The following is a 72,089-nucleotide window of genomic DNA, read 5'->3' as shown; positions in this document are numbered from 1 at the left end:
TGATGTGTACATGTATACAAGTATAGCATTATACTTACTTTTTAGCTTGTCAATACTAACTGCAGGAATGCAGAGGTATTGATTAGTATATATATATATAGTTCAGGTCAATGACCTGAACCTGATGCATATTTTAGTTATTTATAATATGTAGTGTTTAGTGATTAATAGTTGACTGTACAAGTACTTGAACACACATTTTCATACTGTATAACATGAACATAATGTAATTTTCAGAATAAAAACTTATATTTACATATGCCACAATACCAGGCTGTTTAACTTATTTACTCATAATAGTAAGGGAACGACTATTCAACTTCAAGGTGGGGTAATGGTTTTATATATCATAAGTAATATTCTGGTGAAGCTGATGACATAAAATATGTTAAATGCAAATTCTCCTCATACATGTACTGTCAAGTGGTTAATTTTGGAGATCTATTTGATTGATTGAGTAAAGATAACCTATGTATATAGATATCTTTTGCCTCAGGGTATAACCATAGCCATTACAGTTAAATAGTTCTTATCTTACTATATATATATTCATCATTTACTAAACAGGCAGGCACATGTATATAGGTTTGTGATCAGAGTAGTAAGATTCTAATGCACCATACTCTAAATCATCATTTTCAATGTTTGTGAATATTCGATCAAGACTGCTCTGATAGTCTGTTGTTATGTGAATAGGCAGTTCAGTATAATTCAAATTTGAAAATATTTTTTTCAATACATCATCTTTTTGTGAATCTATGTTAAAATCACCAAGTATAACAGTTTTTTCTCCAAGGGGGATAGTACAGGCAAGACTGTCTAATAAAAGTTTGAAGTTATTGCCACTTGCAATTTTAGGTGGACTATATATAAACAATGCTCTTAGCCTGAAGTTATTCTTGCATATTATAACAGATGTTACTTCTATTTGTCTGTATGTTATCTTTTTCTCGAATGTGACACAATTTCTACCATAAACAACAGATCCATGGTATGGTCTTGCTCCTGGTCTTGCCTCACAGTCGTTCCTATAAATTGTAAAATTTGGGAGCTCATAATCCCCATCTTGGTCTGCTAAGTGGAGCCGTGTTTCAGCAATGCCAATTGCATCACTTTGTAATATGTTATGTTCCTTCTTTAATTCGTGTATATGTAGATGCAAGGATCTAATATTGTGGAACACTATGGTAATCATATTTTCACTATATGACAGAGTGGGTATTACCAGAGATAAGTTAGCTGTGGACCTCAGTCTGTCCATTTCTATCATTACATCTGTGGAAACTGATATTTTCTCTTCATATAGATTTAAAATATGCAGACCTGACAAACTACGTACTCGGCTTAGACCAACATAGTGCATATGGCAATTCTTTCTATTACTGAAGTTGACAACTACATTATTTAATGTACTTCCTTGGGATTTGTGTATTGTTTTCGCAGCTGATAAGCGTAATGGGAATTGACGTCTGATTATTTGGTAGCCTGAGTTGTAGCCAACTCTAAATTTACGGGTTATTTCAAAGACAGGTGTCCAAGATGGTTCAACATTGGTGTTTCTAAGATAACTGTATTTTTGTCTTTGTTGCATTCCTATGTTAACATCGTCAAATAGAACCCATATTATGCTACAACGCTTTGAACCTTCTACACGATAATCTAAGAACTTGATACAGCATGAAGCTCCATTGGTCAAGCCATCTTCTATACTTATATTTGTGCAGATATCTGCATTCAGATTTTCAGCTAATTTTAGTATAGTTTGCAAACCCATGGTTTTAGAAGGATCATTTTGTGGTATTTTTTCAAGGATTGTTTTGTGCAAAGTAATGTCTACATCACCAGTTACTATGTCAATGCTTTCTATATATGCATTCTTTGTTGTTGACAACTCAAATATTTTGTTATTGTATTGTTCAACCTCTGCTCTAGTGGTGTATAGATGTTGGTACTCCTGTATTGTGTCACTTTCAAATTCTATAACCCTACTTTGTAAGACTGTGATATCTGATTCAGACTGTAAACCCTCACGTAAGCGATTTAACAGATTTGCAAACTCACCATCTTCCTGTTGACGCATAACAGTTTGGAGTTCATACAGAGTAAAATTATCTTGCCATAAATTGGCAAACCCATATTCATTACAAAATGGTGAAAATATCCAATTATCCATAACTGGTTTTAACTGATACAAGTCGCCTATAGCTATAATGCTAACACCACCAAATATACTTTGAGTTCCCATTATTTCTTGTAACCGACAGTTTATGAAATTAAACATTTTACAACCAACCATAGATATTTCATCTATCAAGACCACTTTCAACTCCTTATATTTAAGGCGATAAACATTTAATTGCTCCATGTCTAGGGGTTTGTATTGAAATCCTTTACTAGCAGGTATGCAGAATGTGGAATGAATAGTATTGCCATTGATATTGTGGGCAGCTTTTCCTGTTGGTGCACATAGCAATACCTTTACTTCATCTGGATTTGCACCTGGATATGCATTTAAACAGCGAATTAAAGCTTGATAGATAGCTTTTGTCACAACTGACTTTCCCACACCTGCACCACCAGACAGAAAATTATACAAGGGGTCAGTTTTAATTTTGAACCAGTGCAATATATGATAAAAAAACACTTTCTGCTCATTATTCAAAGTGTTAACAATCTGTCTATACTGGGACTCTGGTATCTTATTTAACATATAGTCATCATCTTCTATTTGTTTTCTAGTAACACCCATATCTGCACCTACATCATGTGTAAGCTGTTTCCCCGGATCAAAGCAACCATAGCGTTCAGTTAATGTCTGACCCTCATACATGTCTTGTTCATCAGTGTGCAAACATTCAGGCATGAACTGCGTATCTATAGATTCATCATTATCATCTCTGTTTTCTGCATTCATTTCAACTATTTCCAAGACTTTCCTGTTTCTTTCATATGCATTTCTTGTTTCTTTGATCGTATTTTCATGGTGTTTATATAGGGCATATACTTCCTGTAAAGATGTTGGTATATCATTTACTTCCTTTCTCCAATGGTGAAACAACATAATTAGTTCTCGATAATGATTGGTAGGATCATTTTTCTCATTGTATCTGACATATCGCAGAACCTTTTGGAATTGTCTTTTTCTCAATATTCCACCATCAGCCATGTTGTATTCTGTTCTTGATTGGATTGCTTCTGATAGCTCATGTTCATTTGGATCATGTGGATTGTCATCTTCGTTTTCTATATCATTGGTTTCAGGCAAATCAATTTCAGTCACAACTTGTCTTTTCAATTTTTCCTTTTGATAAGATATTTCAAACCACGAGACAAAATCAGCTAAACACCACTTATCTAGAGCTTTTGGTCGTCTTTCATATCTCTTTATCCAATTGTCACTTTCTACATCAGTTGAACTTTTAGACATATCTTCTAAATCAGAATATGATTTTAGGAGAATCAACCGTTCTTGCGGTGGACTGGTATTGATGAATATAACCTTACGAGAAGATTTACGCAATGGCATTTGTAATACCAAATACACTGCTTCTTGTGCTCCTATTTCAACATGAGTCAAGAATTTATTACTGACACAGCGAATTTCTTGTTGGATACTAAGATTATTTTCTCTGCACTCTTTCACTGCCCTATACATTAAATTTGACATTCCTCTTTGACCTTTTGATACATATGATACTATGTATGCAGCACATGAGTAAGCATCTAGTATAAACTGTACATCTATATTAGCAGACCAACATTTTAACATTACAGGATTGTACGAGTTAATCCTAATTTCTGACAGTTCTCTTTTTAGAAACACTCTTGGTCTGGTCATAGACCAACGTATTGCCTTTATATACTCAGACTCTTTTAATTTGAGCTCAATTAGAAAATCTTCATAGCTGATGTCACTACCAGATTTGTATTCATCTAATTTCTTTGTAATTTTACCATATATATTTGCACAATCACTTGCCTCTTCACGCTCTCCTGCAGACATAGGTTGCAATATTCTGGTTTTAGACATAGGAGGTTGCGGAAAATTGAATCTGCAAATTGACTTCCCCTTCTTTCTACATGTTCTAGCATGACGATGTGTTTGATAAGCTAATAAATTTATGAGATCTGGCTGCTTTAAACATGTAATGTGGTCATCTATGAATTGCTCTATCCTTTCATCTTGATCATTTGATATATCAGGAGCATTCTTCACCCATAGGACCATGTGTATGTGTGGAGACCCACGTTGCTGGAATTCAACCCTATAAAAATAATCAGTCACCTCTCCTAGTGGTTTTACTAATTCGTCCATTAAAATATCTTTAAAGAACTTTTGGACTCTATAATCAAAATAACGGGCACAGGTAACAGGGTCAGACTTGATTAGCCTACACTTTTCTTGCCAGGGCATTAGGTTTATTTGCAGTTCTGAATACTCTGTATGGTCAACTAGTCTACCTAGACATTGTAACAAACTAAGCCAATGTGTTTCTGCAGCAGAAAGCGAGCAAAACCAGGCTGGTATCCCTAACTGTTTTATAAGTGCAAACAAATCTTTTTTAGCAGCTTCCCAATAAGCAGGAGAACCCCTTAGATTTCTCAAAATTTGATACCCTTCCTTATGTCGAACAAAAGTGTCTGCAGCACCAGGGGCCAATACATCCTGAACAGTAATTTTTTTCCCTTGCAATTTACATTTTCTCATTGCTAACTGAATTTTATCCTGCAAGAGCTTTAACTGAATTTTTTTTAATTTGAAGAATATATTTGGTATGGACAAAGCTACTCTTCTATCATAATGTCTCAGTTCCCATTTGGAGATAGTACTGTAATGTAATGGGACAACACGTTTATTGTTTGGCATGCGCGATTGTCCACAATATATTGTAGGAAATGACAGAAACTCACTATTGATGTCTTGGTAGATTCCTAAAGGTGTATTACCTTCACCGGGTGCTAAATTTAGTGTTTTACCAAATTCCCTGAAATCAACTGGCTGCAAAACTGTATCCATATTACCTGTATTTCTCCTGTCAAGATCAGTTTCTTCAGTCCAGTTATCACTATCAGAATCATTATTTGTATCTTCATTATAATTTGGGTCCCTTGGGGGATGTTCTACTACATTATTGTTTCCTACATTTACAGGTGGCATGATATTATTACTGTCTAACCAGTTCTCATTTAATGATATTCCTTCACTTTTAAAAAGGGCTGTTTTTACTAAATAATTGACTGCATTTACTATTTTGTTTGGTCGAACCATCTCATGAGCAACACAATGTTGATAAGACGTTTTGCGCTTGAACTTAATATTTATAGTTTCATCATCATTTAGCATACGAGGCAGTGACCTCACTGTTTTTTGTATATCAGCAGGAACATTTACTACATTCCCTTTTAGAGATAGCTGCCCTCCCCTTGGCTGCTGTCGAATTACCATAAAAGGTATCCTTGGAGATATTAACCGTTCTTCTAAATCAGTTAAACCTTGCAATTCTGTAGGAATATCTGGAAATTTCATACCATTGCCAACTGAACACTCAGGTACCTTCCCAGTATCCAAATATTTTTTACATGTTCTGCAAACCCATTCTTTATTGTCCACAGATACCAACCCTGAGGTACATCTTCTTAACAGGCTTTTATCACATTTAAGAGATGTTGCTAAAGAAACACTCTCTGTAAACCAGGTCTGATTACATGATGTACAAACATAAGAAGGACCCTTGTTTACAGACAGTTGGAAACACTCTTGCAACTTTTCAAGATCATTGACTATAGTACAAGTTTGCCTGCCTACATTGTATGAGGACAGATTTGCATTTTGGTTCTCTATATTTGTACATGTATTATCAGCAACACTTATCTCTGCATTAGATATAATAAATGGTTCTGACACTTGTATTAACTCTATCTCAGGGTTATTATTCCCTGTAGCTGCATTACTTCCCTTATTTTTAACTCTTTGCTTTGAAGTCATATCTGATGGTGTATCATCTTTTAAACTGCAGGACCTTTTACTCATTATCACACCTTCATCAGAAGCTATATTTTTATTTTCTATATTCTTAGGAGTACATGTGCTTACATTTGAAAACATTTTATTTTCTGCTTCACTTTCATGTAATATGTGTAATAACCCAGTATCTGTGCTAATCTTTCTCCGTTTTGTATTAATGTCTGTATAGGTATGTATGGTACTACTTGACAGTGTTCTTTTAACGGATGATCCATTCCCTTTTTCTCTATTTTTCAAATCTGTGTGTACACGGTTTAATTGAACTATGGGAAAATTCATATTGTTCTTGTCTAATGGTTTTTTTTTAGGGGGGAGTTTAATTTTATAAGAGTGGTTTTTCTTTGTTGATGGTTTAGCTTTAGTTAGCTTAATGCACACCATATCATACTGTATTTCTTGCAACTCACTTGTAGTGAGGGTACCACAAAGATTTCTTAAAAAAGAACACAAAGACTGCAAATTATCATGAAAAGAAACCAAACATTTTCCGTCACCAGAACAAAACCCAAACTCATTACGGCTATGTGGATCATACACAGCATACCTATTACCATCTTTTATAATAGCTATAGCACAGTCACAAAATATCACTATACATGCCTGATTATGCACTGCTGAATGGAAAATTAAATTTATGGCAAACTCCAAGCACATTATACTTGTGTCTACATAATACAATTGAGACTTTAAATTTCCGCTATATATTAATTGGTCAATGCCATTGTTTAATTTAAATATACTACCTCCAACTTGTAACAAAGTAGGTAATTCTGACACAGTTAAGAACCTTGGCGAAATATTTAATGTCTGACAAATGTGTTTGTACATAGCATCACCCTCATGTAAAGTACAATTTAGGTCTTCAGTTGTCCAGTTACTCACAGGATTAATTGTAGTAAAAAGAATAAAGGATATACAGTTTGGAACACATTGTCTTCCTATACTTATATCAGAAAATATATCTGAACCTTGATGATAATCACCATATATAAATGATTTTCTAAACCTCGACATGGTACACACTCTTACACCATAGAACTTTTTCTTAACAATATAAATAGACTATTCTGTAACATTGGATGCATAAACTATTTCCATGTACATGTATGTCTCCAAGAAACTTTTTCCTAGATAAATCAAAATATTATTTCCGAGTACATGTATATCTCCAAGTAACTTATTCCAAGATAGATCATTATATTATTCCCAAGTACATGTATATCTCCAAGAAACTTATTCCAAGATAGATCATTATATTATTCCCAAGTACATGTATATCTCCAAGAAACTTATTCCAAGACTGATCAATAAAATTGTTTCCAAGTATAACTCGAAGGAATGTGTTTCAAGATAGATCATTAACTAGCGATACAAATGGTCAACTGTCACCTTTATATATACCGGGTCCTAACATATTTTATGTGTATACTATAGTTAGTAAGACACAGAGTTATTACTTGCTACTAATTTATACTACAATAGTACGCTTTTCCTTAATTAACTCTCATTGGGAAGCTACATGTAGCAATGTCATAATTGATGCTATCACAGTCATCTTGAAATGTATCTATTTAGGTTAAATTTCATGACTTAATGGATAACAAATACTTAATTGAATCTTGTGCACTGATAATATAGTATACCTTCTACTTCTTTTTTGCGGTTAATACAAAACAACTTAACAAGAACTTGAACACACTAGTCACTACATGCTCATCCAAAAGTGGCAAATGCATCAGTTAATTGATGCATATGATGGTAGCAGCAAAATGGCAGAGGTAGAAGTCCTCTTTTCTAGTTAGCACTATTATGTACAGCCCTAGTCTTCAGTATACATGTATATAATTCAGTCGTTCAAAAATCTAAACATCAACAAATGTTTAAGGCCAAGAAAACACTAGGTCTACATCAAGAGAAAAGAAACGTTCATACAACTCGTGTTTATGTGTATTTGAAAGAGAATATATATGGTTAAACGATTTATAAAGGAGGATAAATAGGTAGATATTTTCTACCTAATATCACGTGGATATGTTTACATATTTAGACTTGACCCAGTATGACCCGTACAAGCAGTCACTGACCAATTGTTGTAGGTCACCGCCGTCGTTCAAACACTAGACTAGAGTTATAAATGATTAAGCCTGTACTATTTGTGAGAAGTGCATCTGTTTGTTCTGTACAATTAAATTGTTTTACCTGATATCTAACTGTTTTCTTCTCAATTCACTTTGACTGTCAAATTCTGCGAGCTTGTTCAAAACATACGTATTACTGCGCCCGGAAGTGAAAAATTATGAGAAATCCTCGTAAAATAATGCTATTTTGTATTTTGTGGAATCCATTTTATTATACTTATCAAAAAAGATAAAAAAAAAATTACGATTAATAATTAAATTGCATATCATTATACGCAACTTTTATGAACTATTTTTTCCATAGCTGTAATCCGGTTATTTTGGCGGGAATTCATGCAATCGTCACAACTCGGCCGATTCCGTACCGATATATAGAGAGAATCGGAGTCACCCGAGGATTGCCGATTGGGAAATCATGTACACACACACACGTAGATTGACTGGTTCGCTGATCGTAATGGTACACATCAAATAGGTAATGCCCGGAACGTAGTATCGGGAACCAGGATAATACGTAGACAACATACATAACTAATTCCAAAATTGATAACGCCCACAGGCCTACGGTTTCTCGTTCATAAACGGAATTCCGCTTTGAATAATTGAATATGCAACATTAATCATGTGCAGTCGACCTTTTATTGTTATATCAACGTCTGAACTAATTAAAATATCTTTAGATGTCAGATAACACTCGAAATTGACGCGACCTCTTTACACACGGAATATAAATAATGATCCTGATAGTTTGTAGTCAGGTTGACTGCTTATAATGCAAAATACACATTAATAAACAGTTTTTTAAAACGAACAATACACACTGATTGTTACTTTAAGCCCCAATGTAAATGAAAGAAACAAAAATCATATCACATTATAAAAAGATGAGGAGAAAATTGAACATTTCCGGATCTATTCCTGGCCAAAAGACCCCCTACATAGATTTGATTGACGTTGCGTATGAAAAGATGTACCTCATGACTTAAAAGTCAGGCCTGAAAGCACTGCCTTTAAAAAATCATAAATCAGTGTTTGCATTTGCTAAAATTAGTTCATGTGAATTCCAGTCACTGGATAATCGTCAATAAAAGTGCAAATTTACGTCATCTTTAATTGAAAAGCATCGTATTTTTGCAAGGATAATAAAAAGAGAAGTTCTGATGGTCAACAAAATAGCAATCAAATACTCTGTTCAGTTTTGTCTTCAAGAAAGGGAGGAGAGTCAGAGAATATGACAATAATGTGTTATGATATAATATTAGTCAAAGAATAGAAAGTGAAATATATAATGTTGTAGGGAATCTGGAAAACAGCAACTAAATTACTTATGAAAATTGGGGATGGGGGGTGGGTTGCTTATAAAAAAATTGTGATTTTCTTCAACCGAATTAAAATTTGTGAAGCAATTTTGCCTAAATAATTCTTTCTTAAATATTTAATGCGCTTTAACTGGAATGAAAAGTTACAAATAGCACACCACACAGTTATAACATGGTCCTAGGGCATGAAAGACTAAAAATAAGTTGGGGTCAATTTAGACTAACACATATTTACATATAAAAGTGAATATTTTACAGACTAAGTGAACTCTTTAAAATGGAATTCAACCAATTCAACTTTTATGTACATAGCTCTTAATCAGGGAAATTGTAGAATCTACATTTACTGAACTCTTCTCTTAGGCCCAACAGTTATTTCAAAGTGCATTTCTTTTAGACAATAAACACAAATAAAAAAAAAATAACACTTGTTTTGATATTTTTTAAGGTGTAGTGCACTACTTATGGGACAAATTATATCAAAATTATAGAAAAGTCTATCGGCTCTAACTCAAAATATGGACAATAATAAGTTAAGGTGGTTTGTAATTCAATAATATACAAAATTTTACATTACATTTAGCTAGGTTCACACTGCCTACCAGATCAACTCAATCAAGCCCGATCAAGACAAATTACGTGATCAGGAGACTGGTCTGACTCCATCGACAAGGATGTTTGGGATAGTCTACCCTACTCATCATCGATCTGACCATCTACCCGAGAGTTTTTGACATGTCAAAAACAATCGAGTAAGGACCGAGAAGCAAGTCACTCGAGAAGAGATCGAGAATTCGTCGAGTAGTGGTCGAATTGATTGGGAAAGGATTGTGTAGAGATCGAGATTGGTCGGAATACAACAAAATTTCCGATCAGTACTCGACCTTTTCGACCTTTGCTTGACTAATCGAGTACTGATCAGAAATCTTGTTGTATTCCGACCAATCTCTATCTCTACACGATCCTTTCAATTCGACCACTACTCGACGAATTCTGGATCTCTTCTCGAGGGACTTGCTTCTCAGTCCTTACTTGAGTGTTTTTGACATGTCAAAAACTCTCGGGTAGATGGTCAGATCAATGACGAGTAGGGTAGACTATCCCGAACATTCTTGTCGATGGAGTCAGACCAGTCTCTCGATCACGTAATTTGTCTTGATCGGGCTTGATCGAGTTGATCTGATCAGCAGTGTGAACCTAGCTTTAAGTACATATAGTACACAAATTATTGTTTTACAGAAACTATATTATTTTACATTCCCTGAAAGTAAGGTGTTTCATCAATATTCTCCTGTTTTTTTGATTTGTCAAAAATTCGGCCAAAGATGCTTAGCATAACTCAATGCATGAAAAGTTTAATGGCCGTTGCTTTGTAAAACAGTTCCAGTACTCTGGTACTGCTCAAATCACAGAAGAGAATGTCTTAGTTATATTGGTAAACTGTGCACTAAAGAATCTTCTAGTATGAGGCATTAAACAGGTGCATTACCTCCCCTTGAAAATGTTAAACTTATGATCAATTACAATAGAGTCGAGTACATGTAGCAATAGGCTTGATATTTAGTCAAGAAATGTCTGACTGGTAGTAAATAAGGATAACTTACATATTGCTACATGTAATCTCTTATATGGTATCATTAAACCAATTTTGACAATAATATTTTTGATTTCCATATAAAACCATTGCCATACTTAAATTATTTACAATATTTTTGTTATTTTTAGATTCTCCATTCTTAACCAATGTAAATATTAACTTAAGAAACATTTTATCTGTTGAGCCACAATAATAAAAATCGATTGCATTTAATGGTAGAGAGAAAAAGAAAGTTGAGTGAAAATTCAAAACACAATACATTAACCTTAATTAAAACTTCCACTGTTGTTGAAAATGGAGAATCTTTACATTTATTATTTTAGAATTTATCAACTACATTCTTTCTCTTGTTTATGCAAGATTTATATGAACCGTTCATATTGGAAACTGTTCAGTAGAGTTAGAAAGACCCTTAAGGGAAATATGCATGGTCACTCTTGGTCTTCTTCAGACTGGCAGTAAAATCCTTGCAAAAGTAAGGCATCTGTTTGGTAGTACAAATTGGAAGCCATGTCCAGTGTCAGAATGGGGATGTTAAATCTGATGTCTTGTGAAGAGAGAGTCCTCAGCTGTCAACATGTTAAGAACCTTCACAACATCTCTAAGGAGTATGGAGAATTAATCACACAATTATATCCTTCAGCCACAGTAATAGTTATCTGAAAAAGAAATACACTTTTCAATTTTCTGTATTTTAAGAAACTGAAATAGGCAAAAAATAGCAAACTGGGAATAACAATTAAAGCAGAGACTTTTTCATAATAATAATTTTTCCCTTCCTAAAACTTGACAGGTCATTCCAGAAATTATTAAATTGTAAAAAGATTATACAAATCACATGGGAATTTACATGATCTTAAATAGAAAATTTTATAAATCTATAAAATAGTTCTTTCTTACTTTTTAAAGTCAACTCTAATAGCCATTTCCAACATCAATCTGTTAGTACAAGATGGAATGCTAAACTGAAAAATAAAATGCTTAGTAATTGAAAATAGTAAAAAATGAATCACTGTTGGTATACTAATTTATATGTACATTATATATAAAAATAGATATACAACATTTTAAGGGAGTTGGCTTCTCAGTTTCAAAATAATTAACTTTTCAAAACACTAGCATATATATTGATAGGGGATTAATAAAGGAATCAAAAGAGCAAAAAAATATATAGGTCATCTTGCTTGTTTTCGAGATATTAGCCATTGAAATTTTGGCGGGAAAATGTTCTCTCTTGACTTTTTATCATTTACAAGTCCTCAAAAACTATTTAAAAGTAATTAAAATTTTATAAGATTTTAACAGACAGCTTATCATACATGTAAATGAATTATAAAAAGAAAAATGGGGGTCACCAGGCTTAATTTGTTAATGCATTCAAATGGATAAAACTAGAGGATTCTGAAAATCTGACCAAAATTCCAAAAAATGACAAGCAAGCTTCCTTAAGGTAAAAGAAGATGCAAAGAACACAATGTGACAACATCCCAACAACACCAACAAATATGAAATACTTTCCAACATCTGAAACCTCAAAGAGTGAGAATCCCTGTCAGCCTTGACACCTTAGGGGGAGATTTTGCGTGAATGACATTTTGAAGTTAAATATCTGACCTGTACACTAACTTATCTACAAAACCAGTGGCGGATCCAGAACTTTTCATAAAGGGGGAAGGGGGTCCCGCTGACTGACCTAAAGGGGGGGCGTTCCAGTCAAGCTTCAGTGATTCCCTTTGGATCCGCCTATGAAAATACCAATAAAACCAGACAAAGATCTCTATCTAGTTGGAGTTTACATAGCAAAAATGATTTGCAATTACTGGTACTAATAAATTAAACATTAAAGCTACTGACCAAAAGTTTTCAAGCCCAGTATTAGCTGACTGTTTCTTTTTATTGACAGTATGATAAAATTTGTTTAAATAGAGGAATTATATACTTACTTGTATTTAAGATATCTTATACCACAAGTCTTACTACCCTTCATGAAAACATTGGCACTGTTTTATAACCTAAAATGGAATTAAAATTGACACAAATTATATATTTGACAAATTTGTTAAATTGCCAGCCTAAATTTTTATTAATCTATTCTGTATTCTGACTGCGTAATAATGAGTTATCTCCCGATGAAAGAAACATTCTTGCTGTTTATTGTACTAGTCTCCCTTGAAGTAAAAATTCTATTTGGATTTACTTTTCATGGTATAAAATTTTATTCCTGTACCAGAAAAACATTTATCAAACTGATAAATATCTATTTTTGTGTGTTGTAAATGTGCAAAATAACAAAATTGTGTGTTGCCTTACAGATATTCCTTATAGACTTTATCACATTTTTCCTGATAATGTACAGAATTAATTGGCTTAAATATACTTGCATCATTTCTTTCATGACAAAGCCTCAGACTTGTTTGAAGATCAATGTAATTATTAATCTTCATTCCAGCTGCTATCCTTGCTGCTTGATTGTTTACATGGCAAAGCCTCAGACTTGGTTGAAGATTTAAGTAAACATCTTCCATGGAGTTGCTACTCATCTGCCATCTGGACTGAAACTTGGACTGGCCGGCTTCTTGAACAAAAACTAAAATTATCAATTAAATTATATTTATAAGACTTCTGTTGGTTAATATAAATGAAATAGACATATATTCCTTCAAGCTTCATATCCTGACCTACATCAACGGGGCCATTTTCAGCGTCTTATTTGGTGAACAATTGTAATTTTGTTGGTACTTCATTCCGTGGTTTAGTTAAAGCCTGCATACAAGTCTTTACAATGACATCAGTGTGATCAATTTAAAATTTTAGAACCTTTAGTCAACAACAAAAAACCATATGACCTCTTTCAACTTTAAGCCTAGTGCACGTTTTTATCCTGTAAACTTGTTTTATGATGATAAAATTTGTTTAAATAGAGGAATTATATACGTACTTGTATTTAAGATATCTTATACCACAAGTCTTACTCCCCTTCATGAAAACATTGGCACTGTTTTATAACCTAAAAAGGAATTAAAATTGACACAAATTATATATTTTACAAATTTGTTAAATTACCAGCCTAAATTTTTATTAATCTATTCTGTATTCTGATTGTGTAATAGTGAGGTGAGTTATCTCCACATGAAAGAAACATTCTTGCTGTTTATTGTACTAGTCTCCCTTGAAGTAAAAATTCTATTAGGATTTACTTTTCATGGTATAAAATTTTATTCGTGTACCAGAAAAACATTTATCAAACTGATAAATATCTATTTTTGTGTGTTGTAAAAGTGCAAAATAACAAAAATATGTGTTGCCTTACAGATAATCCTTATAGACTTTATCACATTTTTCCTGATAATGTACAGAATTAATTGGCTTAAATATACTTGCATTATTTCTTTCATGACAAAGCCTCAGACTTGTTTGAAGATCAATGTATTTATTAATCTTCATTCCAGCTGCTATCCTTGCTGCTTGATTGCTTACATGGCAAAGCCTCAGACTTGGTTGAAGATTTAAGTAAACATCTTCCATGGAGTTGCTACTAATCTGCCATCTGGACTGAAACTTGGACTGGCCGGCTTCTTGAGCAAAAACTAAAATTATCAATTAAATTATATTTATAAGACTTCTGTTGGTTAATATAAATGAAATAGACATATATTCCTTCAAGCTTCATATCTTGACCTACATCAACGGAGCCATTTTCAGCGTCTTATTTGGTGAACAATTGTAATTTTGTTCGTACTTCATTTTGTGGTTTAGCCAAAGCCTGCATACAAATCTTTACAATGAATTCAGTGTGATCAATTTAAAATTTTAGAACCTTTAGTCAACAACCAAAAACCATTTGACCTCTTTCAACTTTAAGCCTAGTGCACGTTTTTATCCTGTAAACTTGTTTTATGATGATAAAATTTGTTTAAATAGAGGAATTATATACTTACTTGTATTTAAGATATCTTATACCACAAGTCTTACTCCCCTTCATGAAAACATTGGCACTGTTTTATAACCTAAAAAGGAATTAAAATTGACACAAATTATATATTTTACAAATTTGTTAAATTGCCAGCCTTAATTTTTATTAATCTATTCTGTATTCTGATTGCGTAATAGTGAGTTATCTCCCACTGAAAGAAACATTTTTGCTGTTTATTGTACTAGTCTCCCTTGAAGTAAAAATTCTATTTGGATTTACTTTTCATGGTATAAAATTTTATTCCTGTACCAGAAAAACATTTATCAAACTGATAAATATCTATTTTTGTGTGTTGTAAATGTGCAAAATAACAAAATTGTGTGTTGCCTTACAGATATTCCTTATAGACTTTATCACATTTTTCCTGATAATGTACAGAATTAATTGGCTTAAATATACTTGCATCATTTCTTTCATGACAAAGCCTCAGACTTGTTTGAAGATCAATGTAATTATTAATCTTCATTCCAGCTGCTATCCTTGCTGCTTGATTGCTTACATGGCAAAGCCTCAGATTTGGTTGAAGATTTAAGTAAACATCTTCCATGGAGTTGCTACTCATCTGCCATCTGGACTGAAACTAATGGACTGGCCGGCTTCTTGAACAAAAACTAAAATTATCAATTAAATTATATTTATAAGACTTCTGTTGGTTAATATAAATGAAATAGACATATATTCCTTCAAGCTTCATATCCTGACCTACATCAACGGAGCCATTTTCAGCGTCTTATTTGGTGAACAATTGTAATTTTGTTGGTACTTCATTCCATGGTTTAGTTAAAGCCTGCATACAAGTCTTTACAATAACATCAGTGTGATCAATTTAAAATTTTAGAACCTTTAGTCAACAACAAAAAACCATATGACCTCTTTCAACTTTAAGCCTAGTGCACGTTTTTATCCTGTAAACTTGTTTTATGATGATAAAATTTGTTTAAATAGAGGAATTATATACGTACTTGTATTTAAGATATCTTATACCACAAGTCTTACTCCCCTTCATGAAAACATTGGCACTGTTTTATAACCTAAAAAGGAATTAAAATTGACACAAATTATTTATTTTACAAATTTGTTAAATTGCCAGCCTAAATTTTTATTAATCTATTCTGTATTCTGATTGTGTAATAGTGAGGTGAGTTATCTCCCCCTGAAAGAAACATTCTTGCTGTTTATTGTACTAGTCTCCCTTGAAGTAAAAATTCTATTAGGATTTACTTTTCATGGTATAAAATTTTATTCGTGTACCAGAAAAACATTTATCGAACTGATAAATAACTATTTTTGTGTGTTGTAAACGTGCAAAATAACAAAAATATGTGTTGCCTTACAGATAATCCTTATAGACTTTATCACATTTTTCCTGATAATGTACAGAATTAATTGGCTTAAATATACTTGCATTATTTCTTTCATGACAAAGCCTCAGACTTGTTTGAAGATCAATGTATTTATTAATCTTCATTCCAGCTGCTATCCTTGCTGCTTGATTGCTTACATGGCAAAGCTTCCGACTTGGTTGAAGATTTAAGTAAACATCTTCCATGGAGTTGCTACTCATCTGCCATCTGGACTGAAACTTGGACTGGCCGGCTTCTTGAGCAAAAACTAAAATTATCAATTAAATTATATTTATAAGACTTCTGTTGGTTAATATAAATGAAATAGACATATATTCCTTCAAGCTTCATATCCTGACCTACATCAACGGAGCCATTTTCAGCGTCTTATTTGGTGAACAATTGTAATTTTGTTGGTACTTCATTTTGTGGTTTAGCCAAAGCCTGCATACAAATCTTTACAATGAATTCAGTGTGATCAATTTAAAATTTTAGAACCTTTAGTCAACAACCAAAAACCATTTGACCTCTTTCAACTTTAAGCCCAGTGCACGTTTTTATCCTGTAAACTTGTTTTATGATGATAAAATTTGTTTAAATAGAGGAATTATATACGTACTTGTATTTAAGATATCTTATACCACAAGTCTTACTCCCCTTCATGAAAACATTGGCACTGTTTTATAACCTAAAAAGGAATTAAAATTGACACAAATTATATATTTTACAAATTTGTTAAATTGCCAGCCTAAATTTTTATTAATCTATTCTGTATTCTGATTGCGTAATAGTGAGTTATCTCCCACTGAAAGAAACATTCTTGCTGTTTATTGTACTAGTCTCCCTTGAAGTGAAAAGTTCTATCAGGATTTGCTTTTAATGATATAAAATTTTATTCGTCTACCGGAAAAACATTTATCAAACTAATAAACATCTATTTTTGTTTGTTTTAAATGTGCAAAATAACAAAAATGTGTGTTGCCTTATATGTAATCCTTATAGATTTTATCACATTTTCCCTGATAATGTACAGAATTAATTGGCTTGAATATACTTGCATTATTTCTTTCATGACAAAGCCTCAGACTTGTTTGAAGATCAATGTAATAATTAATCTTCATTCCAGCTGCTATCCTTGCTGCTTGATTGCTTACATGGCAAAGCCCCAGACTTGGTTGAAGATCTAAGTAAACATCTTCCATGGAGTTGCTACTCATCTGCCATCTCGACTGAAACTTGGACATTCCTTTAAGCTTCTTATCCAGATCTGTGTCAATGGCGCAATTTTCTGTGTCTTTGCTCTTTTTGCCTGTAATTCATTAACCATTTTCATTTTATCTTTTAATCAGTATTATGAAGACTGTTTATTATGATCACATCATTAATTCTGAAATATTATGATCACATCATTAATTCTGAAATTAATGTATGCAGATAATTATCAGAATGTGGTGGCTAACCAAAACAATCTGATGAATACATTTTGAACAAACAATCTAAACAAAGTCATATTTTCCCAATTAAAATGTAAATAAATATGTAAATAAATATCCAAATTGTCAATATTAAGTCTATTTGTTGTAATAATTAAATTAGAAAATAATGTGATGCCTGTTTTATTTCAAATCCTAAATTGGGGGGATCAGTCTATTTACAAATACAATAATTCTTTTAGAATTATATTTCATTAGAGAATAAATTTGAACAAGAAATTAATGACAATTTTGTAATAAAATTTCAAGTAGACTTGAAAAACTGATTTTTATTACCTAAATTTTTTTTTAAAACAGTTTAAATACAATTGTTATGACAAAATACTTACATCATTATCTGGTAACTAAAATGAAACCATCTTTCTCCAGGTGTAGGACTGAACTTTCAACTGTGCTCATCCATCTTAACATGCCTGTCCGTTGGATCCTTTGACACCACCTAGAAGAAACTTGGACAAAAAGGCATACAAACACACACACAATCTTATCTTAACATACCTGTTGTCTGATCCTTTGACGCCACCTAAAGGAAATTTGGAGAAAAAGGCATACAAACACACAATCTTATCTTAACATACCTGCTGTCTGATCCTTTGACGTCACCTAGAGGAAATTTAGAGAAAAAGGCATACAAACACACAATCTTATCTTAACATACCTATCCGTTGGATCCTTTGACGGCACCTAGAGGAAATTTGGACAAAAATGCATACAAACACACAATCTTATCTTAACATACCTTTCCGTTGGATCCTTTGACGGCACCTAGAGGAAACTTGGACAAAAATACATACAAACACACAATCTTATCTTAACATACCTTTCCGTTGGATCCTTTGACGGCACCTAGAAGAAACTTGGACAAAAAGGCATACAAACACACAATCTCATCTTAACATACCTTTCCCTTGGATCCTTTGACAGCACCTAGAAGAAACTTGGACAAAAATACATACAAACACACAATCTTATCTTAACATACCTTTCCCTCGGATCCTTTGACGGCACCTAGAAGAAACTTGAAGAAAAATACATACAAACACACAATCTTATCTTAACATACCTTTCCGTTGGATCCTTAACAGCACCTAGAGGAAACTTGGACAAAAAGGCATACAAACACACAATCTTATCTTAACATACCTTTCCGTTGGATCCTTTGACTGTACCTAGAAGAAACTTGGACAAAAAGGCATACAAACACACAATCTCATCTTAACATACCTTTCCCTTTGATCCTTTGACGGCACCTAGAAGAAACTTGGACAAAAATACATGCAAACACACAATCTTATCTTAACATACCTTTCCCTCCGATCCTTTGACGGCACCTAGAAGAAACTTGGACAAAAATGCATACAAACACACAATCTTATCTTAACATACCTTTCCCTTGGATACTTTGACGGCACCTAGAGGAAACTTGGACAAAAAGGCATACAAACACACAATCTCATCTTAACATACCTTTCCGTTGGATCCTGACAGCACCTAGAGGAAACTTGGACAAAAATACATACAAACACACAATCTTATCTTAACATACCTTTCCCTTGGATCCTTTGACGGCACCTAGAAGAAACTTGGACAAAAATACATACAAACACACAATCTTATCTTAACATACCTTTCCCTCGGATCCTTTGACGGCACCTAGAAGAAACTTGGACAAAAATGCATACAAACACACAATCTTATCTTAACATACCTTTCCCTTGGATACTTTGACGGCACCTAGAGGAAACTTGGACAAAAAGGCATACATACACACAATCTTATCTTAACATACCTTTCCCTCGGATCCTTTGACGGCACCTAGAAGAAACTTGAACAAAAATACATACAAACACACAATCTTATCTTAACATACCTTTCCCTTGGATACTTTGACGGCACCTAGAAGAAACTTGGACAAAAAGGCATACAAACACACAATCTTATCTTAACATACCTTTCCCTCGGATCCTTTGACGGCACCTAGAAGAAACTTGGACAAAAATGCATACAAACACACAATCTTATCTTAACATACCTTTCCCTTGGATACTTTGACGGCACCTAGAGGAAACTTGGACAAAAAGGCATACATACACACAATCTTATCTTGACATACCTTTCCCTCGGATCCTTTGACGGCACCTAGAAGAAACTTGAACAAAAATACATACAAACACACAATCTTATCTTAACATACCTTTCCCTCGGATCCTTTGACGGCACCTAGAAGAAACTTGAACAAAAATACATACAAACACACAATCTTATCTTAACATACCTTTCCCTTGGATCCTTTGACGGCACCTAGAGGAAACTTGGACAAAAATACATACAAACACACAATCTTATCTTAACATACCTTTCCCTTGGATACTTTGACGGAACCTAGAGGAAACTTGGACAAAAATTGCATACAAACACACAATCTTATCTTAACATACCTTTCCCTCGGATCCTTTGACGCCACCTAGAAGAAACTTGGACAAAAAGGCATACAAACACACAATCTCATCTTAACATACCTTTCCCTTTGATCCTTTGACGGCACCTAGAAGAAACTTGGACAAAAATACATACAAACACACAATCTTATCTTAACATACCTTTCCCTCGGATCCTTTGACGGCACCTAGAAGAAACTTGGACAAAAATGCATACAAACACACAATCTTATCTTAACATACCTTTCCCTTGGATACTTTGACGGCACCTAGAGGAAACTTGGACAAAAAGGCATACAAACACACAATCTCATCTTAACATACCTTTCCGTTGGATCCTTGACAGCACCTAGAAGAAACTTGGACAAAAAGGCATACAAACACACAATCTCATCTTAACATACCTTTCCCTCGGATCCTTTGACGGCACCTAGAAGAAACTTGAACAAAAATACATACAAACACACAATCTTATCTTAACATACCTTTCCGTTGGATCCTTGACAGCACCTAGAAAAAACTTGGACAAAAATACATACAAACACAAAATCTTATCTTAACATACCTTTCTGTTGGATCCTTTGACGCCACCTAGAAGAAATTTGGACAAAAATACATACAAACACACAATCTTATCTTAACATACCTTTCCCTTGGATCCTTTGACGGCACCTAGAGGAAACTTGGACAAAAATACATACAAACACACAATCTTATCTTAACATACCTTTCCCTTGGATACTTTGACGGAACCTAGAGGAAACTTGGACAAAAATTGCATACAAACACACAATCTTATCTTAACATACCTTTCCCTCGGATCCTTTGACGCCACCTAGAAGAAACTTGGACAAAAAGGCATACAAACACACAATCTCATCTTAACATACCTTTCCCTTTGATCCTTTGACGGCACCTAGAAGAAACTTGGACAAAAATACATACAAACACACAATCTTATCTTAACATACCTTTCCCTCGGATCCTTTGACGGCACCTAGAAGAAACTTGGACAAAAATGCATACAAACACACAATCTTATCTTAACATACCTTTCCCTTGGATACTTTGACGGCACCTAGAGGAAACTTGGACAAAAAGGCATACAAACACACAATCTCATCTTAACATACCTTTCCGTTGGATCCTTGACAGCACCTAGAGGAAACTTGGACAAAAAGGCATACAAACACACAATCTCATCTTAACATACCTTTCCCTCGGATCCTTTGACGGCACCTAGAAGAAACTTGAACAAAAATACATACAAACACACAATCTTATCTTAACATACCTTTCCGTTGGATCCTTGACAGCACCTAGAAAAAACTTGGACAAAAATACATACAAACACAAAATCTTATCTTAACATACCTTTCTGTTGGATCCTTTGACGCCACCTAGAAGAAATTTGGACAAAAATACATACAAACACACAATCTTATCTTAACATACCTTTCCCTTGGATCCTTTGACGGCACCTAGAGGAAACTTGGACAAAAAGGCATACAAACACACAATCTTATCTTAACATACCTTTCCGTTGGATCCTTTGACGCCACCTAGAAGAAATTTGGACAAAAATACATACAAACACACAATCTTATCTTAACATACCTTTCCCTTGGATCCTTTGACGGCACCTAGAGGAAACTTGGACAAAAAGGCATACAAACACACAATCTTATCTTAACATACCTTTCCGTTGCATCCTTTGACGCCACCTAGAAGAAACTTGGACAAAAAGGCATACAAACACACAATCTTATCTTAACATACCTTTCCCTTGGATCCTTTGACGGCACCTAGAAGAAACTTGGACAAAAATACATACAAACACACAATCTTATCTTAACATACCTTTCCCTTGGATCCTTTGACGGCACCTAGAGGAAACTTGGACAAAAAGGCATACAAACACACAATCTTATCTTAACATACCTTTCCCTTGGATACTTTGACGGCACCTAGAAGAAATTTGGACAAAAATACATACAAACACACAATCTTATCTTAACATACCTTTCCGTTGGATCCTTTGACGCCACCTAGAAGAAATTTGGACAAAAATACATACAAACACACAATCTTATCTTAACATACCTTTCCCTTGGATCCTTTGACGGCACCTAGAGGAAACTTGGACAAAAAGGCATACAAACACACAATCTTATCTTAACATACCTTTCCTTTGGATCCTTTGACGCCACCTAGAGGAAACTTGGACAAAAAGGCATACAAACACACAATCTTATCTTAACATACCTTTCCGTTGGATCCTTTGACGCCACCTAGAGGAAATTTGGACAAAAATGCATACAAACACACAATCTTATCTTAACATACCTTTTCGTTGGATCCTTTGATGCCACCTAGAGGAAATTTGGACAAAAATGCATACAAACACACAATCTTATCTTAACATACCTTTCCGTTGGATCCTTTGACGGCATCAAGAGGAAACTTGGACAAAAAGGCATACAAACACACAATCTTATCTTAACATACCTGCTGTCTGATCCTTTGACGCCACCTAGAGGAAACTTGGACAAAAAGGCATACAAACACACAATCTTATCTTAACATACCTTTCCTTTGGATCCTTTGATGCCACCTAGAGGAAACTTGGACAAAAATGCATACAAACACACAATCTTATCTTAACATACCTTTCCTTTGGAATCTTTGACGGCTGACGGCACCTAAAGGAAATTTGGAGAAAAATGCATACAAACACACAATCTTATCTTAACATACCTTTCCGTTGGATCCTTGACAGTACCTAGAGGAAACTTGGACCAAAAAAGCATACAAACACACAATCTTATCTTAACATACCTATCCTTTGGATCTTTGACAGCATCTAGAGGAAACTTGGACAAAAAGACATACAAACACACAATCTTATCTTAACATACCTTTCCATTGGATCCTTTGACGCCACCTAGAGGAAACTTGGACAAAAAGGCATACAAACACACAATCTTATCTTAACATACCTTTCCGTTGGATCCTTTGACGGCATCTAGAGGAAACTTGGACAAAAAGGCATACAAACACACTATCTTATCTTAACATACCTTTCCTTTGGATCCTTTGACGCCACCTAGAGGAAACTTGGACAAAATGGCATACAAACACACAATCTTATCTTAACATACCTTTCCTTTGGATCCTTTGACGGCACCTAGAGGAAATTTGGAGAAAAATACATACAAACACACAATCTTATCTTAACATACCTTTCTGTTGGATCCTTTGACGGCACCTAGAAGAAACTTGGACAAAAAGGCATACAAACACACAATCTTATCTTAACATACCTTTCCTTTGGATCCTTTGACGCCACCTAAAGGAAACTTGGACAAAAAGGCATACAAACACACAATCTTATCTTAACATACCTTTCCGTTGGATCTTTTGACGGCACCTAGAGGAAATTTGGACAAAAATGCATACAAACACACAGTCTTATCTTAACATACCTTTCCATTGGATCCTTTGACGGCACCTAGAAGAAACTTGGACAAAAATACATACAAACACACAATCTTATCTTAACATACCTTTCCGTTGGATCCTTTGATGGCACCTAGAAGAAATTTGGACAAAAAAACATACAAACACACAATCTTATCTTAACATACCTTTCAGTTGGATCCTTTGACGGCATCTAGAGGAAACTTGGACAAAAAGACATACAAACACACAATCTTATCTTAACATACCTTTCCTTTGAATCCTTTGACGCCACCTAGAGGAAACTTGGACAAAAAGGCATACAAACATGCACACAATCCTATCAAAACTTACCTGCTGTCTGATCCTGGACGCCACCTAAAACATAAAATGAAATAGATAACCATACTTCACTTATAATTCTTTAAAGTGACCTATAGAAAATGGAAATAGATAAAAAAAAAAAAAAAAAAAAAAAAAAGAAGAAAGAAATACACCTATAGAAAACAGAAAGAAAAAAACACCATACATATGAAAACATAAAAATGAAATATACTAAGCCAAATAAGTTTAGCAACACTTTTTTTTTCATTGTTATTTGTTGTTTCTGGGTTTTTTTTTTATTAAACATCATTGATATAATCCTTAGTTTTACCTGAAATTTTAAACAGTCGTACTTTTTGCCAGGTAATTGATTTCGTGCCATTTCAGCTTTGCACGTGTAATTGATGTTTCACTTTCTGTACCTGTACTTTTAAAACAAAAATTTTTTTTTTTTTTGCACACACATTCAGAAACACACCATTGGTAAGAAAAACACATAAAAGTTTGAAAAAATTGCATGAAGCATCAACCATGCCTCTCGGAAAATGACGGTCAGATGGCTCTTGGAATGGTTGATGCCGGCATGAGTGTTGCTGACGTCGTGGCTCGATTTTAAGTGCATAAGTCAAAAGTTTAGGGACTAGCAAACAGAAATCAACAAATTGCAACAACACAGGATAGGTCGATATGCTGTAGACCAAAAACAACAATCGTCAACATGTGGTAAGTTTTTTCTGGCCACAAGAGTAGTGCATTGACTAAGGGTAGCTGCTGGTGTTCCTGCCAATCCTTCATTGATGCACTTAGAACATGGCAGAGAAATTGATTTTGAATAACACTATACTTATTTCCGCATTTTGACCCTCCCGTGCTCTATACAAAAAATATCCTAATGAATATGAGTGTTAAACATTCATGTTGCTTCTGACATGTCATAATTCCATTTTTTAATTATCATTTTGTAATAAAATTTCATATTTTTGTTGCTAAACTTTTTAAGTTCAGTATAGATAAGCATACATCACTTTCGATTCTTTGAAGTTACCTATGCTATATATTTTCTATATAGGCTATTAAAAATATAAAAAAACTTAAAATCCAATTGTTCAGAGAACAATTGCAGGTCTTTCCACAAGTAAGGATAATTTTAATAGTATTCTTAAAATTTTAATTGGATTACCTCCCATACACTAGCAAATTTACCTGATGATATCGGGATATAGGTATTTAGTCGGATCTTAACACATACTTGTGATTTGTTTAAAACCAGTTTTTCATAAAAATAAACGAAGAAATGTCGAAATGTTCAGAACTTAATTAAATCTGTATTTGGGTAAGATGGTGCAAGCATACAATTTTTATTGCTTCTTACACTTTGAGAAGTGAATAAACTTTAGCTACTGTATTTAAATATTGTGTAAAAACGTTAATTATGAGCTATGAAAGTCAAGTGGCTCGAGCATTTTTCTGAGGAAGTTTTAAAAAATTGCAAAGAAATATTTTAACAGTGGGTTAGCTTTCATTAATTAGTCTTCACTATCTATAGATTAACAAATTTTGGTTATATTTATAATTAATTTAGAATCATCATTGAAGGTGGAGCACGATTGTAGAGTTAATTAATTATATTGATGTGCCATTTGTATGCAAGAGTGACATTCCGTTGTATTATGTGCCAATTCGAAAAAGTTATGCAAGTATTGTCTCCCTTTAACAGGTTCCTTATTTTATAATATATGTTTCTGATATAATTTTGAATAATTACAGAATGTATCAATTCAATATATTTCAGCTTTAGTTATTGGTGTATCAAAAACATTGGTGTACGAATATCATTTCATAAATTTGAAACGTTTAAAATGATAACATACCAATATAAAGAACCATTCATCATTTTTTAAAAAGACTATCAATCAAAATCAAATTATTGATCATCCCTTTATGATAGATTGATTGGGAAATGAATCAGAGTTATCTTATGGTAATCAGAGAGAGACTAGCAAGCAATTTTAAATTGAAGCTTACTTAAGGTTAAAACAATTTTCCACTATAAACAAATGTTACTTTATACATTTAATGTAAGGACTTGGTTAGCTAAATCTACAAATTTTATTAGATATTATGAATTTTTATTACAATAGATTAATATGCTACTTACACAGCTTTTAAATTGTTTAAGTTTTCTTTTAACCAGAAAAAACCATTGTCCCCTTTTTGTCCCCCCTTTTTTGCCCCTTATTGCTTAATGATTTGTTCCATTACCCCCTATAACAATCCTTTGTAGTATGGAAACTTGTGGTATCATTTCAGAGAGATTTATACACTTTTAAAAAGACAAGTTATTGACTGAAAACTACCACTAAAGGCTCTTAAGAGCCGGTGTCGCTCACCTTGGATCTATGTGCATATCAAACAAAGGACACAGATGGATTCATGACAAAATTGTGTTTTGGTGATGGTGATGTGTTTGTAGATCTTACTTTACTGAAAATTCTTGCCAATTACAATTTTCTTTATCTATAATAAAATTGGCCCTTTAGTAACAGAGGAAAATATTTTGTAAAATTTAACAAAATTAATGAAAATTGTTGAAAATTGACTATAAAGGGCAATAACTCCTTAAGGGGTCATCTGACTATTTTGGTCATGTTGACTTATTTCTACATCTTACTTTGCTGAACACTATTATATTATATATTATTATTAAACATAGATATTTTTTAACAATTTAATTCCCTGTCAAATTTGCTCTAAATGCTTTGGTTTCAGAGTTATAAGCCAAAATCTACATTTTACCCCTATGTTCTATTTTTAGCCATGGCAGCCATCTTGGTTAGCTGGCCGGGTCACCGCACACATTTTTTAAACTAGATACCCTAATTATGATTGTGGCTAAGATTGGTTAAATTTGGCCCAGTAGTTTCAGAGGAATTTTTATCAAAGATTACAAAAATTTACGAAAAATTGGTAAAAAATAACTATAAAGGGCAATAACTCCTGAAGTGGTCAACTGACCATTTTAGTCATGTTGACTTATTTGTAGATCTTACTGTTTTGAACATTATTGTTGTTTATATCTATCTATAATAATATTCAAGATAATAATCAAAGACGACAAAATTTTCATAAAATTACCAATTCAGGGGCAGTAACTCAACAAGCCATTGTCCAATTAAACTGAAAATTACAGGGCAGATAGATCTTGACCTGATAAACAATTTGAATCCATGTCAGATTGCACTAAATGCTTTGTTTTCAGAGTTATAAGCCAAAATCTACATTTTACCCCTCTGTTCTATTCTTAGCCATGGCAGCCATCTTGGTAGGTTGGCCGGGTCACCAGACACTTTTTTTAAACTAGATACCCTAATGATGATTGTGGCCAAGTTTGGTTAAATTTGGCTCAGTAGTTTAAGAGGAGAAGATTTTTGTGAAAGCTAACGACGCTGGACGACGCTGGACGCCAAGTGATGAGAAAAGCTCACTTGACCTTTGGGCCAGGTGAGCTAAAAATGCTTATTTGGGCCCCTTTTTGGCCCCTAACTTATTAAAACCCTTCGAGCAAGAACCCAAAAACTCAATTCCAGCCTTTCCTTTGTAGTTAGAACCTTGTAGTATAATTTCAGAGAGATCCATACACTTAACCACAACTTATTGTCTATTAACTAGAAAAATGCTTCTTTTTGGCCCTTTTTTAGCCTCTTATTCCTAAATGTTTAGGGATATTAACCCCAGACTGACACCAAACATTCCCTTCATTATATGGAACCTTGTGGTACAATGTCAGAGAGATCCATACAATTAAACATAAGTTATTGTCCCGAAACTTCAAAAATGCTTGTTTTGGCCCCTTTTAGGCCCTTAATTCCTTGCCTGTTTGCCCCATAACCCATACAAGAAATCCCAACCTTCTACTAAATAGTATGAACATTATGATACAATTTCAGAGTAATTGAAATACTTATACACAACTTATTGTCCTGAAACAAGATAAATGTATGTTTTGGGCCTCCAAAATCAATCCCAACCTTCCTTTTGTGGTTATAAATATTGTGTTAATAGTTATCAAAAGTACCAGGATTATAATTCTATACGCCAGACGCGCGTTTCGCCTACATAAGACTCATCAGTGACGCTCAGATCAAAATAGTTAAAAAAGCCAAATAAATACAAAGTTGAAGAGCATTGAGGACCCAAATTCCAAAAAGTTGTGCCAAATACGGCTAAGGTAATCTACTCCTGGGGTAAGAAAATCCTTAGTTTTTCGAAAAATTGTAAGTTTTGTAAACAGAAAATTTATAAAAATGACATTTTATTGATTTCCATTTACTTATACTAAAGTTATTATCCGGTAACCATCCATCTTTGGACGCTGCTGACGACGACGACGTGATACCAATATACGACCACACAAATTTTTGCAGTCATATAAAAACTTTTACCACAGAGTGAATGTAATGTTTCCTGACAGAAAAACTTAAGACAATTTATAGGTAAATGGGGAAAAACAGGATTTTTTTTTAACAAAATTTACTTCTGGATACTATCATGATCACAAACAAGCTTCTGTCAAAGTTTGGTAGAAATCTAGGATAGTTTTAGAAAGTTTTTAAAATTTCAACAAGAGTGCACACCCTGAAATGTCTCGCCTTCTTTACTAATCATTGATATTATGTTGACATTCCTAAGTATAAAGCTTTAGTACAATTGTCACATAAACTTAACTTTATCCAGGACAAGAGTGCACACGCTGAAATGTCTCGCCTTCTTTACTAATCATTGGTGATAGTCCTGAATATAAAGCTTTATTACAACTGTCATATAAACTTAACCAAGAAAACTAAACATTGACCAACGAACCATGAAAATGAGGTCAAGGTCAGATGAACCATGCCAGGCAGGCATGTACAGCTAACAATTCTTCCATACAACAAATATAGTTGACCTATTACTTATTGTTTAAGAAAAACAGACCAAAACACAAAAACTGAACACTGAGCAATGAACTGTGAAAATGAGGTCAAGGTCAAATAAAACCTGTGTGACTGACATAAAGATCATACAATATTTCCATACACTAAATATAGTTGACCTATTGCATATAGTATTAGAAAAAAAGACCAAACTCAAAAACGTAACTGTGACCAATGAACCATGTAAGTTTGAGGTCAAGGTGAGATGACACCTGCCAGCTAGACATGTACACCTTACAATAATTCCATACACCAAATATAGTAGAACTATTGCATACAGTATAAAAAAAACAGACCAAAACACAAAAACTTAACTATAACCACTGAACCATTAAAATGAGGTCAAGGTCAGATGACACCTGCCAGTTGGACATGTACACCTTACAGTCCTTCCATACACTGAATATACTAGACCTTTAATTGCTTATAGTATCTGAGATATGGACTTGACCACCAAAGCTTAGCCTTGTTCACTGATCCATGAAATGAGGTCAAGGTCAAGTGAAAACTGTCTGACTGGCACGAGGACCTTGCAAGGTACGCACAAACCAAATATAGTTATCTCATTACTTATAATAAGGGAGAATTCAACATTACAAAAAAGTAGTTACTGAACCATGAAAATGAGGTCAAGGACATTGGACATGTGACTGACAGAAACTCTGTAACATGAGGCATCCATATACAAAGTATGAAGCATCCAGGTCTTCCCCATCCTAAAATACGAAACTTTTAAGAAGTTATCGTCACCGCCTCCACAGCCACCTCACTGATCACTATCCCTATGTTGCAGGCTGACTTGTATATAAACCCTAAAACCAAATTTCAGAAATTCTTGTATTGTAGTTCCTGGGAAAAAAGTGGCGAAAATTTTCAACTTGGCTATTAGGTGTAAAATGATACACGTTTTCGGTAAACAGGAAGTTGCTTAGTGATGAATCTGAAAAGGCATCACTTGGTATAGCTGATATATATAAACCCCGAAACCAAATTTCAGAAATCATTGTATTGTAGTTTCTGAGAAAAATGAGACGAAAAATATTCATGGGACGGAAGGACTGATGAACTGATGGCTGGATCGACAGACAGAGGTAAAACAGTATTACCTACCCCCACCTCCCCCCTTTTTCAAAAGGGGGGAGAGGGTAAAATGAGTTGTAAAATGTTAATATTTTTGAACTATGACATTTCAAGTTATAAGAACATATATCATAGACATTAAGTAACTATAAAGAATTGTATTACTGTATATATTTTATATAAATTATAAAATACATTTCATTTGAGTATAAATTTGAAAAAGAAATTTTGGACTAATTTGTAATGATTTTTCAAGCTGTTTCTCCAAGTAATTTGAAAACTAATTTTCAAGCTGTTTCTCCAACTAATTTGAAAACTATTTTTTATTATCTAACAAATTTTAACATAGTTTCAAATACAATTGTAATGAGCAAATACTTACATCATCATTATCTGGCAACTAAAATGAAATCGTCTGCCTGTAGGTGTCAGGACTGAACTTTCATCTGGGCTCATCCATCTGTAATACAAAATAAAATTATTCTTATATTTATGAGACAACAGTTAGTAATTGAAATAAAAATATACTTAAATCAAAGTAATATGAAGATATCCAAATTGACAAAGTTCTGTTAGACTAAATTAGAGAAAAGATTTCCAACTGTCAATGGTTAGATAATTCAGAGTTGAATGCCAAGAGCGCATGATACGCTGGACGCTTTTTAAAGTATAAAGTTCCATAAGTCCTCAATGTTATAAATTTATAAAAAAAAAAAGAATTAAAGGAGGTTTAATTTAATAGGTAGAAACCCGTCCCCAATTTTCATGTAAACTGCTCAAAGCACTTGAGTTATTGTCTGAAAAACGGGAAAATTCCCAATTTTTTATAAATCAAAATCTCATGACTTATAAAACACAAAATTTAAAATTGATAAAGATTGAAAGGGAGCTTACGTCAAAACATTTTAAAAATAATTATCAAAGTTTTAATGCAAATTGGTTAAAGCATTTTGGAGTTATTGTTGGACAAGGTATACCATAATACGTCCCTTAAATGGCCGTATAAAAATAAAAAGATGGGGTATGATGAGACAACTCTCCACAAGAGAACCAAATGCCACAGAAATTAACAACTATAAGACAGCCTGCGTAATGACAATATGTCTGGAGGATGTGGTATTTCAATAAACCTTCTGATCATCACAAGCCAATGAAAAGTGTTCAGACCCTGCATGCAGCTAAGACATAAAAATAAAGATGAGTAAACAGTCCAACCAGAATTCAAATGATCTAAAATAAAAGTTTTGACATTCATGCATGCATTCATGCATGCCCCATAATTCACAATTTTCAGGAAGTGATATTACAATGAAAGATGACCTTAATATCACTCAGGTAACAAACTTTTAGAAAACATGATATGCTGAAGGCCACAACAAATTAATTTCTAGTTCTTCTTACACTTATCAAAAAAAAAAAAGGTAGCAAGAGAGCGAAAGTTTGTTGGTTTCTTTTTCTTCAAAATTTCATTACTTGGCAGGCTAAAGAATTTTTACTAGCGACCAATATTATTTTTGAAATATCAAAAAAATAAAATCTATGAAAAACATTTTAGGCCACCTGCTAACCTCTCAAAGAGATAACGTTTAAGCAAGGGTTTTTAATCCACAGAGTTTTGAACTACTATTAGTTATCTTGGTGTAATCAGGGGTGTACAGAATTTTACACCGTTGTTGAAAATTCATACACCCTGAGGCTAGCCGAATGGGTGTATGAATTTTCAACAACAGTGTAAAATTCCGTACACCCCTGATTACACCAAGATAACGAATTTATTTCTTATGAACATTTCCTTTATTCATTTTGAAACCAGGATGTAAAATTGAAAAAATGGTAATGAAAAATTTACAGTGTAACATTTTTTCAATGTCCATGTTGCTGCGCATTGTAAAATACTTTTTACTTAATTTTTTGAAAAAATCAGATTAACCATGCCAGACAGACATGTACAGCTGACAATTCTTCCATACAAATATAGTTAATCGACCTATTGCTCATTCATGAAGTTCATGAAAAACAGACCAAAACACAAAAACTTAACAATGAGCAATAAACCATGAAAAAGAGGTCAAGGTCAGATGAACCATGCCAGGCAGGCATGTACAGCTAACAATTCTTCCATTCAACAAATATAATTGACCTATTGCTTATAGTTTAAGAAAAAAAGTTAAAAACACAAAAACTTAACAATGAGCAATGACTGTGAACATGAGGTCAAGGTCAAAGAAAAAATGTGCGACTGACATATAGATCATAAAATATTTCCGTACAACAAAAATAGTTGACCAATTGCATATAGTATTAGAAAAAAAAGACCAAAACTCAAAAACTTAACTTTGACCACTGAACCATGAAAATGAGGTCAAGGTCATGACACCTGCCAGCTAAACATGTACACCTTACAATTATTCCATACACCAAATGAAGTAGACCTATTGCAAACAGTATAAGAAACTGAACCATGAAAATGAGGTCAAGGTCAGATGTTACCTGCCTGAGTTGGACATGTACAGTTGTACACCTTACAGTCCTTTCATACATTAAATATGCAACACCTTTTGCTTATAGTATCTGAGATGTGGACTTGACCATCAAAACTTCACCTTGTTCACTGATCCATGAAATGAGGTCAAGGTCAAGTGAAAACTGTCTGACGGGCATGAGGATCTTGCAAGGTACTCACATACCAAATATAGTTATCCTATTACTTATAATAAGAGATAATTTAACATTAGGGAGCTACCATTTGATTTTTATGGGGGGGGGGGGGGGCTAGGATGAAAAATTTTGTCCTGCATTTCTTTTTTAGTTGTAATCTCTGTCCTGCCTTTTTATTTTTCACTCTATTCGGTCCTGCCTTCTTTTTTTTTTAGTTTATCCTGACTTTTTTTAACCTAAATTGTCATCCTGACTTTTTTTTTTGCAAGTGTCTCATCCTGCCTTTTTTTTTTTTAATTCAAAATCCTGTCCTGCCTATTTTTTTCAAATTTCATCCTATTTGGGTAAAACTTTTAATTTGGCATTAAATATAATATCAAAGGGAACATGTGTACTAAGTTTCAAGTTGATTGGAATTCAGCTTCATCAAAAACTACCTTGACCAAAAACTTTAACCTGAAGCTGGACAGATGGATAGATGAACGGACAGACGAACGAAAAGAAGGACGACGAAAACGGACGCACAGACCAGGAAACATAATGCCCTCCACTATTGTAGGTGGTGCATAAAAAAAGTGCACAAATTATAATAGTATCATTGTGGTACCACTCCAATGCATTGCACTGCCATCATTGGGATTATCTCTTCATCCATTTTATATTGTCATCAAGACATTGAAAAATCTTCCAAATTATTCAGAGGCGTCAGTGTTTAATATAGTGCCAAATTGTGGTCTTCCACTAAGCACTTTAAACATATTGCAAATTATCAGTCTGATTAAAATTTTGGTTTTATAAATTTGAAGACACAGGTTTCTTTTATAAAAAAAAGTCTTTTTTCTGAACAGAAACTTCAGCTGTATAAATATGTTGACTATTATTGAAATTCAGGTGGTTTATATTATCAGACAAGAGGAATTTCTTTTGGGAAAGTGTTTACTTTTGTGAAACATAAAATAATTTAAGTTTTAATAAGGCAAGGACTTTTAATTTATTGGTTTATTGATAAACTTAATTCTTTGAAATTTTCATGCAGAAATTTCATTCTTTTTTTATTTTCCATTTAAACTTTCTGTCATGAAGTCATGTAAAATAAACTTATCTAGTTCTCCTGAAAAGTTATTTTTGTTGATGACCTGTGTCTTGACATTTTAGTAATAAAAATTGTTCCTTTTCATTAGGTTAAATTTATAATTTCATAACTATAGCTTGCTTGCCATTTTTAGAAAAGAGAAATCATATGGGGAAAAAAACATGCCAAGTTAATTAATTCAAAATAATGCTTAGCTTACCTCACATATTGTGCATGTTGCACATTTCCATAGGGACCATGAAATATGATTTTGTTGTATCACTCATGTTTTTGGCAGGACCTACACAAATTAATATACAGGTTGTCACCCCCAGGTGGAGATAACCCTTAAATTTGGGACTGTCCATCAGTCAATGGGGTGACATTTTACTAGCTGTTGAAGAAAAACTTTGATTCTTTTACTCTTTTAACATAAAAGGGGGAAAATTTTTGGACATGTTTTGACCATATAATACCAGATAGATGTAAAGTTCTCAGTGGCGGATCCAGAACTTATCATAAGAGGGGCTGCTGCTGACTGTCCTAAGGAGGCCCCGCTCCAGTCTTGCCTCAGTGAATCCCTATATATAATCAACCAAATTTTTCCAAAGAAAGGCCCCACCCCCTTGGACCCGACTCTGGTTCTTTGGGTAAAGTTTCTTCAAATAATATAAATATGTGCTCATTTGTACTAAGTGATTTTTACAAAAAAAATATATTTTATATCACTTGAAGTGTACCCCTCATAATAGGGATAGTCATTCAGTGGCGGATCCAGCCATTTTAAAAAAGGGGGGTCCCAACCCAGAGTAAAGGGGGGGGGGGGTTTCAACTATATGCTCCTATTCAAATGCATTGATCGGCCAAAAAAAAGGGGGGTTCCAACCCCCGGAACCCCCCCCCCCCCCCCTGGATTCGCCACTGTCATTACCTGTTGCCAACCTGAAATGATTAATATAGTTGTCAGTACTACTAAAAATGATAGACTCAACTACAATCCTGTAAAGCATTAAATATGGTTTATACTACATAATACTTTATAGGCCTGTTTTTTTATTTCTTTTTATTTCTATGGCATGTTATTTCAACTCGATTTACACAACAACAAAAGAAAAACGCAGGCCGTGCGGGTCGAGTAGACCCACCAGGGAAAATATAGTAGTGTAACATATTCAAAGCAGGAGATTACTGAATTATGAAATTTGAATGTTAAATCTTCTATCTGAATTGTCTTCTATAAACTCGTTTTCGACAGCCACCAAAATAAACTTGACATTCATTTTGTGCAACACGTCTATTACTTTTCCATTAATTTGTTAACATGTTATCATTAAACATGAAAGAAAGAATAAAATCTACCTTATGCAAGAGACTTTCCAACCAAAGTGATATTTATCCTAAGTAAACAGCCTGTTTCGTGTTACTAGTAATTCAAAATGAATTCCATGATAAAGTGTTCACAAATTAGAACAAAAGAACTATACCGCCAAATCATAGTGCCCAATAAATAGCTGTGAGGCATTTTGTCTAATGAACCATGAAGCCTAAATACAGTATTGTGAAACCTGTTCAAGTTAAAACACAAGTTTAACCTTTCTAAAGCCGTATCAAAAAGATACGCCAACTTCTGTTGGGATTTTTTTTTGGTGATTTTTAGGTGCAAAGACACTAGAAAATAAGGATTTTTTTTTCATCAATATCAATTAGTTTTCTAGTTTGCAGAACAACAGCATTTTGAACCATTCCAAGACTTTTATAAGGCTCTTAAATTGAGAAAAAAACTGTTTTCAGTCCTGAAATGGTCAGGTAGGCTGCTCCCGGTTCCACTGAGTAGCAGCTGCAAATTTAAAACTTTTCTAACCAAACTGTGTAGTTTTCACATGTATTATATCCAGTAATTATTATATCTTAAAGAATAATTAAATTACAATCTTTTATATTTAATAGATCATGTACACGGTGGGTATGGTTGTCCTGCGAGAGAACGTTCTGTGCTGGTGATTTGGTCCTGTCAGGTGCTGGTGGGTCCTGATTCTGTGCTGGTGGGTTTGTTTACATTGTATCAAAACGGCATTAAAACGACTGTTTTGTTGCTTAATTTTTCTCTAATGCGTCATAAGTACCATGCAAAGTATATTACAACAATATTATATTGCAAAATATATAGACGCTGTGCTGGTGATAAGAAAAACGGTCCTGGTTCTGTGCTCCTATGTCCTGGTTCTGTGTCTTTATATTTTAGTTAAAAGTGGCATATATTCAAGATCATTGATGCTGTACTGTTATTGACTAATTAACTGTTGTCTGCTTTCTTGAAATTGACATTGTTGTGAATCTGTTTACTGTTATTATGAGAGAAAAAAATCCCCTATTTTTTTTATTTTTTTTTTAAATTAACTGTAATCTTAATTATTGGCCTGTTAATATCTCTTCTTGCCCCCTTTTAAGATACGAAAATATGTTTACGATTTTCGGGATTACGATCATTTTGCAAGATCACCAAAATACGTTGTAATTTATACAATACTTATATAAAGTAGATGATGTGGCAGGGCCGTAACTAGCCTCCTTTAATAGTGAGGCAAAATATATTCGAAAATTTTTGGGCGAGGGGTCTGGGGGCTGCTTAAGGCCACCAGAGGCTCTGAGAAAAGTAACGCAAAATCGTGCATTCTGAGCGTTTTCCAGACTCTTTCTTGCATTGAAACGGCTTAATTAATTTTTAGATATTTTTTTCGATAACCAGGTCCCAAAGCAAAAACAAAGATTCATTGTAATTTAAGACTTTTAGGTATTAGAGACAACATTAAAAGACCGATATGTAGGATAAAGCAAAAATCGTAATTCTCATAATTATTAAAACCGTATCTGTCTGTCTGTTCTTGTCTTGTATTGTGATTAGACTTTGGTGATTTTTTTATGACTAGATTTAAAATATAGTGACATTGCAGTATTATACTTTAAGTACTAGTACTGCTAAGTCCACACTAGGGACCATCTCCACCTTGTTTTACAATCTTTTACGGTATTAATGATTCTTTAAAAGTACTAGAACACACCCGTGATATCACGGGTCCGTGACTGAATTAAAGTATATAACCATGCGCAAGCCTTATTTTAGTATTAGTATTGTCATCTGATAAAGTCATGTCGATTATAAGATACACAGTTTTTCTCTGCTTTCAAGTCTTTCTGTTTGAACCCGTTGAACTGGAACTTATCAGTTATTGGTAATATTATTTATTTGGAAAACAAAAGGTCCTGAAATGGAGTATTTTTTAATCAACAAGTCTTATATAAGTTATAAATAAAGTTGAATTCTTTGCTTTGCTGTTTTACATCATACCCACTAACAAATTGAAAACTGTACCTATACGCCTTATTTTTAGTCCAGATTTTTAGTAGTCGTATTGCTATCTTAGAAAGTCTTACTGATTAAAATACTGCAATAGGTAACAATTTGACAATTTAGTAGTGTCAACCCTGGGGTTATGACCCGTGTATATAGCATATTAGTCCTGAATACAACGTTTGGTGGTGCGCCTGTCAGATGCGGAACGTACAGATGAGGTAATAGGTAACAGGTGAATATACTATTGGTATCGGTAGCGGACTCGACCCGGAACTTCTTAATTATTGGCAATATTAATTACGTGGAAAACAAAAGGGCCTGGAGTGGTGTAATTTTTAATCTACACCTTTGTACTATATTAGTTATATATAAAGTTGAATTCTGTGATTCGTCGTTTTTACGTGATGACGGCTGACAAATTGGACCTCGTAATTTTAGTATTATAGATTGTTGAAGACCATCCGGCAACTATCAAGATGAAGAGCAAGAACACAAAATTTGACCATTGATCATTTGAATTTTTTCTATGCATTGATTTTGTGTGCGATTATGTCCCCATACTCCTTTATTATCTGCTAAAGGGTCTCAACACGACTTAATGCAAGTTTAACCATTCAATGTAAAAGGTCATATATATGGCAATACCTTGTTTTTTTTTCTTCAAATTATTTGATACCGGGAAATATGTGACCTTACTTTACTTCAAACCATGTCAGCTATCTTATTTCATTTGTAAACAATAAAACAAACTGTTTTGTATTCTTTGATATCAATTTCAATTATCCATGCAGAAAGGACAATTTTTTTTTCTCCACTGAGTAGCATCGCATGTTCTTAAAATATATTACTCGCACAATTCTGGACATCGGTGGACATGCAACATTGCAAAACCACGCTTACAAATGAAAATCAACGCTCAGACTATAGTCATGACGTAGGACAATAAATGAACAAAAGACAAACCCGGAACACATGCAGAAGTACAAACAATAGACCACCAACTCTGAAAACTAAAGGAAAATAGAAACATGGATAACGAAAAACATCCAGGGGATACACCAGAGAGTGAAGAGAACTTGCTTCTTGCAAGACACTTTCCGTGAAAACAATTTGATATGAAAACAACCTTTTATTTCATTTTTTTTTTTTTGAAATTTTTTACAGGAGGCATTTGCCTCATTTGCCTCAATGTAGTTACGGCCCTGTGTGGTATGTTTGTTGTCAATGGACAAATTTCCATAAGAAACCAAAGGAAGTATGTGTTAACAATCATACGTCATCGTACGACCTTCAACAGTAACCCATAACATAAAAATGTAAAAGGTTTTGCATAAAAATGGAGAGCAAAAATATAGAACAAAGGACTTACTGAGCGTTTGAATCATATGTCTTTATCAGCTTAAAACACATTTGTTTGGGAACAATTTAGTGCTGACTATAAGAATGACAATAGTATTGCGGGTTTGTTTGTTTGGTTTTTTTTTTTTTGGGGGGGGGGATGGGGGGGATACGTTAGAGCGAGGTTACAGTGAAAGTTTTAAGCTTGGAATAGTTTCCCGTAAGATTTAAAAGTTGTATTTGAAAAGAAAAATGTATCTTATAAAGAATCACTTGCTGTATCTGTAAGACTTTTTCAACATAATTTTGAACGGTCTGAACGGTTATTAGGTATTTTTCGATATAACACTAAAAAAATCACTATTTTATGAAAGGACAGACTAGAATATGTCAGAGAATGAAGACGAGATAACCTTTGTACAGAGATTTTTGTTATGTTTAAGCATGGGACCAACACAAGGGTACATTATCCTTAAAGATCTATTTAAAAGTATCATGAAAAAAACAGCATAAAGTTGACCTTGAGGTCACATTTGAAGGTCACAATAAGGTCATCATGATGCAAGACACTTAACCCCGTGATGATACATCCACATGCCAAATATCTACGGCCTAGTTCAAAAGACGAAAAAAATATGGCCATTATGTACTTTTTGAATAGATTTTGCCCTTATTTAATGAACCAATTTGAGAGTAGGGGGTACTTTAAACATAAATACCAAAAAATCTAACGGTTAAATTAAAAAAAAAATTTGCAAGAACAACCGACTAGTATAGCACTCCAAATGTTTAGTTTTAAAAAAAAATTAAACGACACATTTTTTTTCCAAAACAAAATTCTTCTTCAAATACTAGAAGCACAGCATTCACACTTTTCGGGGCTGATTCTGACACCCCCTATTAAATTTCGGACAAAATCTTTAATCTAGAATAAAAAACTTACAAGAAAAGGGTATCAGTTACCTAATATTTACCTCAGCTACCATTATTAGCTATGCTATTGTCAATATAGGATTAAGTTTTAAAAACTATAACATATTTAACCCCATACCCATATTTCAGAAACTTCCAATTTTGGCCGATTCTAGTATGTAAAAGATGCTATATTTGAGTTATCAAATATTTTAAACCTATGGTTCAAATCTTTTAAAATTTTTACAAGATGTTTAGGTTGGCCTAGTTTATCAATGAAAAAAAATTAAGAAAAATTAAACGACAGGAATTTTTTGGGGTATAGTGTTGGGTACCCCCTTATACAATGATCACTAATGTTTTTCTTCAAAACACACATGTTTTGTTAATAACACTATGATGTTTTACCTAAGACACTTCAGTGTTTAATATAAAACACTTTTAAGTGTTTATGAAGCAGACACACTTTTAAGTGTTTATAAATGAAACATGTTTTTGTTTAAACACATGACTGTTTTTATGTGTACACAGCAAGCGTTTTGCATTGTATGTTTTGAAATGTGCGTTTTTAAAATGTGTTTTTGCTAAAGCCTCGGTCACACCTTAAAGTCTCGGTCACACCTTACCGGATAGTATGAACGGACGCCTAACGGATGAAAATAAAAGTTGTCCTTGACAAAATTGTTATCCGTTGGGAGTCCGTTGATGTACTGACCGAATAAAACGGACGTGTAACGGATGCATAACGGACACACACCGGATATGCAACATACGAGAAACGGACACGTACCGGACAGAACGGTTGTCGAACGTACATCCAACGGACGAGTAACGCATAAAACGGACACCTAACGGAAACGTACTTGATAAAACGGATGAACAAGATATACGGAAAAATCAAAGGCGACAATAATAATACATGTTAATCGCATAAATATTCAAAATGTTTCTGTGTAACTGGTTTTTGGTTTGTTCTTCAAAATTCCGCCAAAGGGCAGTGTCTGGTCCGAATAAGAACTGCTTGATTGTGAAGACGTGCCTATACTCAAAGATCGATTGTGAATAATAAGAATTCATGAACCTTAAGAAATCTGACATACCAATAATTGGCATTTCTGACGCGAAATTTTTAATTGGCATTTGTCCTTTTCAGTTCCGTTCATCATCCGTTTTATCCGTTATACGTCTGGTAGAAGTCCGTTTTTCATCCGTTCAACATCCGTTTTATCCGTTAAACGTCCGGTAGAAGTCCGTTGGTGAATTTATCTTCCAGAACTCCAACGGATGTATAACGGACAAGTAACGGATACAAAACGGAAACGAAACGGTGGGTCCGTGTGCTCATATTCGAGATATAAGCCATTGAAAATTTTGCGGGAAATAATTCTCTCTATATTTTTCATATATTTTACATCGGCACCTTATTTGCTTCAAAACCCATGAAAAAATTACAAGAATTTTATAAAATTTTGAAATATGGCTTTTTAAACTTTATGCAATGAAATTATGAAAAGAAAAGTAGGGGTTCGTGGGAATTTTTTTTTAATGACAATGCATGGATAAAACCAGAGGATTCCAAAAATCTGACAAAAAAAATCAAAAAATGGAGGAGCAAACATCCTTAACGGACATGCAACAGATATGGACGGACGTCTAACGGATGAGAACGGACGTCTAATGGACATGAACGGATTGGAAAAAAAGTTATCCGTTAGGCGTCCGTTCGAGCTATCCGGTAAGGTGTGACCGAGGCTAAACGGATAGCTCGAACGGATTCCTATCCGTTACGTGTCCGTTATACATCCGTTGGAGGTCTGGCAGATTAATTCCAACGGACGTCTAACGGATAAAACGGATATTGAACGAATATGAAACGGACTTTTATCGGATGTATAACGGATAGATTGTGCGAATTAGACGTAAAAAAAATCTGATTTATTTGATTTAGATTGTTCGAATTAGACGTAAAATGTTCAGTTAGAAAAATTCGTAATTTTGAGTTAGATTAATAGTTTTTAAACACAATGGCCGATCGCCCTAGAAGAGAGGGAGTGAGACATAACTATAAGAGCTAAGCAGAGTATGGGCTTCAAGGTGTAGATAAGCCAGTAGTCGAAGCCGAAGTGAAACCAAAAACTCCTAGCAGCGCCCGTAGAAGGTTAGAGGCCTCACAACTGTTGGATAGATCATTTAACGAGGACGAGACTGACGAAGTGCTGACACAGTTGAGAAAGTCGTTTCAAGTAACCGGGGAGAGTTTGAAAAAGCAAAGAAGAGAAAATGAAAAACAGCTCTTCGAGTGGAGCTTAAAAAGAAGCAAGATGAGCTAGAGCAGGAGAAAGATGAGATAGATAATGAGAAAGCTAAGAATAAGAAGGTTACTAGGACTCGGACAAAAAAGTCTGAAATCATAAGTAAAACTGACAAAAAACACGATAAAAAAAATCAAGATAAGCTAGTTGCTGACACAAGCAAACCGGATGAGGCAGTTAAGCTAGACGATTTGAGAAAATTTGAGTTTTTAAATGAGTTAGTTGACAAAAAACTTTCAAAGCTTGGTTTGATTGAAAACTCAAGTGATTCGAGTTCAGATTCTGAAGACAATACTATACGACGTAGTGAGAAAGCTATTATCATTTCTAATAGCTCTGATTCTGATACAGATTCACAGAGTTTATCAAAGCGTGAAAAACACAAGAAATCAAAGAAATCAAAGAAAACAAAATCAGGTATTAAAGCAAAGTCTTCGGATAAGGTTAAAACTCAGTTACTTTGGCCTCAGAGTGCCTTACAATATGAATATGTCAATGAGCAGGTGTCCTTTAATAACTTAGACATGAAGCTATTTACAGCTGGAGAGCTGGAGATTATCACCCGAGCAGATATTTCTGAGATTGAACGAAAGGGTCGCTTAAATTTGTTGAAAAAGATTACGTACTACGCAGTCAGATCTATTCTTGGAAAGGCCTTTTAGCCTTTTACGCAGCCTGGTTAAGGAAAATTGAACTCGGACAAAATAAATGGTCTGATGATCCTTCTGTTATCGAGCTTCCTATTTTAACACCATATGTTTTATCAAAATCAAAATTTTCAAACAGCTCGTTCAAAGTTGAAAGTAAAGATGAGACAATTTGGTTTTGTACATTATACAACAGAAATCGATGCACTTATCATGGTTCTCATCAGACTTCTATTAGAGGTGTCCAGCGAACAGTTCAACATATTTGCGCTGTTTGTTGGAAGAAAGACGGAAATAAACTTTACCACCCAGAATGTTCCAATTCTTGTCCTCAATTTCCTCAAAAGAAGGAATGACTAGGTAAAAACATTTCAGAACTAAACCCTTCAGCAGATGTTTTTTATCCGGAATATATATGCGTCACCAGAACAGCGATGTTTTCGCTTGTTCTCCTGTTTTTGTCGATGGTAGGCGTAGTAAATATTGTAAAAACTAATAACGAAGAGAAGGATAAAAGATCTGATGAGTTATCGAATAAAATTTTAGATGAGTGTACTATTTGTTCTGATTTGGTTTCTGACACGCATTGGTTGCCTATTCAAGATAAATTTATCTCAGATCACTAAATTATTTTTAGCTCGAATATGTATAACCATGAAGGTGTTCGCATACCATTGGATACTCATTTGAATATTGAATTTTTCAAATTTATGCTCTCGGATTACCATGACAGAGATATATGCGCTTTACTAGAGTTTGGATTTCCTGTTGGTTATGATTATAAAAAACATATTCATGGTGCTTCTTGTACTGTACAGAATATTAAAGGGGCGATACAATTTTCTAATGACATTGATAAATATCTTCGAAAATAAATAGAAAAAAAGGCTTAATTGGGTCCTTTTCATTCGAACCCATTTTCTCACGAAATCATCATTTCACCTCTGAACAGCGTTCCTAAAATGATACTGTGGAAAGACGTATTATTTTAGATCTTAGTACTCATGGAGGTGGAGGTGTCTAGGGTGGTATAAACAAGGATTTATATTTAGGTGAAGAAGTTCATTTAAAGTATCCAAACGTTGATGCTTTGGTTGAAATCATTAAAAGCAAGGGTCCTGGTTGCCTTTGTTTCAAACAGGATTTGAGTCGTGCTTACCGCCAAATAAATATAGATTTACACGATGTTCATTTAGTAGGTTACCGCTGGAGAGATCATTTGTATTTTGACCGTGTGTTATCTATGGGTCTATGTTAAGCAGCGAAAATTTGCCAACGTTTCACCAATGCAGTCGCATATATATATAGTTTAAAGGGTTTTGACATTATTAGCTATCTTGACGACTTCGCGGGTGCAGAAACGTCTGAAAACGCCTTTAAAGCATTTAAGGAGCTTGAAAATTTATTTCTGTCTTGTGGTATAGAGGAATCTGCACATAAGGTCTTCTCACCATCCCATAGAATGGAATTTTTAGGTATTATTTGCGATACAGTCAAGTTAACTTTAGAAATCCTTGACGATAGGGAAGTTGAATTTTTTAGCAACATGTGTGCGTCCTGGAGGGGTCTTCATGTCTCGTTTACTTAACTGACTACGTGAGGTATATGACAGAAAGGGTTACATTTCCATTCCGTCAAACATTAACAAAGATATCGTATGGTGGCAGAAGTTCGTCCCGTTATATAATGGGATCTCTATGATGTCGTTGGAAGAGTGGTCTAAACCGGATGAAATTTTCTCCTCTGATTCATGTATTACTGGTTGTGGTGGATGGTTCAGCGGTCGATTTTTTCACAGAATCTTTCCAAAGTTTATTCTAGAATATAAGCTTCACATTAATTGTCTGGAGTTATTAGCAATTGTAATTTGTTTTAAACTCTGGGGTCAATTTTTCAAGGGCCGAAAAATACGAATATCGTGTGATAATCTAGTGTCAGTTGCAGTGATAAACACAGGAAGATCACGAAATGAGTACTTAAAAATGTGTCTGGGAGAAATATGTTACTTATGTGCACTATCAGAATTCGAGGTACGAGCATGTCATGTGCCCGGAAGTGATAATAGAATCAGTGATTATTTGTCTCGTTGGCATTTGTCTGATTTGCATCGAACTCAATTTTTAACTCTGTTTCCTCGAATTTAGAAGAATTTGAAGTTGAGGACAGTCTATTTTCTTTTAGTCACAGTTGGTGATTTATATATATATATACATATATATAATTCCTTTTTTTCAGATGTTCAGTTTAAACAGTTAGAGAAAGATGTTAAAAAGTCTACTAAGTCTGCGTTTGCAGTAGGAACTAAGAAAAAATTAATTTCACAATAGAGAGCCTTTTTGCTCTTTTGTTTTTATTTTGATGTTGCTCCTATTCCTGTCACTTTTAAAACGATTAACTGTTATGCGCAATTTTTAAGTCGATCATTCGAATCGACTGATTCTATCAGGAATTATATCAATGGTGTTAAAATTATGCATTTTTATTTAGATCTTCCATTTCCTCATTTAGATAATTTTGAATTTAAGCTTTTAATGGCGGGAATTTCTAGAGTCAAACAAGACTGTCCTAGACAAGCTAGGCCTATTACTCCCGATTTGCTAAAAGAGATGCTTAAATTTTTGGACCTTGATAATTGTACAGATATTGTGTATTGGTTTTTATTTTTATTTGCCTTTTTTCTTATGTCTCGTAATTCTAATTTATTGCCAGATTCTGTAGATTCTTTTGATTGCAAAAGGCAACTTACTAGAGGCAAAGTTTTTATGCATGAAAGAGTAGCTATTGTGGTGTTTGAATGGACTAAAACTATACAATGTGGTGAACGAATTTTAAAAATACCTTTGGTCAAAATTGTCCCGTTACTGCATACAACAGAATGTGCCGCATGATTCCTGCTCCTGAAGAATCTCCTGCTTTTGTTATCAAGAAAAATGCTAGTCTTAAAACAGTAACTTAATTACAAACAGTTTCAATTTAACCTTAAACGTATCATTTTATTTACTGGGCGAGATCCTCGCCTTTACTCTACACATTCTTTTAGACGGGGGGTTGCGTCATTTGCCTTTCAGGCTAGAGTCCCTAGTGAACTGATACAGCTGCACGGTGACTGGGCAAGTGATGCCTATAAGCTATATTTGAATTTTACTATGCAGGAAAAAATATCTGTTGCAGAGTCAATGGCCAAATTTTTATAATATTTTTTTCAGACATAACCAACAAACATGTACTGGTGTTATCCGATTCAATCTGTAAACATTTATCTGGCATTTCTAACATGGACCTTCAAGCTTACAGTGGTGCTCGTATTTCCTCTATTAAGAAGAAACTGGATTAAGGTGAAATAGACTTGAGTAACTATTCTTACTGTCTTATTCATGTTGGAACTAATGATTTAAGGACTTTTCTGACTGTAGATCGTATCATTGCTGATTTCAGAGAGTTATTTGTAAAATTTAAATCTTTGTCACCGACCGCATATCAAGCTTTATATATCTTCTATTTTACCAAGACCTGTAGATTTTGATTTAACTGGTTTTAAATGTGTTAATATTAATAGGCAATTACTTTCTGTATGTTCTAAATATAACATTATTTTTTATAAAATCATATAAAAGGTTTCTTGTAAGAGTTAAGGACGGATGGTTGCATCTTAATGAAGCTGGTCTATACGAGCTTCGCAGATGCTTTCAACATGTTATCAGTCATATATAATCTGTATTATCTACTTTTTGTTTTATGATAATCATCTTAGTTTTTGTTTGTATGCTTTGTATATTGTTAGGAAGTCATCGATGTTATGTTATAAGGGAGCCTTCGGGCTCACCTGATATTTTACTGTGATAAAGTCAGTATCAAAAACAAAAAGTCCTTTATTCTTTATGTATGTCACAAAAAGGCTTTTGAAATTGTCTGAACTGTAAACCCCATTTTGGAGAAAAGAAGTTTGTAATATATTTTTTTGTGACATCTGATATGCAGTTGAGTCTACCAAAACTGGCATTGATCTATATATAAACGACGTGCGTATATCGCCCTGAATATAGCACTGAGCTCAAACTTATGTTTAAAAAAAAGACAAAAGCTTACTCTAATTAAATCGAAATTTGGAGTGATAATAATGACAAATACCAGACAGTTTGATATGAGAGGAATACTATCTGAACATCGGGTGTAAAGATGTTACAAGATGATACTGGTCTCAACGTCAATGTTAAACGGGAAACAAGTATACAGAAGACCAGAAGACATTATGGCCATTCGTGAGTATTGAAAGTAGTTAAATAAAATAGAAAGCAACTTTCATTTATCTGTTTCTACCGGATTTTAAACACGTTCATTTGTGCACACACCAATAGACAATACTCCATCATCCACAGGAAAACACTTTTTATCAAGTTAAGACAACAAAAATTGTAATTTTGTCTTCTACTTTTCTGTTCGAGGCAGAATTTAAAATCCCATTTCTAACCATGTTTATAAGGTACTCTTGTATCAATTGATGAAAAAAAAATACACTGAGATAAACGAAACTACTTTTTCTAAAGATTTTATTAGTAAATAAAGAAACACACAAAACAGAAGTCTCTGAGTCATATTTTGTTTAAATCTGAAAGGGAAATATGTTAGCATGCATGAAAGTCACATACACAGCGAATAAATCAAGTAAAAAGGATGTGATCTATTAAGATGAGGTCAAAACTGAGGCAGAATTAAAGCTTCTACCTTTTCTACAAAATCCTGTCTATGAAAGATGGTAGAAATGGACCGAATGTTAGTTACAACAAATGGAAGTTTTTAACGACCTTGACTGGCTATACAGCCCTTGCACGGTCGGTCAACAAATATGTTAGTTGTGTTGTTGGTGTTGATTTTATTCCTGCACAGATTAATTAGGTGCTGATAAAATTATTCATTTTCTTTTGTCGGATGCATGTTACTATAGTGCAAAACAATTTAGAAACTACTCACCTCTATTGCTATTTAAAAAAATTCAGAGCATTCCGGCGAGTGCAAATTGAGCCGAAAAGTATTGTTTTTTCATCACATTTTTCAGACTCAGAACGGACTATTTGTATTCTGCTAATTAAGCCGTTTGCGCGGATTTCAAATTTGTTTCAAGTTTTAAAAAGTCCACTGAAAGCTTAATAGCGCAGATCGATGCATTCAAAACAAACCGTTCGTAATTCCCCGTTTACACTGGCAACGAAATTGAATCGATCTTTATTTGAATCGATCTTAAAAAGACCAGTTCGCGTTTACATTGCACAAGCAAGATCGATCGATCGATCTTATTTAATCCAGTGCGTTTACACTACAACATAAAAAGAGCCGATCTGACCTTCATTTTCACATCTAACTACAACATTCACCTGAAAAAAGATCGATCGCAATCGACCTAAGCGTTTACACCAACAAAAAAAAATCGATTCAAATAAGATCGATCTTTTTAAAACCACCTCTAGAGGTAGACTTTTTAATTCCGATTGAAGATCGATCTAGCCCGTTTTACACTGGACCAATTCGCAAAGATCGATCTTTTTTGTCAGTGTAAACGGGGTCTTATACGCATCCTATGTCTGGTATTGAGACGTTAAAATTAAATTCGATGCTTCGGTAAGTGCCACGCTCTTTGCACGCCAAAGAAGCCTTGTAACAATTATTTGAAGCATGTGTAGGTGTCCGTAGCAAATTTGGTTTCAGTCTTTGGGAACTACTAGTATTAAATCATTTCTTCATACATGGTTAACAGTTGAATAGAGTCGGACGCTTGTTAGAACATTTATATTAAACTGATTTCGGTTGTAAATTGTTTTGACTCGGGACTATTACATCATAACAAACAACAGATAATTCGATAATACAGCTTGTTTTAATATGATTTAATTCAACTTAGGCAGGTCCGGGATTATATGTAATATGTTGGTATAAGTAAATAAATATATTGAGTACAACAGAATTTACGAAATATGTAAACTTTAAGATATGATTCAATATTTCAATGTAACAGACATTCATTAAAAGTCATCATACTTTCATCTAGAACGTCAATGAAGTTATTTTAAACTGAAATTCAAATATAAGAAACGTGCATTATATATTGATGAATTATTAATTTTGGACTTAATGGAACCAAAAGAATTTTACCAACAACAAATTTGGTATTGTGTAATCGTCTAAAAGTGATCAACCGAAATTCTGAGAGAGAAAAAGACATGTTTGGACTTTTTGATTGTAAGTATATTTCTTGTGTGTAAAACGATTGATGATTGCTTTACGTCGCATCAACAATTGGACAAACATTTCCGCATTTGTGCAACTTTCTTCCTATGAAACATAACGTACAGCTAGCTTTACTGCATACTATTTTGTTGATGTCAAGAGCTGTTATTTTAGATCTTCTGAGACCGGTTCTTCTGAGACAAAAAAAAATATAGGTGGAAGTGGTAGATTGGCTTGAATAGTAAGATGACTTTTTATTCATGCTAATTACATGATATTTTTTTTATCATTTATTTCAACATTTGATTTTCGATATTTTGGCTAACAGGAAGGTCGAAAGACATGCATATAATACCCAGGTAGTAATACGAACATGCAGGAACTAAAATACATGTCTGTGTCACCGGGAAATCATTTCGTCATGACATTTATAGGAAAGCAGGGGCCAGTTTCTCGAAGCTGTCATAGGACTGGTTTTATGACATATCTTAGTCCTAAGTGGGTTTCACAAAGTAGTCCTAACTTAGGACATCTCTTAAAGTTGGTCATAAAGTTAGGACTACACGAGAGGTGTCTTATGATGGTCTTACTAGGATAGTCATACGTCTATTTATATAATTTACACTTGTTTTATATATTATTTTGCAAATTATTTATCTATTATCTAATTAGCAAATCTCCCTTTACTGCTCTTAACTAATTCTGTACAGGTTGACAAATGATCAACAATGATTCATCAATAAAAAAAAACCATTTGATATATGTTTAGGAAGAATGCACGATTATTAGGTCTTTCCACTTTTCGTGGAAAGACCTTTTGTTTTTCTTCTGATTATTAGGTGTTTCCACTTTTCATGGAAAGACCTTTTGTTTTTCTTCTGATTATTTTTGTTTTTCTTCTGCCGTCTGAGATGCTTTTTTGTTTTACAAAATATCGAATGGATTTTTGGCCAATGATGTTGTACAGTGATGGGGGTTTCAAAACTCACCCTGTGTGACCGAACACTTATTCTTATGGGAGTTATCTCCCGGCGTCCCCTTTTTCTTCTTATCGCTATATCTCTAAAATCGTAAAAGATTTTAGCAAACTGTTTTCACCAAATTGTTCGTCTACTCTTAAGAATGATTTGGTTAATTTTGACTTGAGTGATCGGAAGACATCTTATGGGAGTTATTTCCCTTTGAAAATTTAAGATAGGCGATTTGTTGGATAAATTCATACATAGAGGCCTACAGTCTTTTGATATGAAGTCCTTGGTCCATTTGAAGAAAATTGAGGTCAAGGTCAAAGGTCAAGGTCATGTAATAAATTTCAAGTTTGCTTGTTATCGTTATCGCAACGTCAACCTATTTAAGTCGAAGAGTTTTGGTTAACCCTTAAAGGAGTTTTCTCCCCTTTTGTATTTGAAATCAGTATTTCTCTACAACCATACAAGTGATTGACATGGGGTCTTTTGATTTGAGATCACTGACCTATGAACTCAAAATTGAGATCAAGGTCAAAGGTCAATTTGACGTTCTAGGTTTTGACCTTTGCTAAAAATTCTTTCTGGTTCATTATAAAACAATTAAGTCTTCTGCATAAACCTATAAATCTTATTTTTTTTTATATCAGTTTGATTTATCACATTACATTAACACGTAGTGACATTTTCTAACCTCGTTTTTTTAAATTTCATTCTTATTATCGAGGTGGAAAGACCTTCAATTGTTCTGTGAAGAATTGGTTTTTAATATCCTTTGAACTTATTCATTTACTGTAACCGATACAATGACAAAATGAATTCAACTCACTTTACCCCCCCCCCCCCCCCCCCCAACTGAATTTTTATATGTAAATTGGTGCATTATTAATAGATTATTTTTATATATTACACTACTATTTTATATTAGTTTTACAAATTATCTAATAATGGAGTATTAATCAATACGTTTAGTAATTTATGCGAACCACATGCTACATGTACATGTACATGAATGTTTCAATAAATCCATGTTAATATTTGAAAATTTGAACTTGCGACAGGTTTAGTATATCTTAGCTAAGATCATCATAAGACAGCTTCGAGACGAGGTCTGAGATATGTCCTAGGATAGTCATAAGCGGATCATAAGACATGTCCTAAGACATATCTTAAGACAGGTCTTAGGATATGTCCTAAGACATATCTTAAGACAGGTCTTAGGATAGCTTCGTGAAACCGGCCCCAGTACTTTTAAAATCATTAATTAAAAAAAAAACATGTAGTAAACTTTGCTTTTAAAATTCCTTTGCTTATAAATAGGACAACAAAATAATGTTGGAGATGGTGTCATGATATAGAAGTTCTGACACAATATTTGTTTTTAATGGAAGAAATATAATTCTGGAATGCCATTATAGTTTCTATACTAATAATGAACATTTGAATAATGGATATACAATGTACACTTAGTAATGGACATTTGATATTACACTATTTGTACCTAACGGAATAAGGAGTGTAAAATATTTGCTACAACAACAGTTGCCAGAAATTAATATGGCACTGTGTGTGTATATTAATAAGAAATTTTCCACTTTACAATACGGAACTTAGAATACGCTCCGTGTTTGTGTATGGCTTTACATATCCTTACCTAACTTCCGGTTATTTTTTTTTTTTATGAAAATCCAGTTTTTCAACTCGAAATGTCTTACCTGTGAAAATGCAAAGGCTATAATGAATTCATTTGAATCATACATTTTGGAATAAAGTAAAAATTTGAGATGTCAGACAAACCATTGGTCATAGATGTCAATGGTCATGATAGCAACGATTTCCTTGGAAATGGAATGGATAACGATTTGCTCAGTCCCAGGGATGCCCCAAAGCCATGTATGTTTACAAAGTCACATTTCGATGATTTAACATTAGGGAACGCTCTGTACATTTTGTATTGGTTTTGTTTAGGTGTTAAAATTTCAATTTTTGGGAGATCTGTAACGATACCAGCTGCAGAACATGCAGAAGTGTAGCTCTTACGCAAACATATGTATATGTCAACAGTAGTCAGTACACCTGTCAGTTATTAGTTTAAATTAATATTAGAAAGATGTCACTGAAACAAGTGGCAGTATTATGACATATTCCAAGTTCAACCAATAAACAGATAAAGTCGTGCATACATATATGATAAACAATTTAAAAAAGGACAATTTTTTTTTTTTTTTTTTATAAATGAACTTTATCATACATGTATCTATACTTAATAGAAAAATAAAATTAAAAAATGTGGTCACCCTTCATTTAAGCATACAATCTGCCTTCAAAAGAAGCATGCATTTTTGTTATAATGAGACTTTTTATGCCCAACCTACGATAGTAGAGGGTCATTATGTTTTCTGGTCTGTGCGTCCGTTCATTCATTTGTTCTTCCGTCTGTTCGTCCCGCTTCTGGTTAAAGTTTTTGGTCAAGGTAGTTTTTGATGAAGTTGATATCGAAGTCCAATCAACTTGAAACTCAGTGCATATGTGCCCTATGATATGATCTTTCTAATTATAATGCCAAATTAGTGTTTAAAGAAGTCAAAACATATACACTGTATTTATTATAAAAATGTGTTTTCAATTTTAGACTTATCTAAGTCAGAAAATGGCAAGACTTGTTTAGGTCTATTTATGTTCATGAAAAACTTAAACTTACTTGGTGGCCAAAGTACACCACCTATGACAGCAAACACCTGTCTGAGAGTTCACAAGGACTTGAGCTATCTAAATTAAATTATCTAATTGAATGAACTTACTAAACACAGATGTTTTACCTCATTAAGTGTGGTTCCAGGTGGTTGCAATGTAAGGTTAATTAACTCCGAATTTTTGACTCTCATTCATATTTTTCTTTAGAAGACAAAGCATTGTCTTTCAATGTTGTCATTATTTGATTACGATGCATGACCTTTTTATAAATATGCGTTGGTCTTAAAGTTAACCAATTTTGATAACTTATCGACTAGTAGAATGTAGGAGTCGATATTTGCAACTTTTTGATTCTGTTTTTGGTGAAAATAAGATTAAAACTTTTTGAGTTACAGGACTTTGTAACTAAAACAGGGGTGTGTTTTTTCCACATGTCACACCATATCTCAAAAACAATTTATGATTATTGCTTAAAACTTTACACACTTCTAAGTTATATTTATATTAAGATCTGTATACTTTTTAGTGATGATTCAAAATTTATTTTTGAATTATTGAGTATTTTGTAATAAAGGCGGAGGTTTTTTATACATGTCGCACCATATCTCAAACATAATTTATAATTATTGCTTAAAACATTACACACTTCTTAGTGATATTAATCTTGAGATCTGTATACTTTTTTGTTTTGATTCAAAATTCAATTTTTGAGATATTGAGTTTTTTTTTTAAAAGGGGGGTTTTCACCATGTTCACATGTTGCGCTGTATCTCAAAAACTATTTATGATTATTGAATAAAACTTACACATAAGACTAGGGCTCATGACACAGCTGTTTATTGGTTATTATCTTGAATATTATTATACAATGTAGATAAAGATAAACTGTAAACAGCAATAATGTTCAGTAAAGTAAGATCTACAAATAAGTCGATGCCTTTTATAGTCAATATTTAAAATTTTTTGTAAATTTTTGTAATCTTTTACAAAAAATCTTCTCCTCTGAAACTAATAAGACAAATTTAACCAAACTTGTCCACAATCATCCTTTTCATTGAGTTTCAAACGTCCAATGACCCTGCCCACAAACCAAGATGGCCTACAATGTACATGGCTATACATGTAAATAGTACATATAGGGTAAAATGCAGTTTTTGGCTCATTTCTATGAAACCATAGCATTTAGAGCAAATCTGACAGGGGATAAAATTGTTCATTAGGGCAAGATCTATCTGCCCTGTTATTTTCAGTGCCGGAAATTAATCGTATCCGCCGAGTTTGTTCCTGACTTTACTTATTTCAAATCATGATCTTAAAAGTGCTTGCCTTACACGGTATTGGGAGCAAACATTTAAATGACATGGAATAGAAAAAGTCTGCCAAAAGTAATGTCAAAGAGGCCGGCAGGGGAAGGCATCTCCCTATGCTGCAATTAACAGATTAATGCATTGGTTAAGGGAGATGGATTTTATCAAAAATCAAATTCAGCTATTCTTTGAAAGAAACGTTCTGAGAGACCTTGTAGAAGACTCAATTTTATCTTTTGTAAAGCAGAAACAGATGATTTCTGCTTGACTTTGTCGCTTCATGAGATAAAAGTTTTTCACCGGGACATCACAGAACAAATATGCGTGGCTCTTACATTTGTTGAACTTATTAAATATTTGAAATTTATCATTGACAAATTTTCCCTTAAACCAGAGAACAAAGTATCTACTATAGTCAGAACCACAATGATGCATTCAAGATAATTATGGCTGTAAGCACCAAAGCTTAAAGACCATAATGATTTACAGGTTTATAGTAGTTTTGTACCAGTAGATGGTAGCCTGGAACAAAACATACATATTTTAACAGTGATATTGTTGTCTTTTTTCAAAACTACCTGTACCGTTTTTTATTGGGAAAAATGCATACTTTTTATTGAAATCGGGAAATTTGTATATTTTATTCTAAACACATCTCCAAATTTTTTGCTCACCTTTGCTGTCTTTTTTGTCCTGTTTTTTTATGTATATTTTGGTTGTCAGACATTTTCAACCTGAAAGGTACTTTTCAGAGAGGGAAAGATACGGAAGCAATGATGGTATGTAATGCATTGAAAACCACATGAGTTACAAACATCATGATGATTCTGATCAGAAAACCGGATCTCAAAAGGGGTTACACTAAAGACCTGAAAGTGGACCTGAAAACACCTGAAAAGACCTGAAAATATACGACTAAAATTATTCAAATTGCAATAACTTTTTTATTATTGGATGGAATTTCTTCAGGTTGGAATTTTATTTATTGTAAATATTTATATTTCATTAAAATTTAAAAAAATTAAATAAAAAACAATTGTTTGATGCCATAAGTTGGACCTGAACGGAGAAATGAAAAGACCTGAAGGGACCTGAAAATCTATGTCGAAATAATTCTAACTACAATAACTTTTTTAATATTCAATGGATATCTTTCAACTTTTGATTTTGTGACACAAAAAGTTCAATATAATGATAAAATTAAAAAATATATATGAAAAATACCATTTGGGTGTGAAAACTCGGAACTGAACGGAAAATTAAGTAACATAAATTTGCTTGAAAAGACTGCGGTCAGATTTATTCAATATCTTTAACTGTTTTCAATCATTCTCCTTGAAATATGAATTTTGTTATAGGAAAGGTATAATATATCATTGAAATTATAAAGAATTTTATCGAAAATATAATTATTTAGTTACAAAATTCAGATTCTGAGGCAGTCGCAACAGAAATTTCATCTCCTCCTTGCAGCCCTGTTAGTTTGTCACCAAGGACACCTAAACAGCTTAAAACACCTACGGTAAGAACTCCATATACAGGAAAACGACTACGCTTTGCAGACAAACAAGCAGATATACAACCCATTTCACCTCGATTTACATGCCCACTACCAGTGAAAAAAAAGGAAACTTTCGATGCAAAATTTTTCAGATAAAACACCATGGGTTAGTGGTCTTACGCTCGAGCACAAAAATAAAATACTTACTAATACATGGCTTTGCTCAGACATCATAAACACTTGTACCGATATTGTACAAACACAGTTTCCGGGAATTGCTGGCTTTCAGGCAAATACACTGGCACCAAGATTCAATGAAAATACAAAGAGTTGGACTCAAGACTTTGGAACTTTTCAGTCAAACCAAGCCCCGTGTGTGCAAATACATCACACAGGAAAATCACACTGGGTTACTTCACTTCAGCAAACAAGAAAGAGACACCACAGTTTACGTTCTAGACAGTCTTAACTCTTTACACACCATAACAGCGAGTCTAGAAATACAGTTGGCAGCAATATATGGAGATAAAAAAAAAAACTTCAACGTGAAAATACCAGAAGTGCAACAACAATCGAATGGAAATGACTGTGGATTATATGCCCTGGCTAACTTATTGGAATTTTGTGTGAATCAAAATTTTAACCCTCGTTTAAAGATCGATTACGACGAACAATCAATGAGAACTCATCTTGTAAGTTGTTTGGAACAAGGATCTCTTATTGAATTTCCCAAGATGTTAGGCCTTCCTTCTGACATTCATGTTAAAATACATCAGAGAAAGATTGAATGTGTTTGCTTATGTGGGAAGCCTGACTTATACGAAAATATGATAGGGTGCGAAGCAAAAAGAGGAAGAGTTACATGTAGCAAATGGAGTCATCAAACGTGTGCAGGGGTTACCAGTGATTGGTTTTGTGATGAACATAGGCAGTGTATTTAACTTCATGAATATACAAATATTATATTAGAGTAAGAGTCAAGTTATATGTGATTAAAGTAGACTGTGAATAATATTGCATTTTAATGTTTTTTAGTTTTAGTGTACTTTTACAGTATGTAAACGCATTTTTCTAAAGGCAGATTTTTTTTATTCAATATTTTAATTAAGTATTTTTTAATACGCAATTATTCTAAAATATTAACACTTTTACAGTATGTTGAGTCACTCAGTTTTCTTTTTAATGAACAAAAATCATTTTTAAGTATTTTTAAGAGGAATATTAATCTTGGATTAAACTTTTTTTAGATTTGTATTATCATTTTGTTTTTATAAGCGTAATTACATGACAATTAATAAATTTGTTCTATAATATTTGTTTCAATTAGTGTTTTCATTGTTATTTATAATGTGATTTAATTGTGTATAATCATGTATTATGTGTAACTGATAAAAAATCATTTTAAGCTAATCGTTAAAATTAAATATTTTTATCACAAGTTGCTTTTGACTCTTCTTGAATGAAAATGCAAATGTTTTATAAGCTATGTTGAATTAACTATATATATCCAGGTTCATTCAGGACTTCATTTTTCATTCAACAGGTCCGACGTTTGTCACAAAGTGCAGGTTCCAGACTTGGGACACCACAAAAATTGTGACGGGGTTATTGTAGTTTAAAGACACCAAACCTTTTTTTCAATTATTTATTTCTATGGTATATCTCTTTGACTTATAAGTTTTGACATCCGAGTTTTGATTATTCTTTGGTATCTTCAATCTTTATCATATTAGTATCTTCTGTCAATAAAAATTAGAGAGATGTGGTGTGATACCAATGAGACAGATCTCTACAAGAGACCAAATGACATCGAACATGAAAAGTTATCAATCATATTTTTCGTCTACGTTTATAATTTTCGTTTTAAAATAATGTGGAATTTTAGGCTCATTCAGATTTTGAATTTTCCGTTCAGGTCCGAGTTTGGACACCCCAACAATATTTTTCACATATTTTTTTTCATATTATCATTATATTGAACTTTTTGTGTCACAAAATCAAAAGTTGAAAGATATCCATTGAATATTAATAAGTTATTGTAGTTAGAATTAGTCCGACATAGATTTTCAGGTCCCTTCAGGTCTTTTCATTTCTCCGTTCAGGTCCAACTTTTGGCATCAAAAAATTGTTTTTTATTTATTTTTTTTAAATTTTAATGAAATATAAATATTAACAATAAATAAAATTCCAACTTGAAGAAATTCCATCCAATAATAAAAAAGTTATTGCAATTTGAATAATTTTAGTCGTATATTTTCAGGTCTTTTCAGGTGTTTTCAGGTCCACTTTCAGGTCTTTAGTGTAACCCTCTCAAAAGTGCTTTCTAATATCAAAATAATAACATGAATACGATATTCATAAACATTACTATCAATGCCATCACTGTTTGGGGAAAATGTAAAACTTTTTGGGAGGAATTTTAAGCCATTTTTTTTAGTAATTGAGAATTTTCTCTATGGGAAAAAGCCGAATTTCGGCTGTAATTTCAGGCAAACAATATCACTGTTTAAAGACTAGCATCTTGTGTCAATTGAAGTACTTCCCCTTTTTCTTGCCTTTCTTCTTAACATGAATAAGATAATTCTTAAAACATAAAAGATACTGACAGAAACATATTTATAAATGTATCCAGTGTACTAGTGATGAATAAAATCCCCTCCTTTTCCACAATTCTAAGGGCTCATTAATTTATCTGTATTCATGTAATGCATGTCCAGATTTCTGTTAATCAAACAAGCATTACAACCCATAATTTATTTATCTGCAAAAATTGTCTGTCCTGCTGCATATTTCCATTTTGAATTTATCATACGTTTTAAACCTATCCCTTAAAAACCTTGCACTTGGATAATATTAGTATAAACACCATGTCTATTTGTGCCAACCTTCCAAATTTTTAATATTTTGCTATCCTAATTTGGAACAGATCCTATATCCTCAAAACTTATCAGGGGAAGTAGGCGTGTTTGTATGGTAGTTCGTCACACCTTACATGTATGATTACTAGCCTCCAGGTATTGGTTTAAGCCCTAGTTGGGCAGTTGCAAAATTAAGGTTTGATTTTCATGTACGATGTGATAAGGTTAGTCAGTTTCCTCCCACAGGTTGGCATTTTCCTTCAAGTACTACGGTTTAGTACGGCACTAAAACTGACTGCCATGAAATTACCCATATGGTGTAGAAAGTGATGTTTATAAAACCAAAGCAAACAATCAAAGTTTTAAATCGTTGTCCATTTGTACAAGGAGCCGTAGTGGTTGAGCCATTTAACTTATGGTAATTTTACCAAACTGTGACCACAACTTCAAGATGTGACATCAGGCCTCTGTTCAATGGGCAGTCCCACAATAAAAGTTCAATTTTCACGTCATACATTTTATATGGTTAATTTGTCAGTTTCCTGCCTCAGTTCTGTGTTTTTTTCTGGGTACTTTGGTTAACTTTGCCAATAAAACTGACTGTCTTACGTGAAATTATCCATATGATGTAGAATGTGACATTGATGGTTGACCCCTTTCAAAGAAACCACCAGCATGTACACACAACAATGCTGCAATGCTTTAGACAACATTGATCTGGAGACTTCATGATTTACATGTATAAGGCTTTTTAAATGTAAAAAAAAAAAAAAATCCCTACCTACCTACCCACCTGCTGATAGTGTGGGTCGGCAATGCCAAACAAACAATTTTTCAAGGGTGGCCTAAGCATCAAGAATTTTCAGTAAAGTAAGATCTTCAAACACATCTCCATCACCAAAACACAATTTTGTCATGAATCCATCTGTGTCTTAATTGTTTAACATGCACATAGACCAAGGTGAATGACTCTAAATTATTGCAAAGTAATTTTTTTTTATTTTAAGCAGGGAAAGTGTTAAAGATTATAACATACAAGTCAACCTACATGTACATATGTATACATGTATGTAGGTAATATACATTTCTTGCATACACATGTCATGTATTTTTATTTCCCTCCTTATGAAATAGAAACTGCACACATCATGTTTTGTCAACACACTAAGGTAATTAACAATACTTAACTACTCTAATGTTAGATTTGAATGAAAGATTGAATAAAGGTTCAAAGGAATATATATGAAGAATGATTACTTAATTTCAGTTTTTTTAAGCCACAATCAGTACAGCAGTGAGAAGATAAAATTTTATTGTTACATGTATATGATATAATTTCAGTCTCCATGACGAAATGTAATTTAGATTATTCTTTAACTTTTGTTATATGATGATGACATGTTTATATGTGCTCAGTTGATATAACATTTAATCATTTTAATGCATCTTTGGACACAAAAGGTTTGAAAATGAGTCCAGACAGATTTGTATGAGTCGAGGACTCATTGGCCTGTCTTACCAAGAACTCTGATTAAGTAAATTTCTATTTTCTTTAATCCAGCTATGCCATGGTTTGGTATGGACATTGGAGGAACACTTACCAAGTTGATATATTTTGAACCTAGTGATATGATGGAATTGGAACAACAAGGGGAAAAAGAAACACTTAAAACTATACACAGGTACTTGGTCGGCAATATAGCATACGGAAATACGGGTATTAGAGACACACACCTAGAAATGTCAAATCAACAGATTGGTGGTAAAAAAGGAACATTACATTTTATACGATTTCCTACCAGTGAAATGAATGCATTCATTAATTTAGCCAAATCTAAAAACTTTTCAACTTTAGCCTGTGCAATATGTGCAACTGGCGGTGGTGCTTACAAATTTGAAATGGAATTCAAACAGGTAAGTCATTATACATATATATGAATTAAACCTTCAAAGAAACAGTCATTTGCCTATAATATAATTACAACAACATAAAAGAAAATAAGAAGTCTGAAATCAAATGAAAAACATACTGGAATTATTAAAAAAAGAAGTAAAAAATATGTATTTTTCAAATAAGAAAATACAATGATCATCTCTCTGGTTCATAAGGTTAACAATATTTCAGCATTAAATTTAAAGCTGAGTGAGAGCATTTGATTTGGACAATGTTAGATTAATATATAAAATTGATTCATAGACCGTGGTGGATCCAGCAATTTTCATTAGCATGATTAGTGGGGGCCCAAGAGGGGCCTGCTCTGGTCAAGCTAAAGTGATTCTTTATATTAACAACCACTTTTTTTTTCAGAAAAGGGGAGGGGTCCCTAGGCCTTCCCCTAAACCCGCCTCTGATTAATGGAGTCAATAAGGCATTTACATTCCAAATTTTCAAAACTTTGATAATTTTTCTTAAATTATTGATAATATTACATGTACAAATGTATAAACAAAACTCATTTAGGAGGGGATTTTCAAGGATCTATGATTTGCTATGAATAACAATATTTTTTTATGCCCCACCTACGATAGTAGGGGGGCATTATGTTTTCTGGTCTGTGCATCTGTTCGTCCGTTCGTCCGTCCGTCCGTCTGTCCCGCTTCAGGTTAAAGTTTTTGGTCAAGGTAGTTTTTGATGAAGTTGAAGTCCAATCGACTTCAAACTTGGTACACATGTTCCCTATAATATGATCTTTCTAATTTTAATGCCAAATTAGAGTTTTTACCCCAATGTCACGGTCCACTGAACATGGAAAATGATAGTGCGAGTGGGGCATTCGTGTACTGGGGACACATTCTGTTTAATTCTAATTGATATTTGTTTTTCAGAGGATAAATTTAACACTACATAAGTTTGACGAACTAGATTGTCTCATCAAGGGTATTCATTATATAGATCGTAATTTTCCATTAGAATGTTACTACTGGAAGGATGCAGATAGTGACAAACCAAACAGCTCAAATAAAGTTCCGTTTGACTTCCATAATCCTTATCCTTATCTAGTTGTTAATATAGGATCTGGCGTCAGTATCTTAGCTGTTAGGGGACCATTTGACTATAAAAGAGTTTGGGGATCAAGGTAAAATATACTTAATAAAATATGTTTATAATAAATATTACACTGTCAAGATATACATATCCATAAACAATGATAAACCTGTTTCTAAAGAAAAAAATCATAAAAAGTTATAAGTTTTATTGTGTCTTTGATAAGCCAATTGAATACATGAATGTTTACATTATCATGATTATGAACACATGTATTTAAGAAGAAAGAAGATGTGGTATGAGACAACTCTCCAGCAAGGCCTGTATTGTTCTATCTTGACCATGATCACAGGCAATATTAGTAAATGGGGAGTTTTCAGATGATAACCTGAAATATTTTCTGATGCTTAGAAGAAACATTATTTGTTATTTGAGGTTGGGGATTTTGAGTGCTGTGGATTCTATATTATTTAGTGGGTAACGATTTTGTAGATTTTCAGGTTTTAAGTAAACCACAGATTTTTAAAATGATCAACGAAGTAATGTACAATAATAGATGAACCCACAGTATCAGTGGTTCTTCAGTAACACTACAACTAACTTCTTACATATGGATAGTTTTATTGTTTTAAGCTGTTCAAGAAATAAATATATAGACCATTGGTAGATACTTTCATTTTAACCAACCATGTATAAAATTTGAATTTTTAATTCATTATATCCTATTATCATGGTTCAGATTATCATTAACAAATGACCACCACTCATCAAAACTAAATAGAAGGGCCTCCCATCCCCCTACAAATGATTACCCCCCTTCTCCAAATGTAAGTAGTAGCACTTTGTTTTCAATATATGTTTATTTTCTATTTCAGTTTAGGTGGAGGAACATTCCTAGGTTTATGTTGTTTATTAACTGGCTGTACTACTTTTGAAGAAGCAATAGCATTAGCTGCTGAAGGGGACTCACATAAAGTAGACAAACTAGTCAAAGATATATATGGCGGGGACTATAGCAGATTTAACCTCAAAGGTGCAACTGTTGCTAGCAGGTAAAGTTTTTAAATAATTCTCAACTTCATCTATACATGTAAGACAGAAAATTTAAGATGTAAATGTTCTTTTATATTTCTTAGTCCAGAGCTAGCTGAATCACTAAATGTGGGACTGTATTCTCCAAAGGGCCTGGTTGATAGAGAATGGTATATGAAATTTTTGGGATGAGCATTGGCCATTGAATAGTTCTGACCTCAACAGCCAAAGTTTATATAAACAAAAATCTTTTGTTTATTTATTTAAACAATCTGATCAAAGTACAGATCCTGATCCCAAGCTTTAAAAACTAGGATCTGAACTTTCTGTTTAAAAGATTGTTCAAGATCCACTGGTTATGTCAGATTAATACACATCTTCAAAAATTTAAATGCTGAAATTTCATTGACTGATGTAATAAAACTAGAACAGAAAGTAGAATGGAGTGTTTTCAGATCCTTGTATGCAACGCTTGGACACAGGATCTGTATTTTAATTGGATTGTTCTTTAAAAACAGCCAACAGTTATAAAAAGAGAAATCTTTTGTATGTGTCTTTATATGAAATTGACAAATTACAGGAAATTTGCAAACATATGAATAATTAATACTGTATCACAGTTTTTGTAAATAAACTCAGAGCTTTAGAAGTTGATACATATTGAAAAAATGAAGGTCTGTAGTGTTTGAAAAGTAAAGGGTACAAATAAAAGAAACTAAAACAATAGCATGAACACCATCACTCAAGTATTTTTATTTAATATTTCAGTTTTGGTCAAATGAATATAGAAGAAAAAAGAGACCAAGCTTCCAAAAGTGATTTAGCTAGATCAACTCTTGTAACAATAACCAATAATATAGGTTCTATAGCAAGGATGGTAGCTACAACAGAGGTATGAACAGATTTTTTTTCTTTTTTTTTAATACACAGAGAACAGAGATTGTAATTAGTGTACATTTATGCCATAAAAAAAATAATGATGGTGACACAGGAAGCAATCTTTTTACAAGACAAGACAATGTAGGCACACATGGTGCTACAAGAGGATAACAATTATACATTAACAATTACATACTTATACATTTACAAACAAGACACACAATAAATAAATAAGTGATATCATACAATAAAATTGAAATAATCAATATTTGGTTGATTTGTTTGCAAAATTCTTCATTGCAACATATATATGTTATTGTAACATGCTTTGTATTATGAAAATATTTTTTCAATATGTCTTAGAAACATAATATTTTTTCAATATGTCTTAGAAACATAGTATTTTTTCAATATGTCTTAGAAACATGCACACTTTTGTTAGCACTGGCACATTACAGTGGGTATAATAGACCAGTAAATTTCAATTTGGAAGAATTTTTTGTGTAATATGTAGGTATATACCTTTCTCTTAAAGACATAATTTGTTCATTGGAACATACAAAAAAAAATGATATTCATCACCAATTGTATTTGAACTACAAATGGCTAACATTTACATTATGAAAAAAAAAATTACAAGATGAAAACTCAAATTAGATTGTAGGAACTTCCATTCAAATAAGCAATGAAACTTTTGCAGCAATTTTATTGATTTAAATCACCATTCTAACCAAAAAAAAATCCAGAAAATCTTTAAGTTTAATTCTTACAAATAAAGGACAGGCTTTCCAGTTTAGTTTTAGAACAAGCAGAAGAATTTAAAGCAGTAGATGTATATGTTCTTGTAGAATTTAGATTTATAGACAAGAAAGTTATTATACTAAGATCATTAGTTTTTGGTGGGGTTCGTGTTGCTTATTTTTTAGTTTTCTATGTTGTGTCATGTGTACTATTGTTTTTCTTTTTTACTTTTAGCCATTATGTTGTCAGTTTATTTTCGATTTATGAGTTTGACTGTCCCTCTAGTATCTTTCGTCCCTCTTTTATTGTTAGTATACAGCTTTCACAAAATTTAACTTAGTTTTCTTTTTTATCTTTTCAGAAAATAGATAAGGTTGTGTTTGTAGGAAATTTTCTACGTGTAAATACTATATCAATGAAGTTATTAGCCTATGCTATGGAATATTGGTCAGATGGTGCTCTAAAAGCATTGTTCTTAGAACATGAGGTACGTGAAAAATTATTGATAGATAAAACTCTCAATGGTTATTTTTACAAGAGGTGATGAAAGAATTGTTCTTCGCCTTGGGACTTTGCTCAAGATTAATATGTTTGTTTAGGTTGTGCTCCAATTCACACCAATCACTAGATTTTGATGGATGAACTTAAGGAGTATTGACTACAAATATAAAAGTTATTATTCTAATATGATGACCTATTGTTGTCAACCAGTATAATCACAGTATATCTACTTTTAGCACATGCGAATACATACACAAAACTATCTGTTCAGTGTTATGCCCAACTTAATTATACTACCAGGTATTCTTAATTTTCGACATCAAAACCCACAGTTCACAAAGGCTAATGCTCAGGGTAAAATTTTCGAATATAAATGCCCAACCCATGGGTAAGTGAAAACAAATCTATGGTTGCCAAAAATTATTTCTGAATGAAAACCAGAGTTGCATTGATTATTGTAATAAATATTTATAATAGAATAAAAGTAAAGAACATGGATTGATTGTTGTTTTTAAAAAATATTGAAATAGTGAAGTAACAGTTTTAAGGTGTGCAAATTAGCTTACTCATTAATATTTTCTAGTGGCAGTTTCTTGCTTTAAAAGTTCGCAGTTTAACAGCTGTATGGGAAAGTATAACAGTAGCAGAGCAATTTAAAAAAAAACAATACATCCTGTTTTGTTTAATTTGATCCAGAGCTAAGAATTTCATCAACAAAAAATGATTCAACTTAAAAAAGAATAAGGAAAATAAAGTATATATATTTACTTCCCAACTTTGGTCTAATGGTACCTGATCATGGTAAAGAAATTACTACAACATATGTCAATCAGGCTTATTTCGGGGTCTTTTATAGCTGACTATGAGGTATGGGCTTTGTTCATTGTTAAAGGTCGTACCTATAGTTGGTAATTTCTGTGTCATTTTGGTCTCTTGTTGAGAGTTGTCTCATTGGCAATTGTACCACAACTTCATTTTTATGCCCCACCTACGATAGTAGAGGGGCATTATGTTTTCTGGTCTGTGGCTTCGTTCGTCCGTCCCTTCGTTCGTTCGTCCGTCCGTTCATTCGTCTGTCCGTTCAGGTTAAAGTTTTTGGTCAAGGTAGTTTTTGATGAAACTGAAGTCCAATCAACTTGAAACTTAGTACTCTTGTTGCTTATGATATGATCTTTTTAATTTTAAACCCAAATTAGACTTTTGACCCCAATTTGGCGGACCACTAAACATAAAAAATGAAAGTGTGAGTTTCAGGTTAAAGTTTTTGGTCAAGGTAGTTTTTGATGAAATTAAAGTCAAATCAACTTGAAACTTAGTACATATGTTCTCTATAGTATAATCTTTCTAATTTTAATGCCAAATTAGATTATTACCCAATTTCACGGTCCATGGAACATGGAAAAGGATAGTGCGAGTAGGGCATCCGTGTACTTTGGACACATTCTTGTTTTTTATATTCAATAGGTACTAAAGGTTTAATCTGATTCTTCTGATATTCTCAAAATGCCAATAACGTATGAAATTTTTGTTTTTTTTCCATTTCAGGGTTACTTTGGTGCAATGGGTTGTATAATGGAGTATGTGTCTATGAGTCAAAATTTCTCTAATATTAATTAGCATTTAAAAACAATGAACTGTGATATTTGCGGGACCATTATGGAAGTCAGAAGTGGTAAAATTCTGAAAAAAGTTGTCATCACGGATGGGATGAGATGAACATACTTCTCGCTTTAGTCTTTTAAATCTTTTTAATGGGCATGATTGTATGACAGATAGTCAACAAAATAGTTTGTATCAAACATTTAGATGGGATATATGTTTAATTGATGACTTATACAAGTATGTATGTATGTATGTAAATTTCAGCAGCATAATCTCATTGTATTTCTTACTTTGATTTAAATCACGTTACTTACAGAGTTATTTCCCTTGCTAACTTGGAAGTTTCATAAGGCTGAAAAATAAAAAATATTTTTTTATTTTCTAATTTCGACATGTACTTTTACATCTTTGCACAGACATATTCTAGTAGACATGTTCATTTTATTGTCTTAATTTAGTAAACAGAAATTTAAAAAAAAAATTTCATGTAAAATTCTTTAGAAGATGTTCAACTGCAATTGTAACTGATGGCTAATAAGTTCTCTGTCTTCTTTTATCATATGCATTAACATGCATCTAATGCATCAAGGCAGACAACTCTAATTAACTTTCAATAAAAGATGTTTTTGTACAGGAAATGGATAAAAAGTAAATGTTTCTGTAAAAGATATTAATACTGTAAAACTTTTCTTTTTGTCACTTACAAAAAACCTTATGACTTTGCTGAAAATGCCATAAAGAGAATGTGTCAATAAAAAATATTAATTTTTTTGAAAATTGTTCATTTCATCACTTAAAAAAAAACATCATGTCATGGTTTTCAGCATGTAAAATTTTGATCAATCTCCTACTTAAATTTTATATAGCATAGATTTCCAGTTATTGTTTTTATATTAGACAGTTCTTTTTTGTAAGAGGCTTGTATGATGTTTTTATAGAGAGTGATGACTAATTTTATTTCACTTTGTAAAAGCAACTACCGGTCTTAAAAAAGATTTTCCAGGTTTTTTTTAACAAAATTAAGAATTAAAAAAATATATAGATAACTGAGATTGTTGATAGTGCAATTCTGAATAGAGATTTGAGATATGTTGCATTTATAGATCTTTTTCCTAAAATTCATACTTTTGGTTGGCTGCATAATGTTTTTTTTCTTACAGTAAGGCTGAATATGAGTGAGAGGTACACACCATTAGTGTATTCTTAGCAAGGAAAATAACTCTCAAATACAGAACTTTAGTTGTGTTAAATCAAAAGGGGATGATGGTATGTCAATTGACTGTTTTGGTCTTACTGTTATGATATATTTGTACCAGTTTTTTATACTGTATAAGTTACACTATATAGATTTTATGACATAAAAAAAGCTATTTTGGTTCAAGGTTTTTCTTTTATTACAAGACATTTACTAGTTTTAAAGCAATATGTCAAAAGTTAGCAAAGATCTGTTTTATTTTTTTTTTCAGTTTCACATCGTAAAAAAAACATCAGTTTTGTTTGCCTTTAACATTTTCATTCATCTTTATTGTAATAAAATTCTTTTTAATCTTCAAATTTCTAGCTGTTTTTGAACAAAGCATAAAATAATAGAATATCAAATTTTTGGCAGCTGGTTTTTAATGTATAAACTATAAAGTTGTTTTTTTTTTGCATTTTTTTTTGCATAATGTTTGTATTTTCTTCAAAATGTTGAGATTTTAGTGTCATTTATAATAATCAGTGCAGCACGTATTTGTTTTTATTTAATTGCATCAAAATAGTGTTTATACAATTTAAGGTATATAGCAATGAAAAAAAAACATCAGAGATTTATATTTTAATTAAGTTTTCCCAAATAATTGTTTTTGATCATGCATTATTTCTTACACAAAAGCATGAATCATAAATGAAATCTGTTCTTACACAAGTTTTAAAAATCCCTCTTTTTCTATTTGTTATCAAGAAATTGAGGTGATCATTCCATGCATGTTTAATTTGTTACATGTGATTTATTTTATATATGATTTGTAGAGTTATTTAAGATACACAGAGTTAGTAATAATATAGTTTGTTTTTTATTTATTGGATTTATGTTGTGTTTGATCATCATTTTTCTTTTAACCATTCCACCAATTTCCTCAGTTTTTCATATTTCCTTCAACATAGTCAAATCATATGAAAAAAAATGTACTTGTATATATAATGTTAATTATATTCAGAAATGCCTTTATAACTAACTAAAATCAGCATAAAAAGACTATATACTCTTCATTCAACTTGTTTATAGTTAATTACATTCTGTCTTATTGAATAAATATTCAATGATGCTTGGCAACTCTGAGGTTATGAGTTTGAAACCTACTTGTATCAATAGTGTTCGTCCCCAATCTTAAGGTGGTACCCAACACCTTCACTAAAATTAATTTGGCTTGTTTAATTTTCATTAAATTTTGACAAAGTATGTACTTTGACCCTTTGACAAAAATATAAAAATTTCAAAAATTTGAACCAACCAATTTATCAGAAAAATTACACTGGTTACATAGCAGTTTGACAAACACTACTTTTGATCACAAAGAAGCTTAATATTCCCTTAGCAACACAACGTAATTAAAACGTTTAGATGATTTTACAGAGTTATCTCCCTGTAGTGTTAGGTACCACCTTAATTGACAAGGATTGCCAGTTATATTGCTGAAGGTCGGAGCCTTCCTATACCAAAACATTTTGATAACAATGATAAAGCAAAGGGTTGCTAAAGTAGTGTTAATCTCCAACAAATAAATTTCTATGAAAAATTCTAACAATTTGCATTTGTTAAGACTTAAGAGTCAGGTGTTGGTGTAGATGTATATAAGAAGATGTGGTATGAGTGCCAATCAGACAACTCTCCATTCAAGTCACAATTTTATAAAAGTAAACCATTATAGGTCAAAGTACGGTCTTCTACACAGAGCCTTGGCTCACACCCAACAGCAAGCTATAAAAATGTTTAGTGTAAAACCAATCAAATGAGAAAACCACTTGGGTTTGGTTTGTTTAACTGTCCAAATGCTTAGTAATTCCTGAGACTCTTGTATGTATTATCTGCATATCTTGTGGCAAGGAATTAAAAGAACATCAAAAAAACAGGCAGCAGTATTTATTTCATTATTACAAAAATTGGAATAACTAGTCAATAACATTACCGTATAGCAGGTTATTTCCACAGGTGTAAAATTTTGCGATTTCCATTGAATAAGGTATACGAAATATTTTGGCGGATTAAAAACTTATCAATACCTTTGCATGTGCTGCTTTAAATTGGTGGAATTTACTTTTTGGGATTTTGCTCTGTCCGCGAAAATAAGCGAAAATTTGAACCCCACGAAAAATAACCCCCTATACGGTATGTGATTATATGATTTTTTTTATTCAATTCACAGGAATTACCCATTATAGCTAAAAATTATTTTGATACACAATTTATTACTTAATGTTATAGATATAATGAATCTTGATAAATTTGAAGTGCACAGTATTTAAAGGAGTTTAAGGTCAACTGATTGCAATTATTGAATCATTCAACAGTATGAGTCACTCATCATAAATTCATCTTTCTATAGTGTGTTCAAAATTTTGTTTATATTTCATTTTTGTTTTTTCTGTTTGTTACATTATTTGTTTTAGAAGTGTTTATTTCTTTTTTACAACATTTCATAACAGAGTCTTTTAATAGTTTGCAAAAATGCAATATATAGCCTTCATCTTTGGCTACATAATTATACTCTATTTTTTTCAAAAGGATATTTTGAGTGCATTTCTGGGCAGTTTGAATAAACTTGGTTTTGATAGAAGCAACATTGTCTGCAGTATGTTTGTTTATTTGTTTTTAAATTTTTCATCAGGTGGTTTTTATCATTTTATGTGAAAATGTGTACTTTTTATTAACATTTGAATTGGTTGAAATATATGATAAATTTCAATTAAAAAATAATACTTGTGTTTATATTATAAGAAAATGAGAATGACTCAGTACAAGGATATAGGCAAATAAACATATATTCGAGACCATTCTGCTTGCAATGATACAAAGTTCATTAAAATCCAACCAGAAGTGATCTCAAAATAATTTTTTGAACAATCATAACATATGAAATACATAGCAAGTTATTGAAGTAACATATACTTATTACAGAATTCTAGGGTCGCATTGTGTTATAGGGTTCAGAATCATCAAGGGAGAACTGATACAAAAATTGACCATAAGGGTACTCACCTTTTGGAAAGATTTGTAACACAGCTGCTCACTTGTTATTTCTATCTTTGACTGTTAGAATACTACAAATGAAAGAGTGTTTCAGGAAAGAGTACTCTCAAAATATCAAATTCAGTGGATTAGAAGTGACTATGATATAAAAAAAAACAGCAATAAAAGAGTGGTATGTTTTCTTTTTTTATTTATTAAATGAGTGCAGGGTTTATTTTATGTAATGATTATTTTTACTATATCTTTGTTTTGCACCATCATATTTCGTTTAGCTATGTATCAAACTGGTGAGGGGGAACTTGTTTAGTTTTACCAAAACATTTTGTTGAAAACATCATGAACATACTGATATTAGCAGGCCTTTCATTAGGAGGCGCTACCCGGTACTTTTACCCTCCTATGCTATTGACAAGTACCGCCTAAATGTAGGAATTTTTATATAAGATATTCATGGAATAGATTTAAAAGTACCACCTAGAAATGTGGAAAGTACCAGTCAACATGAAAGATAATGAAACCCCTGATTAGTTGCATCTCTTAAAAATCAGAAATTTGTTACAAATAAGTCAGAAACGTCTGCAACATTTGCAGTATGAGCTTCAAAAATCTTTGGAATTATTATATTCTGCAGATAAGACATTATTTGGTTTACAGTCTTTAAATTACTTAAATATATATAAAGGTTGTCCATATTGGTATGATAAGATGAGGAACTTTACAAATGTTTTCTTTGATTAATATTTAATATCCTAAATCTCTGACAATTATATGGAAACATATCTTAATGGCTTGTGTAGTGTCAGAGATCAAGAACTTTTGAAATCCATACAAAAAATTAATTGACTAAATTTCACCAACAAACCACCATTATCCGAAGTTATACACCTCTAATTTGAAAAGTATTGAAAATTCGGCTTTATATTAACGGTATCAGTTTCAATCAATTATCAATATGCATTTCTTGTCCATACGTACCATTATGTACAAGAAGTAGGTATCATTGTTGATAGCTGCGAAAACGTAGCTCTTAAGGTCCTTTTGATGATTTTTGATATTTGCGGACCAAAAAAAAAAAATCAAAGGACAATAGAGCTACGTTTTCGCAGCTACATTGTTGATTAAAGGAAATAGCCAGTGTTGTCAAGAAATCGACTTGATAATATGTTTGTGTGTACTATATTAAAAATAAAAATGCTTTGTCATATATATGTAAACAGAATTCAGATTTGTAAATTTATAGAAGAAACTAGATATGTAGTTTATACAAACAGACTATAGCTTTGTAAAATTATACAATCAGACTTTAGAATTATAGAATTAAACAATCCGATTTTAGATGTGTAGATATCATTCTAACCATGCAGCTTAATCTAATTTCACTAGGATTTCCAGTTTTCCTACATTTGGTCATGGTTCTCTCTGGATATGGATTTTTCAACCAATAAAAATTATCACCACGTTATATAGTCAATAGTGTTGAGAGTGGTGTTAAATACTATCAATCAATCAGAACACACAGAGAGCATAGACATTTTTCACCCCAGAGAACAACTTTTTTCAGTCATATTTGTAATATATGGTATATTTGTGGCAAAGACCACATTGTAATTATGGCCCATCAAATGTCAGATAGAGGTAATAAATTTTATATTATTTTTATTCAGTTTTGTATAATTTATTGTACAATTTTACTATCATTATGGTTTGAAAAAAGAAAGGAAGATAAATCATGTAGTTATGTTTTTATTTCCACAATAATTGTGGTTGATATCAGTTAATTAATGTATGTCCTTTTTCCAGAACCACAAGTTATTTTGTATGCTAATATTATATCTGACCATATTTGGATGAAACGAAAACACACATCAGATGTCGCTGAAAGCACAATAGCGCTAAAAAAGAGTTCAGTTCATTTGGAAAAAATAAATTACAAAAATACAGAGGAAATTCAAAACGGAAAGTCCTTTATCAAATTGCAAAATTAAAAGCTCAAACACATCAAATAAATAGATAATAACTGTCATATTCCTGACTAGGTACATGCCTTATCTTGTGTAGACAATGGTGGATTAAACCTGGTTTTATAGTTGGATAAACCTCTCAGTTGTATGACAGTCGCATAT

General features: G+C 32.9%; 2 protein-coding genes and 2 long non-coding RNA genes across 6 annotated transcripts in view; 1 reads left to right on the top strand and 3 right to left on the bottom strand.

The window, feature by feature from the left end:
• The window catches only part of LOC143072127 (uncharacterized), a 6,407-nt gene extending 5,821 nt beyond the window's left edge, over positions 1 to 586 (bottom strand). The window contains exon 1 of the mRNA XM_076246935.1: positions 1 to 586. This exon is cut by the window's left edge and continues 660 nt beyond it. The gene's annotated coding sequence lies outside the window, so the exon portion shown is untranslated.
• Positions 587 to 13,150: 12,564 nt separating this feature from the next.
• Positions 13,151 to 18,561, bottom strand: LOC143072126 (uncharacterized). The gene is made up of 9 exons (XR_012977055.1): positions 18,218 to 18,561; positions 17,454 to 17,704; positions 17,015 to 17,083; positions 16,458 to 16,663; positions 16,015 to 16,083; positions 15,018 to 15,663; positions 14,461 to 14,666; positions 14,018 to 14,086; positions 13,151 to 13,666 (listed from the first exon to the last, which is right to left on the bottom strand). It is a non-coding gene; the product is annotated as an uncharacterized LOC143072126 (long non-coding RNA).
• Positions 18,562 to 23,468: 4,907 nt separating this feature from the next.
• Positions 23,469 to 35,346, bottom strand: LOC143070588 (uncharacterized). Its single transcript, XR_012976589.1, has 3 exons — positions 35,252 to 35,346; positions 30,545 to 30,622; positions 23,469 to 24,163 (listed from the first exon to the last, which is right to left on the bottom strand). It is a non-coding gene; the product is annotated as an uncharacterized LOC143070588 (long non-coding RNA).
• An 11,234-nt stretch (positions 35,347 to 46,580) lies between these two features.
• LOC143072124 (pantothenate kinase 3-like) lies at positions 46,581 to 71,698 on the top strand. Of its 3 annotated transcripts, none has more exons than XM_076246933.1 (7): positions 46,581 to 46,712; positions 59,559 to 59,911; positions 60,824 to 61,074; positions 61,859 to 62,035; positions 62,784 to 62,907; positions 63,997 to 64,122; positions 65,682 to 71,698. In XM_076246933.1, exons 1-7 carry the CDS (start codon positions 46,640 to 46,642, stop codon positions 65,751 to 65,753), a joined length of 1,176 nt encoding a protein of 391 aa, XP_076103048.1. In that variant the 5' UTR covers positions 46,581 to 46,639; the 3' UTR covers positions 65,754 to 71,698. The 3 variants fall into 3 exon arrangements, with proteins under 3 accessions (XP_076103048.1, XP_076103049.1, XP_076103047.1); XM_076246934.1 differs by lacking the exon at positions 46,581 to 46,712 and adding an exon at positions 48,454 to 48,684; XM_076246932.1 differs by lacking the exon at positions 46,581 to 46,712 and adding an exon at positions 51,294 to 51,530.
• Positions 71,699 to 72,089: the final 391 nt, after the last annotated feature.

Source organism: Mytilus galloprovincialis, chromosome 4 (genome assembly GCF_965363235.1).
Source record: "Mytilus galloprovincialis chromosome 4, xbMytGall1.hap1.1, whole genome shotgun sequence".
Lineage (NCBI taxonomy): Eukaryota > Metazoa > Mollusca > Bivalvia > Mytilida > Mytilidae > Mytilus > Mytilus galloprovincialis.
The sequence above is the reverse complement of the archived record's forward strand: the minus strand, read 5'-3'. Positions and strand labels throughout refer to the sequence as shown.

Excerpts from the sequence above, each read along its gene's own strand:
- LOC143072124 (XM_076246932.1), top strand. The coding sequence starts at position 51,422 with ATGTCAGACAAACCATTGGTCATAGATGTCAATGGTCATGATAGCAAC. Across the intron at positions 51,531-59,558 it reads CAGGGATGCCCCAAAGCCAT|CTATGCCATGGTTTGGTATG; the intron begins GTATGTTTACAA and ends TCTTTAATCCAG. Across the intron at positions 61,075-61,858 it reads AAAAGAGTTTGGGGATCAAG|TTTAGGTGGAGGAACATTCC; the intron begins GTAAAATATACT and ends TTTCTATTTCAG.